Below are 53,077 nucleotides of genomic sequence, written 5' to 3' on the forward strand. Positions count from 1 at the left end.
CAGTAAATAGTAACAAGGAGAATAATGGACGATGGATATGAGAGACGATATCTATATTCTCCCATGTGATCGGGGGAGTCCTTTTGCCTGGTTGCGCTTTACACGTGTGAATGTCAATTTGCTATCGTGGTGGGGCCATTTTCGTCTTTTCGCTTCCCTCCTTCCCAGGACGCGAACGTGAACTTGTTGGCCAACAACTTTGGACAGGCGACGCGAATTTTGCAGGGGGGTGACTGGTGAGGGTGTATGAAGAGTGATGGATATTTGGACGGATCAACTACTCACCCAATCTCGATCTGCTTACTGGGTACCGCATTTAATAAATGTATAGGTAGCCTGTGCATGTGATTGTTCACGCGTACCAAAAGTACCGTGTTCTTATTTATACTAGATGTTTTGCTTTCTCTTATACAGTATTATCATTACCACTTTTATAAATAAGTAATTTCTAAAATCCTATAGTATGATTTATTGGATATACTAATTTTTTTTATTTTGTGAAATTAACAAGTGTACTAATTGTGTTATAATATTTGAAAAACATATGTAATATGAAAATATTTATAATCACAATTTGAAAACTAAGATACATTTAAGTGGTAACAATTACATGATTAGAATTTAATATAAAGATTTTATAATGAAAAGTTACATCATAAAACCATTAAGAAAACATGGAGATCAAAATTATAAATGTGGAACAACATTGATGGCAATGCAAATTATGGTAAACCACGGATAAGATAAAATAAAATAAACAAAGAATTCGTTGTAGTTTTTATTTTTTAATTAATTTATGTTGGTAAAAGATATATACTATTTAAAAAAAAAGACCCATAAATTAAACAATAGAACTTAATTATAAAAAAAATGAAATTTTAGATTTAAAGAGTGAATTAAAACATTAATTTAAAATTATCTTAACAATATTCCTCAAAATCTCATTGATTATCTTAAAAGATAAAAATGATATTTACCAAATGGAGCAAACTTTAGTATTCATGTACACAGAAAAAAAAAAAAGAATTACGATTCAAACGGAATATCTAAGTGAGTGGAGCAAACTTGTTAAAATAATTTATAACCAAGAACAAAACATTATACTGCTTTTAACTAAAACAAAACTAGATTATTAATTTGTAATCAACACAACATATTTTTTAAAATTCAAACACACATATTTACTGAAGCCCAATTAATTACATTATTCAAATAATTATCCAAATATAAGTTAATTTAGAACAAAAATATTTAAACATTTGAAAATAATTTATAAGCTCCAAAAAATTAAACTCATTCAAAAAGTAAGTGCTTCAAAATTTAATTAATTTCAAATATTATATAACCATAAATTTTATTCCAAGAGAATATGAAGTTTGGCATAGCATATAGTCGTCGGAACCATATTTCCTAATTGGCAGTGGCCGCGCAAGATAGCAAACTCCAAATATTATTTATTATTATTTTATAAATGATGTTATCATTTAAGCCAGCATCTTATTGGTAGTCAGGTATTACTCATGTCAGTACTAAGACCTTAAAACCCTAAATAATTGTGCCTATAAAAAGAAATTTGTGCAAAATCCAATTCTCATGTTATTTTGTTGGGACATGCATAGGTATCTCTTGACACAGTCTCTCAATCATTGCCATATAGCCGTCCATCTTAATACTTAATATATCAACATTGATGTTAAGTAATAACATTTTTTATAAGTTAACTCTTTCCTTGTTGATAATTATGATTTTGTTATTAAATAATTAACAGAATTTTGGTGAATTATATTATAATATTTATATTACGACAAATGCTTGTTTATATTTGTTGAGAATATAATTTATTTTTTATGCAATGTTTTTTTATTTATTGCAGTGTTACTATCAAAAGGCCAAATGTGTCTCATAGATTAATTCTCATTATAACACAGAAGCATCATTTTCCCTTTCTTAATCTCTCACGACAAATGCAAATAATTATTGTCGATAATAATAAATGAAATATTTTCACGACTCATGTTCTCTAATAATATAAAAATGACTAGATTAGAAAGATTACAAGGTACAAAAAAATATATAAAAAAGAAGGTAAGATGTAATTGTTGGTCCAATAGTAACATAATCCTAATTAAAAATAAAAAGAAAAGATGGGTTTGTTTTAACCAACAAAACCCACCAACTCCCCCTATTAGTAGCATCAAATATGTCAATCTTTTTTCTTAAAAAAAACACAAAAATGAATGATTTCTAAGTGGGTTATTTCTCCCCTCTCAATTATTAAAATGACTCCTTTCCTATATATATATATACACCCATTTTATTTCTTTTGGATACATCTTATTTTCTTGAAAGAATAAAAGCAAAAAAAATAAAAATAAAAATAAAAATTTGGATGTTGTTGGTTTTGTCATTTTGACTATCTCTATCCCTAAAGGGCTTGATTGGCACATGCAACCTTTCTTTTTGTGGTCCTTTTTTTCTTCTTTTTGTTAAAGAAGAGAGGATGATTATTTATTCCTTGTATTTTTATTCTTGTTTTTGGCTTCATTTTGTTGAGTTGTGAGGTGAAGTGTAATAGCTGTCATGCCTCCACTTTGTGCAAGACAAGTGGCTCACGTGCAACCAAGGCACTGTGTCTTTTCATATTGGGTTCCCCCATTAGATATTTCTTATATGATGTTGGAAGTTCTAAAAGTTATTTATTTATTTTTTATTTTTTTTAAGGATATGGCCTAAAATAATTACATTTTGTATATTCAGGTCCTAAAAGCTTTTTGATGCTTAACACCATATCTTTTTTTTTACATCTAAGTCCCTATACTTTTAAAATAATAATATAATATTTCAAAATTTTTCTTTTTCAACAAAGTTTATACCTCTATTGCAAAAAAAATATAATAATAAACCAACATCACATAGAAATTTAATTAACCATATTATACCATTTTCTGTAAAAATATAATTATTTCTTATGTATATCAAAGCAAAAAGTAATATTTTTTGGTATAAAATTTTATTGAAATTATTAGATTTGTGAATTAAGTTAATCTTTATAACAAAAGAGAGAAAAATAAAAATAAAAAAGAGTAATTAGCCATTATTATGTTAAAGTGCATTCTCAATTATATCAAAAAAGAGATTTCTATAGAACTCCTATGAATCACAAAACACTGTATAAGGAGGTTTAATGCATTTATAAATTTAAAATTTAAATTTAATATCTTAATTAAATTAAAAAAATTATTATTATTTTGTTTACATGCTCTTAGTCTTTATTATAGACTTTTAATATATTGATTTGAAGAAAAATCATATAATAACACGTTACACTAGAGTGCAAATAATTAAAATAATCTCATATGATGATGTTCTTCGCAGATGAATTGAATTTTTTTTTCTATCATGATTTTTTGTTAGTTAAAAGAGAAAAAGGGTAGTCAAAATATTAATTATCTGTATTATATTGGGCAGCATTCAAATGCATAGAAAACAACTCCTTATCCCTGGAGAGAACAGGCCAACAGGACACCAATGGCTTGCTCAGTTCGCCACCCAACATTCTTTCTCCCTTTTCTGTGCCCATCATCTCCAAAACATAGTACTTTCTTCTCCTTCCTATTTCTCTCTGTATGCTAATTTAGCTCTGTTTTTGTTATTTATATTCTCTTGAACCTGACTAATAATAAGGCCATTTAATCAACTCACGACATCAACTTCATTGCTATTGTTATAACTGATCCTGCCATTTCAATTCAGGGCATTGTTGTTCACGGAGGTTACGAACTGAAATACATAATAACAATAGAAGGAAACAAAGAACACCTGCAGCAGCACTAATGGCGAGTTCAAGCATAAAAGATAACCAGGAAGCTGGAGAAAGGCTGTATCTTGGAATGGACTTTGGAACATCTGGTGCTAGATATGCTCTTATTGATAAACAAGGCAGTATCCATTCTGAAGGAAAGAGAGAATACCCACTTTATATGGTAACTAATGTTTCTCACATTCTTGTTTCTTTTTGTATACGTAGGAGTTTTATTATTGCTTAAGGATCTTTGTAATTCGATACTTTGGTTTGATTTCAAGCAATTGATTACTTGTAAATTACGATTCGGAGAACTATTTCATGGTGCTTGGAATGTCTAAAAATGTAAGATTTTTCAATTCAATTTGATTTAATGGGTTCTCATGTTTGGAAAGGTTACAGTTGCTACAATCCAATTCTTTCAACTCAAAGAAACAAAACATTTTGAAGGCATTTTGAAAGAAATGAAACAATGCCACAAGCGACATGATTTGGAAGAAATTTAATCGAAATTGAGTTCTTGAACATGATTTATTCCAAATTAATGTGTGATAAGAATTGAATAATTAAAGATGTTAAGATTTCGAATTGGGTCTGTTGAGAATGATTTGGATTTCTGCAACTGAAGTTGGAGTTGAATTTTGCTTGGTCAGTTACTCGGGCTTGGTTTTGGAGATTGTGCGATGATTCACAAACTCAGCTAGAATTGTATACCTTGCCTTTCAAACTGATTTTGCTCAATTGGTCTTGTATCTACTGCTGCATAGGGTCTTAATGATGGGATTCCAGCAAAATTTAATTGACCAAATAGTTTAAGAATCTTGGTTCTGTTGTCTAGAAAGAGTGAAGAAAGGATGGATTGGGTGCGGTCTTGGAAAGCGACACTTTTGTCTCTACTAGAGGATGTTCCTTATCATCTTCGCTCGCTTGTTTCTGCTATATCTATTGATGGTACTTCTGCGACTACTATCATAGTAGACAGGTATATGTTGTTGATTTGGTTATTCTTGATTGCATTGTTTTATTGCCCAAGGGAAGGCTGCATTTGAATCAGGCATCTAAATATTTTTAGTACAGCACTACAGGAGAACCACTATGGAGACCATTCCTCTACAATGAGAGTTGTCCTGATGCATTGTCAATGGTGAAATCTATTGCTCCTGCAAACCATACAGTTTGCTCTGGATCATCTACCCTGTGTAAGCTTGTTTCATGGTGGAACATGGAGGATTCAAATAAAAAATCAGCATTATTATTGCACCAGGCAGATTGGCTGTTGTGGCTTCTCCATGGAAAACTCGGAGTGTCTGATTATAATAACGCTCTAAAGGTTTTACTTGATAGTTACTAGCTTTCCAGTTTGAGGTTTGTTATTCAGTTGAGAACTCACATTTTGTTGCTGTAGGTCGGCTATGATCCGGAACTGGATTCCTACCCACCATGGTTGCTTGCTCAGCCATTTTCACAAATTTTACCTTCTGTTACAGCTCCAGGAAGTTCAATTGGTTGTCTAAAAGAGGATATTAGGATCCAATATGGTATGCTTTCTTATTTTTAAATAGCCTTGTAGTCCAGGATATACCGCGTTTGTTTTTCTGTAATGCACTCTTTTTATGTTGGTAATCCATAAGCAAAGTAATCCCCTTGTTAAAGTCTTACTAAAGGAATGATTGTTGGCATGAAATATTTTTCAGTATGAAACCTTCTGTAATTACAGTCCATTTGGTTCAGTTCGTAATATGACTTGAAATATGATTTTTACATGGAAATTTCCATCAGTTGATGACTCTGGCGTTCAGTCTATCAAATGTCCTAATATATTATCCAATTCTGATTTTGCCTTCCACTACTAGTGCTAGATGGAGACTGAAATCAGCTGGCATGCTGGTAGTCTCTGTTGTCATGCTTTTTTAGACTGGTGCCACATTCCAGGAGGCAATAATAAAACTGGCTTTACTTTCATCTTCTTTCTGGTTAACAGAAGTTCTTTTACTAAAACGCTGTAGTTAGCTTGCATGTTTAAATAATCATCTATACTAGTATTACAATATGAGAACTTGTTGAGAGTGTAATAGCTTCACAGACTTCGTTGAAGCTTGGATTAGGAGAATGCCAAGCCAGTCAATTATGTAGTATAGCAACACGTTACAACCACACTGACCTTATAAGATGTGAGATTTCTGTAATTTAATTATCTTGATATTTCCTCAATCCTCACATTAGCCAATATAAGTTATGGTATGATTGAACTTTGTGCTTGTTTCCTCTGAAAGAATGAATTTCAAGAAAACTCTAAATGTGATGTGACTTTCTGTATCCTGCTAATGCATCTTAAAACTACTCAAAACCAGATAGATTTTAAGTTTTGAAGCTGCAATGTGTTAATTATGTCCTTAATACATTCTCGTCGTGAGAAAGAAGGGTTTATTCGAGCATATCTAAATGAATTTGATATTTTAAATAATGTATAATTCCAGGATTTCCAGAAGACTGTGTTGTTTGCACAGGAACAACTGATAGTATAGCTGCTTTTCTTGCTGCTCGTGCAACACAACCTGGGAAAGCTGTGAGAAGACTATTGTACTCTTGTTTTCTATATTTGTGATTTTAACTTGTGCATGGTATCTTGGTGCTTGCCATGCATGCACGTGATATTAGTTGTTAGTTACATGAAATATAAGCAAGTTCTACAAGGAAATAAAAAAGAAATTGAATGAAGACAACTCATCTGGCATCTGATTGACAAATTTTTTCTTTTTTACTTTTCATGCAAATTTATTCAGATCTTACCTTGTCACGGGCATCGCATCATGGATTTCTCATCTTGTATTCCACACCAGTAAAAGCACTTTTTCGGTTATCATTATCTTTTATTTTTTGTTTAATGAAGCATAATCAACAATGATTTTGTCTAGGTCACTTCTTTGGGTTCAACGCTTGCTATTAAGTTACTGAGCACTAGCAGAATTGAAGATGCACGATTCGGTGTATATAGCCATCGTCTTGATGATAAGTGGCTTGTCGGAGGTGCTTCAAATACTGGTGGAGCTGTTCTTAGGCAACTTTTTACTGATGAGCAGTTGGAGAAATTGAGTGAACAGATAGATCCCCTGAAAGCTTCTCCTCTAGACTACTATCCTCTAAAAGCAGTTGGTGAGAGATTTCCAGTGGCAGATCCAAATCTGTCTCCCAGGTATTTAAGTCTCTTTGTAATTCTTTATTGGAGTTCAAAATAACATCGTATATCCTATTCGATCTGACAGCTGGATTCTTCGATTCTGCACATTTGCAAATTATGTTACTTTGCGCATGTAAAGGTGTTGGCCTGATAACTTATTTCTAAAAATCCACCTCCGACACTTGGAAAATACCGCTTTTTCCTCTCTCAATTTAGACTAGGTTGTTCATGAATGTTTAGAATTAATGATATTGTATGTGCATGATCACAAGACAATTTGAGAGGCCCTGAAAGTACCTACAAAGATATAAATCTGGATCGTGGTCATGAGTCGTTCAGACTGAATTAGGAGTGAGTTATGGGAATTTGTGTTTTTGGCTTAAGACATCTTGATTTTTCTTCTTCGAAAATGAAATTATTTATGTAATTCTACTACCAGCATTTTGAGGCAAAGAGATAGAGGTAATAAAAGATGTGTACAAGCTTGACTATTATAGTATTATGTGAAGCTTCTGCAGGGCACAGAACTTTCTGACTTGGTAATTCTGCCATATTTTTGGCTTACAAAGGAGGGGAAGAAAACTCAAATTTAAGTTTAGATATGTATTTACCGTCAGACTAAGCCAATAGGGTTACAATTCTGCATGTGCATATTGAGTTTGTGTTTTCTCAGTGGATGTAACAGTGAAGAAATAACACCAGTAGTTCAATTAGGCAAGAAGAAAAGAAATACATCTGCAAGTTTGGTTAAAATGATGAAATTGTTTCATGTTTTGGCAGGTTAAATCCAAGACCAGAAAGTGATGTTGAATACTTGCATGGAATTTTAGAATCAATTGCACGCATTGAGGTAATAGATTTACCATCCAATCCATGTTCCAACATTTCCTGAACCGATTGTGACACTGACACCTCGAGCAATTCTTAGGCTAAGGGCTATAACTTATTGAAAGACATGGGAGCAACCCAGGCAGAAGAGGTGTTTACTGCTGGAGGTGGTGCAAAGAATGAGAAATGGACGAAGATACGAGAAAGGGTACTCGGCTTGCCCGTGAGCCGGGCAATGCAAACTGAGGCTGCCTTTGGAGCTGCATTATTGGCACTGAAGGGTGCCCAAAAATAAGAGTATGAGCATGGTGAAAGAAACTGGAAACGAAATGTTCTCAGAAATTATTCAAGTACTTGCTGAATATTTCATGAGATTTGATGGGCGAAACAGAAAAATATTCCTCTTTGGTATGGGAATTCCAAGCGATCACAGAAAAAATAGCTTACTGTGGGGAAAATGCTAATACCTGACAATTTTTTTCTGTTTTGGATATTAGATGGGATGGAAAAGAAAATTACAAAGGAATTATTGAAACTAAGAAAAAGAAAAGAAATTGTTATGTTTCTTATTTTTGTTTGGTCAGAGGATGGTAATGAGATATACCGTAAAATTTTCTTATAGTTTGGAGTTAAATAAATTCATAACTTTGAGATGATATAATTTAATAAAGGATTGAGTATTAATATTTAATGTTATTGGTAAAATTACTGGAAAAAAAATAAAATGCATTAATATCTTATTATATTATATAAATAAAATTAAAGAGATAAAATAATAATATGATAAGATAAAATATAATATCATATATATTTTTTAAAAAATATATATAAAATTATCATATAGAGGAACACTGTCTAGAACTTACAAATTTATAACTTATTACAATATATAATTTATTTTTATTCAAAACTAGTTTAAATTAGGATTGTAATTCTTTTTTATAACAGTATACAGACTATCCTATAAAGAGTATTAGTATTGAGAGATTTTATTATATATTAAAATCTTTTTATAGTCTTCCATTTAAGATCAAATAAGATTTATAACTACGAAAATATAATTACTTAATAGAGATTTGAGTACTAAATATTTTCTCTTGATTTAATACTTAAATTTTATTTAGTAAAATGATAATAATTATAGATAAGATATATTAGTTTCTTGACATATTATATAAATAAAATTAAATAGATAAATAAAATAATATAGTAAAATAAAGTATAATATAAATTTTTTTATAATTTGTCCAAATTAAACTAAAATCTTTTACAGCTATATAAAGGATATATATTATTATTTAAATATTTTACTGTATTTATTTAGTTAGTTTTATTTATTTTTTGTTTATATTTAATTACTTATGTTTTAACATGGAAAAATATTTTTATTTATAATATTCTCTCGAAGGTAAATCATATCACGTGTTGTTCTTAAAAACCTTGTATAAGAGATCTTAAACGAACACATGTATGGCAATCATAAACATTCTCTTATAATATATAAATATAAATTCGGTAAATGAGAGTGGTAAACTGAGATGTTACACTGCACAAAGAAAGCTATAGTTTTTATCAAAACTTTCGCTCATAATTAATAAGAATAAAAATAATTCATATATTTCTTAATAATAATGATTTAAAATAAAATAAACTCTTTAAAATACTTATTCTATCTAATTTTAAATATATCATTTTCTATTTTTATTCATTTCAAAAAATAAATTATTTCATATTTAATTGTCAGATGAATAATTAAATATTTATGATGCCTTTTATTAGCTGGCATAATATCAATATCTATAATTGATTTGTATTTATTTTATTCTAGAATTTAAATTATTGTATAATTCTTTTTGAGTTTCAATGTTATTTTTATTTAAATTTTAAAATTTATAAGTAGATGAATAAGTCTATTAATATTTAGATTATTATGTATTGTATTATAAAATTTATTAAATTTTAACAAAAAATTGGGTTAAAAATAGTTTTAATTAAAAAAAGATAAAATTCTTAATCTGTCTACAAATTGACAATTATTTCTCAAAATTGGACAAAAGAAAGTATAATATTTTGAGTATTCTTAATAAAAGAATTTAATCATATTATTATAATTGAAATTATTTGTTAAGTTTCTTAATCTTTGTGAAAAAATTTAAATCACACTTTAAAATTGAGAATACTGTATAATCAAAATGTCATTAATCGATCTTTTTCTTTTGAGATAAAAGTCATTAATTAATCTAGATGAAGTAATTAATTATTATATTTATTATATTGTATTGGAGACTGTAAATACATTAATGACCTTAACAAAATGGGCGGCAATTTGTAATGCAATAAAGAGCCAACATGTTGATCCCTCCAAAACCAAATGCTAAATTGCATTTAAATCTTTATATAATTCTTTCCATATCTCCAAAATTAAATTAAACAATGGAACATAACTTAAATCATACCTAATTTGTAATACAAAAATCAGTCTTATAATTTAATTGGAGGTAGGCATGGTTCTTTTAACTTCCATATAACTAAAATTCAATTTAAGGTGTTATTTTTTAGATTATATTTTTTTAATTACACAACTAATTTATTAATTGAATATGATATTAAAATATAATTAATATACTATTTTTAGAATAAAATTAGTATCAATTATAAAATTATTTATTAGTTAATATAATATTAAAATATAATTAACGTGTTATTTTTAGAATAGAATTAGTATTATAAAATTATTTATTAGTTAATATAATATTAAAATATAAAAATATATTATTTTTTAAAATTATAGTAAGTGTTTAATCAAGAATATAATTTATAAATTAATAAATTAATAAAAACTATAAAATTGTATAAAAACTTGTATTGCATATATCAAAAATAACTAATAAAAAATTATAAAATTATATAAAAAACTCGTATTACATATATTAAAAATAAATATATATATTAAAAATATCAAAAATTAAATATATATATTAAAATTTTAAATCTTAATATATATATATATATATATATATATCCGATAAAAGTTTAATAAGAGCTATGTGTATGTACTGGTAATTATTTTTAATAATTTATTTTCTATATCGTATTCATATTTTGTTAAAAATAATTTTTTGATAAATATATAATATTTTAAAATAGAGAAATTTTAACACAAAAAAATAGCTTTTATTTATATATATTTCCATTATGTTATTGTACAATTTCTATATCTTTAATTATGATCTTTATGTAGTGTATTATATTAATACATTAATTGATATATTACTTTTATAATTAAATTATAATTCAGTCCTAAAAAAACAATTTATCACCTTATAAGTCACGTTTTGACTAAACAATGATTGTTAATTTTAAAAGAATTGATTATATGGTACTATTGTTAAATATACTCTTATTATCATATATATATATATATATATATATATATATATATATATATATATATATAATTTTGTGTTATTTAAATTAAATTTTAGATAGAAATATTTATAATTTTAACCACAGCTGTTACTGCGGAAGTAATTGATGAATTATTATCGATTTTAGATGTCTTCTTTAGTAAGTAGAATCTTCTTTTCCCTAACCCTTTCCTATACGGTTTCCTTTTCTTCTCATGGTCTTTTAATAATTTCCCTATTTAACAACAAGTGAAAACTCAAATCCAACTTCTTCTTCTTCTTCTTCTTCCCTGAATAAAAAAAAAAAAAAAAAAAAAACCTTCTTCTTCTTCCCGTCTCTCTCTCTCTTTCTCTCTCCCCATATATGTACTACTTGTAAATAGTAATACATACGACTGTTAAATCTTCCATTCACCATTAAGTAAAGAAACCACTCGAACCCTTCGCAATGGCTGCCATGGCCGCTCAAAGTAATAGGAGCTTGAACCCTTCTGCACCCGAGTTCTTTCCTAAATGGTACATGAACATCCATACTCAAACCCAATCTCTCTGTCGTGTTAACCCTCCTCCTCCTCTTCACTTTAATCTCCCTTCTTGTTCTCCTCCTTTTTCTCCATTTCCAAATCCGAATTACAACCTATCTTCATCTTATCGTGTCCACTACTACTCTCCGTTTACCCACTTTAGTACTAATAATACCTGTAGTTATCCCAAAAATGAAACAAATCCTTCGGTTTTATCACAAAATTATGATCACCTCTTGGTTCCTGCAGCAACTGAGCCAAGCCATCCTTCGGTTGGTCTAACCCAAACTCAAAGAGAAACCGAGGACCAAACCCAGTTGGTGCATGAACCAAAGGAGGTGATTGGAATGGTTACTGGAGAGGTTAGTCCAAGAGGTGTTAAGAAAGGAGTGTTTGAGAATCGGAGAAGTCGCAGTGGTGGTCATGGTAATGGGAGGGAAAAGGGTTTTCATGAGAATCAAAGATTTAAGAAAGAGTGGAAAGCAAAGCACGATGATGGTGATGGGAATTGCAAGGGTCAAGATTTTAGTACTAGCAGAAGGCATGCAAAGTCTAGATTTGGTGTTTGCAGGCAAAAGCATCCCGTTGTATCCATTCACCCTGAAAATACTACAGTCATGATCAGGAATATACCCAACAGATACACGTATGAGTCTCTTCATATTCCTTCTCTCTGTATATAGTTTTGTAACTGGGTTATTCGTGTTTAGTGCGTGTTTGCTTGGTCTTTGTGAAATCGGGTCCATCTATTAATTTTCTGATTTCTTTGTTCATTAATTTCTTATTCCATCTGTTACTTTTGCAGACGTGAATTGCTGATGGAATTTCTTGATTATCACTGCATGCTAGAGAATGAAAAGGCAAAAGAGTCTCATAATAATGAGACGTCAGCTTTTGATTTTCTATATCTTCCTATGGATTTTGAGTACGTTTATTTCTTTTGTTTTGAACACTTCATTAAATGCTTAATTATTTTCTTGCGTTTTAGTGCCAATATTTATAGCTCTCTTTTGGGTTTTTAAGAGGGTTATTAATGGTGGTTTTTCAGGAAGAAGGCAAACAAAGGCTATGCATTCGTCAACTTCACAGAACCAAGAGCCGCGTGGAAGTTTCACCTTGCAATGGACAATCAGGGTTGGAGCCTTTTCCAATCCGGCAAGACTTGTGAAATAGCTAGTGCACGACTCCAGGTATGGTCTATATATATATATATATGCATAGACCTAATCATTGTTTTCTTGAGAACAGCATTATAAACCTAAACCTCTCTATCTGTCTTTTGACTAAACTTAATTTTATGGGTTGGATTGAAAATTTTTGATCAGGGAAAAGAGGAGCTAATAAGGCATTTTCAGAGTTCAACTTTTAAATGCGAAACTGATAGCTATTTACCAGTTTGCTTTAGCCCACCTCGCGATGGTTCAAAGGCAACGGTGAAGCAGATGATTATAGGGAGACGTATTGGGTAACCAAATCTAGCTTATTAGATTTGGTTGCCTTGATGTGAACATGTATGTCAGTACACCGTCAGTTTCATTCTCAAGGTTTAGTTTCAAAGCACTAGTGAAGTGGTAGTTGGTTTTTCAGTTTTCTGTTTGTATTAGTTCTGTTGGACTTGCAATCTTCTGTTGCTAACTTTTCACTGTGGACAACGCTGTGTCATGGTAGAAATTCTAGGGCATGCGCATGGATGGCTGAGAACTCCCATTACAATTGGGTTACATCATTTGATGTCACAATCGTATTGGGTAGTTCATAAAGGAAAGGATCAATGCTATTGGGACATTGTCATGCCATCCAATTATATAAATTGGGTAGTTTCTACTGTAGAATTTCTCTATGATACAGCTTGGTTGTAAGGGCCAGTGCAGTTTAATATGCATGTAATAGGTCAGATTGCTCTTGTGAAGAAGAAGAAGAAGATGAAGAGAGGGTGGACCTTGGCACCAGGTCCTGCTAAACCATGGAAAGGGCAGGTGGTGGGATCCACCCTCCTTCCTTATGGATGGATGGGCAGTTCGTTTGTATGGTAATGTAATGTACTAGTACTAATTTTATATACTAATTTATTTTCTTTCTTGCTGGACAGTAGCCTGTGCTTTTTTAGCATAATGTTATGAACTGTTGTGGAATAGTAGAGCTGTTATTAATGTCTAGGATTGTGAATCTTTGTTTTGTTTTGAACTGAAGTTTTGAATCTTTGGTTGGTGAGACTACTGTTTGTGTATGTTATTTTGTTTTCAGCTTTTGGCCTACCTATCACTGTAAAAAGCTGGTGTCAGCTTTAGCCCTAATGATCATAAAAAATATGGGAGAGAGATGGCAGTCTAATCCCTGGAACTCAGTCTCTAGCCCTTTTCTTGCTTTTATCTATTTGGGTTTTGTTTGGATTGGAGGATTCATCTTGGCTCTGCGTAGTATTGGCCTTAATTACATTTTTATTCTTGTTTTTAGACTGAAAAGTAAAAACTACACTCTTTAATTCTTATATTATATTTTAGGCATCCATTTTTAAAAAATTAATTTATGTTTTAGTCTCCCATTTTTTAGATAAATGTCTTGCATCTATGAACGGATTAAAATAAGTTACTAAATCAAAGACAAAAGAGAATAGTATTTACTGTAGGCAAAGGGGCTAAATTGTCTTGAAATTGGATAATGATTTTTCATTCAATTATCATATAAAAAGAGTGATAACAGTGTAATTAAGGTAAAAATATAGTAATTTTACAAGATGATTAACGTAGGCAGGGCAGTTAGCTTATTTATGGAATTATGACAGAGTAAATTGGCTGAATCAGATGTTTCGGCAGGCAACTCAAACTTCCAGATTCAAGGGCAAAGATGATCGCTTGTTTGTTGCATTAGTATAACGTTAAAGCCTTATACTGCTTTATGATATTTATGTTGTTGATAAAATGATTATATGATTATTTAACCCAAAAATAAAAACAATTGAAAAGCATTTGGGTTTTGTTGACTTTGACCAGTTATTTCCTTTTTTTAAATGGACTAAGGTTTCTGTTTTATTTTCTAATTGTATTATTGTATCCTTAGAGGCTCAAGAGACACAATTGTAGATAATCAAAGGGACAATATTAGAGAATATTTGCTCTTTCTTTTTCTAATTTTTGACATTCTTCTGAATTTGATGTCCATTCCCTTAATATTCTCCTGTTACCCTGATATTCTTTTGAATTAATAGTAAATTATATTTTTAATTAGCTTCCACTGCGTGATTTGGTATTAAGAATAGCGATTCATTGATGATCATTTACAGGATCCGACAAGGAAACAAACATGGGATAAGTGGAATCCGGATTATTTGTAATTCTTCTTATGCGGAATTCAATTTTGGGAGCATTATTTTGATATTTATTGTCGATTTAATGCAGATAAAGTATCATTAATTTATGCTCTTTTTTCTTTTTTTCTTTTGAGGTAATTTTATATTTTTAAGAATTAAATAGCTATAATAAATTTTAATTATTAATTATAAATCTGATAATTATGATTATACAATGATTTATCATGTTAATAATAACACGAAGAATCTTAATTCCTATAGTAAAACTATTTACAATATAAATTGCTAGAATGATATTTAAACTTTTGACTTTAATTTAAATTATGATTTACAAAGACATACCAATAATCTAATAACACAGGAATTAAGTTTTAAGCGGTTTTAGAAAAAAAGGTTTTAAGCTTTTAAGTTAAGGAGTAAGTTCTTATGTAAAACTGTAGAAAAGAATTAGTGAAGACAGTAGAATCTGTAGTAGAAACCGCGACCTCTGGCACTTGAAAAGAAACAAAATCATAGATAGCTTCGATCTTTTTCTTTTCTTTTATGCTCAACATTAACAAAGACTCTTATCCAAAACCACCACCCAAGAAAACAACTCCGGTTACCTCCCAAATCCACATTATCAATTATCATCAATCAATCAATCAATCAATCAATCAATCCGTTCACTGCCTGACCAAACTGAGACTGAGAACAAGCAAACACTAGGGATGGCGGTGGTGTCGTCGTCATCATCAACCGTCACATCAACAACAACCCATGTCCTCCACCGTCTCCTCCGCCCACCACAACCACCGCCACTCTTTTTTTCTATACTGAGACCTCTGTCATGCAGCGTCACTACTAATTTGACAACCAAATCTGTTCTCTCGAAGCACCAAAAGATCACCGCCACTACCCTCTTCTCTTTTCTCCATTCTCCACCCAATACTTCACCTGTTCGCCACTTTTCTCATTCTCTCCCCACATCTTTAAACGCCATAAATCCCTCTCTTTCTTTGGAACAAGAACAAGAAGATACCCCCTCTCTGTATTTAAATAATGAACTCGAAGAAGAAGAAGAAGATGATGATGATGAGGAATATGATACTGATAGTGGAACTGAAACTGAAAGCTTGGAATTGGATGATAATGCAGTTCTTGCTGATGTTCCTAGGGAAGGGTTGAAGAGAAATGGGTTCAAAGTGCCAAATTTGACAGTTAAAGAAAAGAAAGAGTTAGCTTCTTATGCAAATAGTCTAGGCAAGAAGCTTAAGAGTCAGTTGGTGGGAAAGTCCGGTGTTACTGATAATGTTGCAACTTCTTTCATTGAGACGCTTGAAGCAAATGAGCTTCTAAAGGTATTTTATTGTTTTCTTTGTTTGTGTGTTGCGTCTTCATGGTGGAATTTCAACTCAATTGACACAGAATGGTGATTTCATTTAGGTAAAAGCAGGACTTTTTTTTGTGGGTATACTACCCAATTGATTCCCAATATTATGGAATACGCTAACTTCTTTATACCATTACATCCAAAGAGCCTGGATTGATGTATATTACAGTCTCGGTTCTCATAACTTGATGCTACCATCTTATATAGTTGCTTCTGAAGCTTTGATGTTATGAATATGCCGCGTCTAATATTTATGATTATTTTGCTAAGACCCATCGCAACAACTTAACTCAACTAAGCCTTAGTCCCAAGTTAATTGGGGTCGGTTATATGCATTCTCTTTCTCCACTTCAAACGATTTTGAGCTACATCGCTTTCTCCTTGGCCCATAAATTCTGGTAATTTTGCAGAAGAACTTAAATGAGTTTTTATTCAGAGCCTTCAACGCATTCAGCTTACTAGATGTAGAAGAATTACTGTCTCCCCCCAAATATTTACAAATTAAAGTACAAGTTCATTTAGGGTAGGTAGTAAGTATTTGCTATGTACCCCTTAGGTTCCATTGACCAGCTGATTTACCATAGACTCCTGTCTGTTTACATGTCAAGATCACTTGCCAAGTCTTTAACTTTTGGGTTGCAGAAAGCAGTAAGGTAAATTATGCTAAAAGCTGTAAATGTACGATGCTGCATGTTCAAAGTTGTCATGGTCAAGTAATCTCTTTTACCTTCTGTTGCATCCATGAAGAATGCAGAATAGTTTGGTGTGCTAAGCCAGTGCTTGAATGCTCTGAACAGATCAAAATACATAGGACTTGTCCAGGGGAGCTAGAGGATGTGGTTCAGCGATTACAGGAAGCAACCGGGTCCGTAGTGGTTGGTCAAATTGGTCGAACAGTAATTATATATCGGCCTAGTCTATCTAAAATGGAGGCGGAAGAGAAAAGGAGACAGGCGCGTAGAATTTATGTGAGAAAAGAACCAAAATTGAAGCCTATATCACTGGTAAGAGAATGGAGGAAAATTCTTGTTCAAAAGTTTCTTTGTGACTATCATTATATTGCAAAAAATGATACTTGCCTAATGTGTTATTGATTTGCCTTATTGAAGTTGCAGCGGAGAGCACAAGTGCCAAGATTATCTGGGCGGGGCCGACGTGGAAGCAGCCGGGGTTGAGTAATAATATTTTCTGAAACTCTTGCAGATACTGCAGCATATTGCGAGGCATCCTTTACTTGAGAAATTCTTGGCAAGACAATAGATTTCTGGAAGTTTTGGCTGGAGATAGGATCGTCAAATAAACTGAATTCAAGGAGCTTAGGAAGGGAATTTGTAACCCATTTTGAAATTCCATTGTTCACAGAATACAAATCCAAATCGGGTTGATAGGACAGTTAGGTAGTTCGAGTGTTGCACTTGGATGCTACTGCTTGTATGTTGTTTCTGAACTGCAATGTTAATTGCTAAATTGAACATATGGTTGAGTTGGTCTCTCTCTAATACACAAATGTATTTGGAGCTGAATGACATCGAATATTAGTAACCGACATAGAAATTTAACAATGTTTTTGGCCTCATGACTTTTCTTTTCTCCACTCAACGTGGGAAAGCTTTTCAAAGTCTTGATCTAGCAATGAAAAATCTGCAGCTTCAGTGAAGGCAGTTTCTTCACCAGCTCATCGCTCGAGCATTTGTTGATCTGATGATGATTCTATCCATTAGATAATAAGCATAATGCTTGAGCCTTGATAGTTCTTCAATTTGATTATATAGAGTCATAAATATTCATATGTATATACTATGTGGCTTTTAGCTTCTGTATTTGCTGCTGGCTCAAATCTTCAGAAAAAAGTATGCCATTGGGGGAAAGAAGACGTTGGAGAGTAAGGAAAAATCGAGCCTGAGAAGAAGAAAGGGACAACCATCTCTTTAAATAAGAAATCAATGAAATTCTCGCATGCATATGTGCTGAGGATGCTAGTCTTACCCATTGGAAGCTTAAGAGTGTACACCAGCATCCTAACAATCCGTATCCTCTGCTACTCACAACCTGATGCAAAACAGAAAGGGGATGCCATCTCTCATGCATAAGAAGTCAAAAGTAGTTTTGGAATTGAGATTACAAGTCCAAAAGATAGATCTTTACCAAGAGCACCAGAGCACCTACAGAAAAACATCCACTCATTGACATACTGACAAATTTGAGATCCCTTCCAGCCTGCCCAAGCAAATAGAATATATAATGCATATGAGCACTAACTCTAGCTGAATGTTTCCTAGAGAATTTTAAGAAAACCAAGTTAGAGAAGATTATTATTTGCAAGAATATTCTGGAAAAGTCTGATGCAGATTACATTTCGGCCAAACGTACCAGCAAGGTTCCTTCAAAGCTGAGAATGCAGGGCGTCACAGCTAGTGCCATAAAAAATGGTACCAGCACTTTGTGCATCTACATATACATATCAGAAAACAAAGAGTCATCAGATCTTTTTAAAATTGGATCACTGTTTTTGTTTCCACAATGAAAATATATCTTCTCAATGTATTTTCAATTCACCTGCCAATTTCTTTCATATTTGCTCATTTCATGATTTTCAGGTGATTTACAATTTGCATTATGATGAAACTGACAAGCTAACAACACAGTCATCTATTATCCAAAAGCAATGGATTAAATTGGTTGGACTTATCCTCCGGTTTTTAAGCATATTGAAGCCGTGGACCAAAATACCTTGAATGGTCTTCAAAATGATTCAATAAATAAGGTAAAAAATATAAATTTGATAGGATCAGATAGACTAGACCTTGCCGAAATTGTAGGCCAAAACTGAGCATTATGGAGGAGAAGGGTTGAATTTACAGGATCTGTACTAATATTTAGTATGAGAAACAGTTGGACTATCCCACTAAAGCAGTAGGTAGATAGTGAAAAACTGTATGTGTTATGTAATACTTGACACTCTTTATTTGCTTCTTCCCATGGTGATAATGTTATGGTACTTGCAGAGAAATTGTGTTCTGGAAATGTAGACAAGAACTGACCTCCTGGATGACCTTCTGATCAGGTGTGAAGATAGTGGGGAACAGCCAGGGGATAGAAGTTCCGAAAAACCCTAATAGCAAACCAAGTATGCTTCCAATGATCACCAGTGATTTCAGCAGCATTCGAGCCTGTTGAACATCTTAATTTCAATAACATACTTCGCACAAGCAAAAACTCAGAGAGTATTTCTTGAGTGTCCTAATAACTCGTGGAACCTGTTATGATTATAGTAACATGCAACACAAGCAACATGCAAAAAATGAAGATTGAATCAATTAAAATGAGCATCACTAACCTTAGTCAAACTTCGATTGCTTCCATACATCAACTCAGGCATAAATGACTGTGCTGTCTGAGAAAGAGGTTCACCCCAAACTGTACATGTCATGAATGCTTGAATCATGACCTAGATGTGATTGTACACAGCCATTAGTTTCTATAGATATCAAGTGATCAACTGGAAGACCTTAAAAAAATAGTACAAGTAAGCATAACGAACCTGATGAGCAGCCAAGCTGAGTGTTCCCATGGATGTAGCAAAATATACTAGGAGTGAGTAGAAAGCCACCTAAGACATTCCGATGCATTCATAAGTGCAATCACGAGCACATAGCTAACTTTATGGTCTTAAAAACTATGAGACAAACCTTGGATATCATCATTACAAATACTGGAGCAGCAATTCCAAATATTGTCACAAGGTCACTAGGTGATGGAACTTTGATGGAACATGCATTATATCCTTTCTTATTCAGCGAATCAATCATCATATAAGCTGCAACGACCTGAAATGTTTATCGGTAAGCGACGAACTGGCAATGCAAAAAAGGGTTGAAGTTCATACTAAGTCGGTACAGTAGGACTGAATCAATGAATTTCATTCATTACAAAGAACTGAATCAATGAATTTCATCCATTACAAAGAATTCAGAATGTTTATTCAGCATACTTGTGACACCATTGTTGCCCATGCTGCACCAGCTACACCGTAGTCTAGGAACCTGCAGAGGACTATATCGCCAATGCCATTGATAGCACTGGCAACTGCCAATGCCTTCAATGGTCCCCAGGAATCTTTCATGCCAAGGCTGGGAAACAGAGAGCAAAGATCAATATAAACATTTTTAACTTGCTTAAAATAATTACACGGGGAAAAGCTCAAATGTAGACATTACAAATCTACTTAGAAGATCATTATAGCAGTTCTTACAAATTGCATTAGCAAGTCAATAGCCATCATAAAATAACCAAATTAAGGGGCTGTCAGCACATTTAGCAGATAATGCATGGGAAAGATATAATGTTTTTCCACCTTGCACTTTGAGCAACCCATCCAATAAGAATTGCAGGCCATGCTAAACCTCGAATCTACAAACAGAAAGAAGAAGAAAGATTTAAAATGGTTTTGAAACAAATGAAGAAAAACATAATATCAAAGAAAATAATCAGGGGTAGAGTAATTTGTCTGATAGGTGATCGGAGGAGAATGGCAAGCAGAGGGGATATGTAATAACATGGCAAGCAGAGGGGATATGTAATAACAGCCAGGAATACAAACATATAAGAGATAACAAAAACACAGGTGTTTTTTCTTATTCCATTAGAAAAATAAATGAACTTCCATATGATAAATGTGAACAATGGAAAGACAAAAATAAAAAAAGGAGTGGTCTAGTGCCAATTTGTAAGGTGTAATAATTGCAAAAGTTCAATAGCGAAGCAACAAAATCACAGGAAAGTTGTAGACTTTCCATGGCATTCTTTTCTTCTCCTGATGTGTATATATAATATGATTAAATCTAGCAATAACATAGATAAGAGTGTGTAAAACATAATCAGTATTTAAAGAGAGTGAACCTGAACATATGTGTTTGCCACAGGGACAAGATGTAAATTACTTGAGCCTGTAAAAGCTGAAAAAGAGAAAGAACAGCAAATTTGTCTATCATTGATTCTCATGTGCTATTTTTCAACTACATATTATGGTTATCCACTATTTGGTCATTATTGTAGAAAGACTGACTAAGCAACCTAATCAGTGTCCAATGTCAATACCAAAGATTAAAAAAAGAAAAAACAATAAAGCTGTACCGGTATCTATTACCAGTTAACACTGATGTGCCAAGGAACTTTGTAAACAAAATCATTAAGAAGCCACAAGTCAGTGCAATGAAGAGCAAGACAGATAGTTGATGTTGCACTTCATTTTTATCCTGCACCAATATAAGATGCATCGAATATCATAGTAACTAATCCTTAATTGACATAGAAAATAGAAAGAAGTCAGTGTCACGGAACAGCAATGCACTATCAAGTTCCAGAAAGTTGCAAAATGTGCACCTATTGACATTTTCAGATCAAGTATGAGCTCTAGCATAGAAAATAATTCTAAAAGCCTGCGTGAGTAGTGCCACTGAGATGCTGCAATCACTAATTCTTTACTCAATTTCTTTTGGTTAAACAAGTCATGTGTTACTGCACCATGGATACTGATTTAATATGTAAGCTAAAAGAATTGCAAGACATTTGTTTCCGCGTAATATTTAAATATCAGTAAGAGGTTCTTCTGATGATCCCTTAGAAGCTTCACATCGTTGATTTTCCTCAAATGTAGTGTTAAGTAATTCCCAGTTCAAGACAACGAGAGATATGACATGGCCTTGTTTCAGTCATAATGTGATATTAAAGAGACCTTTCAATTTGTAAGAGATGCTCATATGTAACAGCATGTTATCATAGTTCAGAAACTTAAGAAGCTAACCTGTTTGGCAAGAGAAGTGGCAACCAAATTCGAAGTAGAAATTGAAAGGAACATGAACACATAACTCATATTGTCACACAAAACTGTTCCCGGACCTGCTCAATCCAGAATTTACTTGTCAAAACCAATAGACATACTTAACAACAAAAATGTTTTCATAAAAATATATAGATCATGTACAGCCTAAATTAACCCATGTAGCAAGACATTAGCACCGCTGAGATAAAAGTTTTTACAACTTCTGACATTTCTATAGCACCCAAAACGGATAATCAGAAACCCAGAGAAATTTCAAAGAAATACCCAAAGCAGCAAGCTCAAGGGAGCTTCCTTGACCAATAACAGCTGTGTCAATAAGACTCATCAATGGCCCAGTTATCCATAGCCCTGTAGCTGGTGCTGTAAACATGACAATCTCTTTAATTTGGTTCCATATACTCTGACTCTCCAATCCTTGTCTGCTTCCCACCATTCTCGTTTCCTCTTCATCTTCTTCCTTTTCTTCTCCTTCTTCAACCAATAGATAATTTGAAGCAACACTAGTCTCATTTTCACTCACACTATCACTGACAAATTCTTTGCTTGGACTTATGCAAGGTGTGACGAGTCTACTACTTGAGTTAAAAATAACCAAGTCTGGAGGCAAAAAAGAATTGTGGAAGTTAGGTGGAGCTAGAGATACAGACAGAGACGGCTTCTTCAAATGAGGTAAAGATTGAGGAAGAAATCTGGGATTGTGGGTTTGCAAAGGAGCGTGAGAAGAAGACTGAAGCAAGGATTGGACATGCATTTTCTGAGAACTCAAAAGTGAAAAGGAAAAGGAATGGAGAAAAAGAGCGGAGGTAGGTAGTTAGAACTTGAAAGTAGGGACGAAGAAGAACGGTTGAAACAATGGGGAGTAAAAAAATAATATAATGAAGTGAATAGTAAGAGTGGTTTACGTGTAACTTTCACTTTAAAGTTGAAAGAGGCTTTGAGAGCCACACATAAAGCTGTTGACGGCTAAGAAAAGTTCATCCTTTCATTAGACAATGGTCAGGCAACTTCCAAGTTTAAGAGAACGGGAACATTTCCATTATTTGCTAAATTTGGATCGCACACATGTTCAGGTGGACCATCTCTCTCTCTCTCTCTCTCTCTCTCGATCTGCATGCTCACATGCATATTTGACATCCCACATGGATTTGTATCTGCAATAATTCATATTCGATGGTATTGTTAACTTAGGTGTTAACATCTCGGAATGGTTCAGTTTCCATTGCCACCCAACCTCTACGCAAATTTTCTTGGATTCTTGGACCTGAAGTAACAGAAGAAATCCTCTTTCTGAATCTCCCGTTCTCATGCTTGGTTCTTGTGTATCAAATTTCTGTGCAGCTGCAAAGTGCTATAGATAGAGAAGATTTCTGGTGGTAGTAATGGAGATGGTGCTATCGCTCTCCTGGTAATATACTGTTTAATCTTCCATTTTGTGTGGTAAGGTAATAGTTAATACAAATATGACTGAAGCTTAGAGTTAAATTTGGAAGAGCTGGAAGCCTGCAGCCAAGCTAATAACGAAAGTTAGTTGCTTTCAGATGCAGATCATAACATAGCAATAAAAGGTTGCGCAGCAGATAAACTCCACAACTAAGCATATGCTTTTGTTCGATGTCTGCTAACTTTTGCTGACACTCTGTGTTTTCAGCTCCCAACCAGTACTTAGCCAGTTGCTTACAGACGAAAAAAAAAAGAAAGAAAGAGGAAGCATCGGCCAAGATAGTTCCTTTAACTATTCCAATGTGAGAAATCATCCTTGATTAATATAGAGTAAAATATAATTACAACAAATACAAAGTAAGCATCTTCAACTGTGAAGAAAAACATATTGCAGCTTGAGGTAAGGTTGTTACATTGCCAGCCTAATCTACATTGCAAAAAGTAATGTGATTTGATGTCTGGAAGATAGAACATGTTTGTGTGCTGATTTTGCAGTTCAGATCCTAAGAATTGAACACCATGTAACACCCTGTGATTCTTGTATTGTTCTCTGATGTACTAAGCTAAGTAGCTTTCAGCTTCTCAATTTTATAGCGGCTTAAATCTTCAGAATATAATACACCATCAGGAGAAAGCAGTCGTTGGAGAGCAAGAAAGAATCGTGACTGATAGAAAATAAAATTTGAGATTAGATTTAACTTCAAAACAAATCTCCTGACTATGTAACAGATATGCCTCTGGGATTATTAGACTCACCCATTGAAATCCTACTAGTGCGTACCAACAGCCAGCCAAACCATATCCTCTGCTGCATATAAGCTGCCACCAAGAAAATAAATGATCACTAAGCCATCAAATAAGAATTATAAGATATAACCAGGGAATAAAGACTAGATCTCAACCATCAATACAAGACCACCGAAAGCAAAACATCCAGTCATTGACAAGCTAAGAAATTTGAGATCACGCCCAGCCTGCACAAACATATAAATTTTAGACTATAAGCTAGATGAGATTGTGTGCATATTCACATGTTGCGTTAGTTGTGTGATACCTGTGTAAAATCACATTTCTTAATTAAGAAAGTTCTATAAAAAAGTTGCTTTTTATTTTTTATTTTATGATCTTACAAATATCTAAGAAAAAAAATACATTCATATCATAAATAGTATTGTCATATATTTAGGTTTTAAATCCTATTAGTTAAAAATTGGAGGGGAAAGAAAAAACAAATTGGTTAGTAAAGGCTATATGTACAAAGGGAAAACAGGATTTTTCATATTGATACTAAAAATTATACTTTAATAGCTGGGATCATTATGGTAACTGGACGGCCTAAACTCATCTCGCAAAATGACTTCAAGTGGGGGAGGATTTCCTTAGCCCATTAGCACATGGTAGGTTAAACTCAATAGAAAGAAGTGCAATGGCCATGTCTACATAAAACTTTTACTTTAGTTTAATCTAGAAAACAATGTAGAAGATGCATGATCAATTACTAAATGTGTTAAACAGAACAGTTGCATATAATAGAACTGAAGTACCATCAATGTCCCTTCAAGGCTGTGCGTGCTAGGTGTCACAGCCAATGCCATGATGTACGGCAATAGCACTTTGTGCATCTGCATGAACACAAAATTTAGGAAGAAATATGTACTTAAGACTTGCATTCTCACAGGTTGAATGAAGATGCATGATAACATTCATAAACAATTTGCAATTCCTACTATACCATTCCTCCACTATTAACTAAAGAAGAACTAGTAGATGAAGGATATATATAATAGCAGAAGTACACAACTTAACTTTTGAAAAAGTAGCAAAAGAGATATATCACATCTGTCTGACAGGGTCAAAATCAAAGTAATGAAAAGATATAATTATGATTTTCAAAAGTAATTCCAACATGGATCTCAAAACATAATTAAAGTTGATAGAAATAAAATTGATACTGTAAAAGTAAGCATTATAATTCGCCTCACATTTCAAATGGATATGTAATGGTTGAATAATAACTTAACAAAGAAAAGAGAACTAATAAATTGTTCACCACTTCTGATAGCACAATACACTAAAGAATTTCTGAAAAAAGTGAGGAGTAAACAAAGAGAATACAATTGAAGAAGCAAGAGCTAACCTCTTGTATGATGTTTTGATCAGGTGTAAAGAGATTGGGAAACAACCAAGGAACAGATGTTCCGATAGTCCCCAAAACCAATCCAAGTGTAGCTCCAATTATCACAAGTGACTTTAACAACGTCCTCGCCTGTTTCATATTATGGACCTTTTCAGAAAATGAGCAAACAAAACCAGATCCTCTACTAAATAACATCAATCATACTCTCTGTAATAAATGTTACTCGAGAATAGTTCTATTTTGTTAGAACAGATCAATGTTTCCAAAATCATTTGCAGCCATAAGTGTTGGCTCTAAACCATTCACTCAGACACTCACCTTTGCCAAGCTTCGATTAGCACCATATAGCAACTCAGGCATAAATGATTGTGCTGTTTGAGAAAGAGGCTCACCCCATACTGTACACATGCTATATGTTTGAATCATGACCTACAGTCAATTTTTGCAGTTGTTAATGTATACATAACCAGCTTAGAGAAGAGAGGAAAATATTTGAAAGTAATACTATGAATATGTCTAACCTGATGAGCAGCCACAGAATGCGTACCCATAGATGTAGCAAAATATATAAGTAGAGAATAGAAGGCCACCTAAAATTTTGAAATTCTCAGATCATTGGGATCGGATAAAGGATCAAAACAATAGAAATCTCAAATAATAGAACTTGACACAGCAGACCAGATGATGGTTTCCAATTAAATACAAATGTACCTTTGACATCATTGTTATAAACACTGGAGCTGCAATTCCAACTATTGACAAAAGTTCATCAAGTGTTGGAATAGTGACAGCAAATGCATTGTATCCTTTCTTATTCAGAGCTTCAATCATCATATAGGCTGCAATAACCTAAGTATATGCAGGTAAGAACGCCAAGAGAAAGACAGTGTATACCCTTCTAAATCCACTCAAAATGGCTCGATAAAAACACAAGTAGAAGAATTAATATATAACCAAGGAATGTGAAGCATACTTGAGACACCATTGTTGCCCATGCAGCACCAGCAATCCCATAACCCATAAAGCTGCAAAGGACTACATCGCCAACTCCATTTACAATGCTAGAAACTGCCAAAGCCTTCAGAGGTCCCCAGGAATCTTTCATGCCAAGACTGGAAAACAGAAAAAAAATATATTACAGGGTACTATACTATCCGCACCCTACCCATACACAATGCAGTTTTTCGAGTATGGGTTACCCATACCATTACCCAGTCAACTTGGGTATTGCCCAGTTTGACTGGGTAGGGTTCGGGTGGATGCCTATTTGTAGGGTACAAATTGCCATCCCTATGCAAAGCCAAGCAAGGAGAATATTTTGTAAAACATGGTAGAAGTCTAATATAAAGTAACTAGGAAAATGCACCATTAAGTAGTTAAGTACATAAAGTATGGAAGAGATATAGCATAGAGCACAGCATAGTTTCACCTTGCACTTTGAGCGACCCATCCAACAATAACTGCAGGCCATGCCAAGCCTCGAATCTGTTTGATAAGAAAGTTGTTGAAACAAAGAAATTAACAGTGTTGCTACGGTAATTGACGCAAATAGGAATAGTAGTCAATTACTACGGTAGAAGATTATCATGCAGAGAAATGTATCTATCAAGTATTTTGAAATACTATAAATAATCAGTAAATCTGGAATAGACATGAATTACTGGTATCATTATAATTCTGGATCCAACTTAATATGTTTTACAGACAGCAGAAATTTATCAATAAGCATTCTCATTGTTAATGGTCAACTATTGCAGTCACATTTTCTCAACTGGTAGTGAACAATTTAAGCACAAAGTCCATATTATCTACACATAAGTGTCAATTTCCATATTATGTGTATGATTGATGATAGACATGCTTCGTTTTAACTAGTCAACTAATTCTTTACAACAAAAGGAAGTAGATAGAAGCAACCAAATGATAAAGATTAAAGGATTTTAAGAAAAAAACATAGAGAAATTGGGAATGCTTCGAGAATGCTATTATCTTTACGACTCTGTAGATTAATAGTAGGGCAAAATAGGAATAGGGACACATGGAGAGCACAAACCTGAACGTATGTATTTGCTGCAGGTACGATATGTACATGTTTTGGTCCTGTAAAAGCTGAAAATTTTGGAAAAAAAAAAACGCAAACTAATCACTGATTGAGGTAGTTATTCCAACTATCCTGTACATTGTGAAAACCTCAATATGTCTCACTACCAGAAAAGGAAAAAGAAAAATTAAAATTTCATTAGTCCACAATGAGGACAAAATAAAAAGCTTTACCAGTCTTTATTACCAGTTAATGCCCATGAACCAAAGAATCTCGTAAACAAAAACATGAAGACGCCACAAGCCAACCCAACAAAAAGAAGAATAGATATTTGATGCTGAACTTCATTTTTATTCTGCATGAATACTATCTAGTCAAAAAATCGCAGCCTCACTCTTAGCAGAGCAATCAGTGAACGATAGCACAAATGATCTTACCTACTCGCAGCAGAAATTATGTCTTTAAGCAAATTGAAAGATAGGAAATTAGCCTTTTACAATATTGTCAATGAGAGTTCTGTCACAACAGTGTGAAAGGACCATCAAGAACAATATGTCACTTTGTACGTTCTAGTATTGATTACAATATTAGTATATGATCCTAATATGTAGGACTTAAATCTCAACTGATTTCAAGATTCAAATCAGTAGATGTGTCACTTGAAAGCTTAAGGGTATTACCTTTTCATTTATTATCAAGAACGTCAATTGTTTCAAACCAAACACAGATTTTGTTTATGCATATCATTTTAATGAGCATATATATTTTGTCCACCTCTAGCAACTAGCCACCAACTGCACATATATTTGGCGTCAAATTAGCAACATCAAGAAAGAGTAAGAGTAAACCTCTAGCCTCACCCTTGGACTTTTAATATCTCCATTTATCTTCCCATATTCCCATTTTAAAACTACTTCCGTAATTTATGATTAATCAGTAAAAGAAAACTAACCCGTCTGGCAAGGGAAGTAGCAACCAAGTTTGAAGTAGCAACTGAAAGGAACATGAACACATAACTCATATAATCACAAACCACAGTCCCAGGTCCTGCCAACAGAAACCCACAATTAAACCAACCCAAAGTTCATATATTTACTCCAAAAGATAAATCCTTTTGTTTTTCCCCCAGAAGTACCTAGAGCAGCAAGCTCAATGGAGCTTCCCTGACCAATAACAGCAGTATCAATTAAACTCATCAATGGCCCACATAACCAAAGCCCAGTAGCCGGCCCTGTAAACATTACAATCTCTTTCATTTGCTTCCATATGCTCTGATTCTCCAAACCGTCTCTTTCAATCTCCACTTCTTGTTCTTGAAATTGGGCAATGTTACCGTCATTTCCACTCTCAATTCCCTGATTATTATCACTATCGTAAACTACATCTTTACTTGAGCTAATGCAATTACTTATAAGCCCATTTCTTTGATACTTTAGTGCAGAAAGATGCAAACTTGGTAAATGCAGAGGTGGTGGTTTATTAAAGGTAATTAAACAATGATTATGCTTTTTAAAATTAGGGTTTTGAAGGGAAATTAAAGAAGAAAAAGAATGATGATTGAGGGTTTTGATTAGCATTTTTTTCCTTAAATGTGGAAATTGAATGTGTAATTAGGAAATTGAATTTAGAGGTTTTTAAGGAGGCAAGCAGAGAAGCGTGGAAAATTGGGTCTTTTATGGTGTATTTGACTCGCTTCTGCTTCTACTCAACGGTGACTGTGACCTATTATATAACTGATAACGTCCAGAAAAGGTGGTGTATACTTAGGAGTATCTTTGGATGACTGTGAGACGTTGGATTTGTCTACTTATTGTGTGGTGCTTAGATATTTTACTTTTAACGGTTTATTTTAATTATTTGGATTCTCATAGTATATACTCTAAAAGAAAAGTCAAAATCTATTATTAAGTCTCTAAATTTTTTATTTTTTAATTTTATTAAAATTTTAAAATTATATATTTACTTAATTTAACCACTTCCTACACATAGTTGTATGAAATTCTTATTTATTTTATTGAATTTTATTAATTAATAATTATTAAATTTTAAATAAAAATAAAAATAAAAATATAAAATTTAATAAATAAAAATAAAAATATAAAATTTAATAAATAAAAATAAAAATTAAAGAATTAATAAAATAAAATAAAATAAATAAATTTTAAATATATATTTTACATAAGCAAAAATGTATACGAAGTTGATTTCATTCACTTGCGTCTACATATGGAAATTTGACTGCTTTCATTTTCATATTTTATGGGTTGGATTTTATAGCTCGTTTGACATTCAAATGCAAGCAGTGATTCATCAAAATTGTGCTTCTTGAGAAATCTTTTTTCTTTTCTTTCTCACTTGGACCATATAATTATGCCAACCTTGTGCAGGTTATATCTTGATACTCTTCAGATAATTATAGCATTATTAGTAACAGGAATATACATAAAATTATCCATCCATATGAATACTTAAACATAGATAATATAGAATTTCAGAATGATTAAATCACAAAGAAATCCTGTTCTGATTAACTTCTGAGTCTAATTGCTGTTGGTAGTTAAGTACTTGGGGAATAAACCATCTGGGCCTTTTCTACTTGTCAGTGGTTCTCGCTTCTGGAATTGCCCATTGCAACATTAAACAAAGCCACCTACACCACAATTTGCATTTCTGCAGTATGTCTAGGCCCAACATTAATAAATAATGAAAAGCAATCCTCAACTTAATATCATTACATGGAACCTGAGGTTCAAGAATTACTGTATTTTTCCATGGTCAGGGTTTCATCAATGCATGACCAAGAAGATCAAATTTGCTTCCAATTACATTATACTTAATTGTGACGGCAACCGCAGCAGAGCAGTAACCAATTCCTACAAACAATTTTGCTAAATATTTTTGGCATACACCTTGCTTGTATGTTCTTTGCCGGCTTCACTTAAACATCAAAGAATAAAGAGAGCTCGATCTTTGGTGGCTGGGACAAAAGAATATAGGTGATGATTGAGTAAATGAAGTATGCACCTGCACAGATTTCCAATCCTGTGCTTTCGAAACCCATTATTAGCTGATCCTAGATGAAGAAACTAAGCAGCTTTAAGTTTCCCAAGTCTGTGTTCAGTTACAGCTGCAGAGCTAAGCATGCCCTTTGGAGACAGCAGTCGTCGGAGAGCAAAGAAGAATCGAGCCTGCAGAATTTTGGCTTTCAATGAATTTCACTACCCAAAAAAGTGAAAAAATAAAAGATTTGGAAGTAAAAGAACAAATAAAAATGAGTTAGTATGTGAATTATTGAGGTTGAGTTATTTTTTTTACCCATTGGAATGCTACAAGTGCGCACCAGCAGCCTTGCAGACCATATCCTTGACTGCTCACAAGCTGGCAATGAGGTAAAAATAGAGATCAAAATTTTGAGGTATAGATTTTTGCCAGGGAAAGACTGTTGAAGTTGAGAGTAGAGAGTAAAGATTTAATAAGGCTAACCAGTAACAGAAGAGCACCAAGAGAAAAACATCCACTCATTGATAAGCTGATGAACTTAAAATCTCGTCCAGCCTGCCCATAAAAACAGGTATTTATTAGAAACAAGAAATGCAGAATACAAGCCCCTGGAATCACTTTTCAAGTTTATCTGTCTGCAGTACAGACAGCATAACCATAATAAACCCTGAAGCAAGACTAGTAAGAGACATAATCAGGAACACTGTGAACTTGACCTATTATGTGAAACGATTCTGGAAAAACAAAATATATCCCAATTAGGGGATAAAACTTGTCCCTTTCATCTTTACTAACTATTGGTTGTAGATACAGAGCATGCTAAAGAATCAAAGGGGAGAAGAATAAAAAAGAAGAAATTAAGGATAGCAGACAAGAAAACCTACCAGCAATGTTCCTTCAAGGCTATGAGTACAGGGCGTTGCAGATAATGCAACAAAAAACAAAATCAACACTTTGTGCATCTGCATTGAAACAGCATATGGAAAATCACTCAGAGTCAGATACATAAAATTCATTTTCATCCATTCATGCAAATATTCAGTCATAATTTCTTGTAAGATAACAACCCTTAAGGAACTATAATTTTAAATTTCACACAGGAATGATGATTAACTCCGAAAATCAAATTTTGTAACTCAAGTTCTGGACTTATTTTGTTCCCAATTTTTTATTCTAGAAATGGCTATAACAAATGAAATGCCTCCAGAATTCACAGATCAGGTTACATGTAATTCACAAGAAATTAAGCAGGCAGAAAAATCAGGAAACAATCATAGCTGCAGAAGCTGAAAGATTGAAACGAACCTCTTGTATGACACTAAGATCGCGGGTAAAAATATTGGGGAGCAACCAAGGTATAAATGCTCCAACACTTGCTATTACCACTCCAAGTATAGCTCCAATAATCATAAGTGACTTTAGCAGCGTTCGAGCCTGTTTCATAATTTCCACCATTCGGATCAGACCATATATTCAATTCCATACTTGTAATGGTGATGTGTAATCTATCCATTAGAATCTGCCAGTATTATATTGAAATCTGAAAGAAACAATTCTATGTAGCAACTATGTATTTGTTTAAGGTTCTTGGATTTACAGAAATGTAATGGCAAGTGAACCAGCCAGAAACAATACTAACCTTCTCTAAACTTCTCTCAACTCCATAGAGTAACTCGGGCATGAATGATTGTGCAGTTTGAGATAGAGGCTCACCACAGACCACACACATCCCATACATTTGAATCATGACCTGGGCGAAGGGTGATGTAAATTGTCAATGTAAATATCCTTTAGTTTGCAGGAGACAGAAAGCTCCAGAGAAAGAAAATAAAACTACTAGCACAAATATAACCAACCTGATGAGCAGCAACAGTGAATGTGCCCATTGCTGTTGCACAATACGTCATGAGAGCATAGAAGGCCACCTAAAACATGAAAATGTATCGGATGAGACAGTTGTACTCAAATGTGAGAAGAGAACAGCTATAGAAAAAATACAATGAGACAAACCTTTGAGAACATTGTTACAAAAACTGGAGCAGCTATGCCAAATATTTGCATAAATTCTTTTGGTGATGGAATAGAGATAGCAAAAGCGTTATACCCTTTCGTGTTCAAAGCTTCAATCATCATATAAGCTGCAATTACCTGGATGTACATGCTATTTAGTGTTAAGCTAGAACAAGTGTCAATTTGGGTCCAAAAAGGAATGAATTATAGCTAACTTATGCTACAGAAACGAAATCATATGTTAGCATACTTGTGATGTCATTGTTGCCCATGCTGCTCCTGCAATACCATAGCCTAGAAATCTACACAGGACTAAATGACCAAGTGCATTTACAACGCTGGCAACCACCAAAGCCTTTAAAGGTCCCATGGAATCTTTCATTCCAAGGCTGAGAGTTAGATGAAAAAGATTATCAAAGTCCAATTATGGAAAAGCTAAGTTGATTCACACTTTTATTCCTTCAGCTTTACAAATGGAAGAGACTATTCACCTTGAGCTTTGAGAAACCAATCCGTAGAGAACTGCTGGCCATGCTAAGCCTCGAATCTGCAAAAGAAACCCAGATTCAGTTCAATGAAGACCCTATGGTGGAAAAATGAGCAGAGAAGAACATTTAATGATTATCTAGTAGTAATATAACTTGGTCAAGCCAAAGAAGAACACATAAATGGCAGATCTTAATTGGTCAACTTCTTCTTGATGTTGAGGGAAAAAAACTCAGTTTACTAGTAAAATGCTGTCCTCAAAATTTCATGTTCAGAAAATGCACCTGAACATATTTGCTAGCTACAGGCACAAGATGCGCATTCTTTGGGCCGGCAAAACCTGAAAGTAGTAATATCATTACATCAACTGTGGAACGGGAGGGGATTACAAAAAGAACAAATAAAAATGAAGAGGTGGGCCAGTCTTTATTACCAGTTAGTGCCCATGAACCAAGGAATTGTGTAAACAAGAGCATAGAGATGCCACAAATCAATCCAACAAAGAGCAGAACTGATATCTGATGCTGCACTTCATTTTTGTCCTGGATTAAGACCATCTTGTTAAAAGTGAAGCAAAGAAGATATAATAGCAAATGGTTAAGCTAATTGATTGTCACTGGCTATGAAGCACCAACATGTTTTTAAGAATATCGAGAGTATGCATCTTTTCCTTGATTCAAGACAAGCGTCAACTATTGTAAGCCCCTGCAATACTATAAGCTATACACTCTATAGAACTCAGCAGAACCTTTAAAAAGTAAACAGTATCCTACACTTCCTTTGTTTTGTGGACTAGAATAGCAATTCCATATAGTCATTCAATAGCTATGCTTCATAAACAAAGCTTAACACTATGTTTGTTTTGATGGATATCAAGGGAAAGGAAGAGAAAGGAATTCACTCTATTTTGTAGAGCAATGAGAGGAAATCAGAAAAGATAAGAGATAACTACTAATATTGGAAGACCAAAAGGATTTTTCCAACGTATCATTTCTAGTTCCAATGGAATTCTTTGTATAGGAAGAAGCACTGTCAAGTAGGAATTTTTTCTTTCAACCATCTTTCGATTTTAAATTGCATGAAAGTAAAATACTTCAAATTCAAAATTCCAAGAGTTCTATAAAATATTTTTGATGAAAAAAAATAAAAAAAAAATCCCACGGAATTGAATTAGGCTCACGAATCTAAGAAATAGTAATTCTTGATAATTTTATTAATAAAATGAATGTTTCATTTCAAATTAAAATAAATATTTAAATGTTAAATAAAAATAAAAATTAATATTATTAAATAAATAAAAATATTAATATTATTAAATAAAAAATATTTAAATTAATATTAATAAAATTAAATATTAAATATAAATAAAAAATAAAAACTCAATTTAATTGAATTTTTATTTTATTTTAAAAGTTTTATTTAAAAAAATATATAGATATTTAAATAGTGAATAGTATTTTGTAATTTAGATTTAGAATAATAGTAATTTAGTGTTAAAGATATATATATATTTATTAGTGAATCCTGTGACATGTCACCTCAGTCAGTCAAAGTATAATTATTTCATTTCCTTTCCTTCTTATGATTTAATAAGATAACCAACCAACTGAAAGGAAAATAAATCTCTTTTCTTTTCTTTTCTTTTCCTTTGCTTAGTTTCCGATCAAACTAAGTCTAAATATTCTTTCTTTTTTTTTTGGAAAAAAAAAAAAAAAGACTAACCGATAACAACTCTAGTATTATTTTTCAAGCATGCCAATCATGAGGAGTTCATTTTAATGGAAAACACATTTGCATAAATGTCATCATAGGAAAATAGTAATTATTAAAAAAAGAATCTGATACTTCAATGTGAAAAATGCAATTGTCAGTGTAAGATCATAACTAAATCATATGCTTACTGAAACATAAACTGGTGAACAATCTAACCCTTTTGGCAAGTGAAGTGGCAACCATATTTGAAGTAGCAATTGAGAGAAACATGAACAGCAGATTCATATTATCACAAAAGACTGTCCCTGGACCTGTTAAAGCCCCATGTAGAACCAAATTAACAAAATATATATAAGACATAAAAACAAAAAAAAAGAAAAAAAATACATATCTGGGAGTAAGTACCTAATGCAGCAAGCTCAGTGGAGCTTCCCTGACCGATAACAGCAGTTGAAATGAGACTCATTAATGGACCACAGATCCACAGCCCAGTAGCCGGACCCGAGAACATCATAATTTCCTTTATTTGCTTCCATATGCTCTGGCTCGCTAGCTCTTCTCTTTTTGAAGTGACAACAGTTTCTTGCACCTCTTCCTCTTGCTCGTGAGGCCCTGAAGCCAAACCATCATCACATTCACCAACACTCGGTTCAGGATCATCATCCAGAATTACTTCTTGCCCAGAAGTACCAATGCAAGAAGTAGCAAACCCCTTGTTGTAGTAGTAGTAGTAGGAGTAATGACTTCTTGAAGATGAAATGCCAGAAGAAAGAAGAGACAGGTTTTGCGGTGGGTTCTTAAAGAGAACTGAAGTGCGTGGAGCGATTATTCTTTTGAGATTTGGGTTTTGGAGAAATGAAATGGAGGATGTCGATAATGAGAGAGACATGGTTTTGATATGAATTCTTCTTTAATTCCCTTTGTTTCTCTGATTGCAAAACTGAAGGACAAGAAACAGAAACAGAGAGAAGAGTGAGAGAGAGAGAGAGAGAGAACGAGAGTAGCGAATGGTCTTTTTATTTGTACGTTGGAGTTAAAATTTTGAATAACCGGTGCGGTGGTGGCGTGGCCTCGCTTGTGCAGAAATAGAATTGGCGCGGCTAGCCCGCCATCTCTGAATTAAACTAATAACATAAAATTTTCAGAAAGTGAAAAATGAAATATGACTTTTTATCAATTTATAAAATAAAAATAAAAAATTCTTTCTTTAATATAGTCAAATTTTTTACCCAATCACTTTTAATTTACTATTAACTATTAATAAATAAGCCTATTTCTTAAATAAAGATAAAATCTTATAATAAAAATATGATAAATCAATATTACAAATCTATTTCAATACAGATTATTCGAAATTAAAAAAAAATTAAACTGAGTATGTGTAATTTAAATTGAGCTATTAATTTTTAAAATAATTTTTTATAATTTATTTAGGATAAATAGGTTCTAAAATATAAAGTTTTACACATTAATTAAAATTAGACAATATAAACTATATGTAATGTAATGATGAGGATTTGAAATTTATGATAAGTTAAATATTAGGGAAAAAAAATATAAAATCTAATGACGAGGATTTGAAATTTATGATAAATATTGGAGAAAATGTGACTTTAAAAAAAAGCTTTTTTTCTCCAACGGCTTGACTTGGCTTGGCTTGGCAGCCGTCAATTTGCAGCTACTTAATTTTCTTCGTTCTAACTGCAAAAGAAAGCTTCGGGGCGTACCCGCAATTCCAATCTCTTCCTTCCTACTGGCCCAAGTCAGAAATAACACGTGTTATATTATATATATATTTCAGCCGTTATTGCGGATTTACGATTAGAGTAAAATATTTTGATATCATAGCATTTTGGAGTCTCGTTGTTTTGAGCTGTTATGAATTATATACATAATTTAATTTTAAATTATTAAAATATAATACTACAAAATTATTATCTATTATCTAATTAAATGACATATTGGAAAGCAATAAGTACACATATATTTAACTTTTCATTATTATAGAATTATAATAATGAAATCTTTTTCTATAACATAATTGACTAAATTATAAAATATTATCTTATGGGACAAAGTCATGAAAATCAAATTACATAAGTTTTAAGTTGCTATTATTAAATAATATAGATTCGATCATGAAAAATTATAAATTAATAAAAGAAAAATATATTTAAACTGGAAAGTGCAAGATGAAGTGATAGATAAAGATAAATAGATGATTTAGGATTAAGTGTTACCGAACTACTTAACTCAATTTAATGATGTATTTTTTTTTATAAAATTACTTCATTTCGGCCTATCTCGTTAATCTCGTCCGAAATGCAATTTCATTTTAATCTCGGTCATTTTGATCCGAAATGGTCAAGATAACCGATAAGAAACAAAAGATGTTTTATTCTATTTTTCTTAATAAAATTAGACATCTCGACCATTCTGGGTGGAACATAATGGAATCAGTAATCTTGATATAGGCTCAGTTTAGCTTCCATCTTCATTTCCTTTGTTTAGTTCAAAGAAAGATACATGAAAAAAAAAATGGTGTTTTTTGTTTTGATATTACTAATTCTTATATTTCGCCCCTCTTGTACTTTGACCCAAGATTACCACATACATTTTCACTATAAATAGGTGTTTAGTTTATATTTTCTTATTCTGTGAATCGTAAAATTGTGTTTAATAAGTAGCTAATAATTTATTGTGTATCCTCAACCACAAACCTTACCTTTTGAACCAGTTGTATTTATAATGTTGTGGGTTTTTTTTTTATCAAATGTGATCTTGATTTTCTTTTTTCAAATGGGATTTTTTTATATTTTCTGATTCTGCGAGTTATAAAAATTCGATTAATGTGTGCCTAATCATGTTCTTGAGCCAAACTTGTCTTTGCCCAAATAATGCAAAAATACATTTTCTGATTATTTCAAAGGGGTGGAATTTTTCTTGAGTTTTTTTTTTTTTTTTTTTTGTGGCATTTCCCTGGGTGATTTTGATTTGGTGTTGTTAATTATTTTATTTTACTTTTTGTTCATTATCCTAGTATTTATTCTGTTGCGGTGTATGCTACTATGGTTGATTGACAAATTAGGTTAGAACACTAGTCCATATAGAGATCGGAAGGAAGTTTATAAAGAATATAGCAAGTTAGTTATTTATGGATTTCTTTTCTTGAAGTCTTTCTTAAAACTATGAGATTACTGTCCCAGTTCTTCTTAAAATTAATGTGGGTTTAGTTTTTTAGGGTTTTGTCACTGTTTTTTCTTTTCTTTTTCTTTGTTATTTTTGTTCTTGTTGATGGGTAAAAGTAATTTCGTGTTATTGATTTAGTTCTTTATTACACATGTGTTTCTGTGTTTATTTTATCTTATCTTTTTACTTTTCTTTATGCTAATTGAATCATTGTTGCTTTCACTTTTATGCAACTTTAATTTAGTTCCTGCGCAATGAAGCTTTTGCGGGATTATGATGCTTTTATTCTGTTAGATTCTGTTGATGGCAGGAAATCTGAGAAAGATTTCACTGAGGATTGTGATATAGTTCACTTATTCAAATCTCAGGTTGAAGAAGTTTGCCCTCGAATTGTTTCTTGTGAAGATTTTATTTTCTTGGCAGCCAGAAAATATACTCTTCAGGTATGTATCTCCATACCCACCTCTCTCTCTTTCTCGGGATCTTATTGCATTTGTGAATTTCAGGTTGGTGGTTCATTCTATCCACTCTTCTCAGATGAGCCTCCTTCCCCCCCTGCTGATCTTTCAATAAGAGGCGACGATGAAAGAGAAACTTTGTCTCTTAGGTACTATTCTTGGCCTTTATCTTTGTGCGTGTGTGTGTTTTTTTTTTTTAAATTTGGTAAAACTATGTTGATTGAGCCTTGTCATTCACCTTTAAGTATTTTTGCGGTTCGGTCTCTTATTAAACATCCTTTAAATTCTTGTTATCAGAGCTTCCTTATCAAGATGAAGCTTTCTGTCCTTCGGGGTGGCAAAGCTCGGATTCATCAAAGCTGGGTAGGATACTTATGGGTAGTAAACTCTTACCAAAAAATAACAATATTAAAATGATAGGACTTTCTAAGATTATTGGATATTTAGACCTCAAACAAACTAATAAATTATTATAATAACAATAAACATATAAATTAATATATCGATAAAATAAAATTAAAAGTATCATACCTTTTTATTTTTTGGTTTATTATTTTCAGTTTTTGTGAAATTTTTTATTGAATTATTTGAACACCATTATAGGTTTATATATATAGGATTCGAAATGTGTATGAAATTTTGACAGGATTAGGATTGAAGTAGATTAATCTCTTATTAATTCTTTTAGAATTAGAAAAAAATTAATCAGTAAGTAGTTTTATTAGGATTGAAAAATTAAATTAATTACATATAGAATTATGATAAAATTAGTAAGGGTATTTTAGTCCGTTCAAAAATTATTCTCCTTTTACATATACTAGTTTTTTCACTTATATTCGTTGCACGTGAATATTACCTATTTGACTCGTTATCACTCAAAAAAATAAAATAATATATATTTCTAAATTTAACATCATAAATATCTATAGTATTAGGATAATGAGAAAAATCATTTTATTATAGTAAATTCATATAACGATGAATCTATTTATAACTTATAAAATTTATATTTATTATTTTTATAGCTAGTAATAAATAAATTTGATATACTATTAGAGAAAAATCAAGATGTATATATATATATATATATATTATAATACTAATTCAATAAAAAAGTACATTAATAATTTTATTTTATTTTAATAAAGTAAAATATGACAAATAATTTATAGTATGAAATCTTCTTTTATTTTTCTACTTTAAAAAGTTATAGAATTAGACCTTTTAATTCTAGTATTCTATTTAGGTTTAGATATCTAACATACATTTGAGATAAATATAATTAAATTGAAGTATGAGAATTTACTTTTTAGAAATTTTTGAAGTGCTGAAAGAAATCATGCAAATTCTTATTTATATTTTATAAGAATTTTATGTTTAAATCATGTCAATTAATTTAAAATCATTATTAATGACCTAATCATAGGACCATTAAGTTGAAAATTATATATACTATGTATAACTAACATTATATACTAATAAAAATATATTAATATATAAAACTGTTATTATATACATATTCATTAAGAGAAAATAAACATAGTTATATCTTATTTAATACTTCATATGCATATACTTTACATATCACTACTTTTGTTTTCTTTAATTTATAATAATAATTCTAATATCAAATACAAATATAAACATAATATTATATTCATTTTTATTATATTATAAATCCAATATTATACTATTATTTATATAAAATAGGTAAATTTATATAATTCTAACAATTGTATTTTAATTAAGATTAATATAGATAAATTAAGTATAATAATTGAACGAATATAGTTCAATTAGAGTACATATATATTAGTATAGTATAAAATAATTGAAAAAAATAATAATAACTCAGTTTAACATTATATTTTATTTTGCAGTTTGACTGTAATCTTAGTCCAAAGGCTACAACTAATTATCAAATGCTGGTTTTACATTTTGCTGCCTACTCGGACTTAATCAGCTACCTCACCTTCCTTGACCACCAAAACACTAACCGAAATTATGCTGAAAGATTAGGTGCAAATACTCGACGTAAAATGCAGCCTAAATTTTGAGCCATAAATGAGAGAATGATATTCGAATTTAAAATTTTATTCAAATTAATATAGATATTTATTGTTAAATTAAGTATATGAATACTAAAATTAAATAATTAATAATTGAGTGAGCCTGGTTCTCAATTTTCATTTTCTTCCACTGGAATTATGTAGAAATGTTTATAATGAAGATGTTTGGTTCAGAAATTTCATATACATGATAGTTATTTCTTAAATAATTATATTAAATTATTTGGTAATGAGTTAAGAAATTGCAGTTGATAATTGATTTAGTTTCAATCAGCTGCTGATTTTATTAACTTTATTTTAAAAATTTTTCTTATCAACAGATAATTTATTTGATTTACTTGGACATTATTATCCTTATTAATACTTATAATAATAACTTACTTTAAGTTGATATCACATAACTAAAATTTTATATTTTATAATAAATGATTATTATTTTAATATTATTTTTAATTTTTAAATATTTATAATATTTATAATTGTAACACCCGGAATTTTTATATATTTAATAATGAGTTTTTATTTAAGTTAATTTTAGCTTCATTATTATTGGGTTTAATTTGAAATGATTTAATGAAAAATTTAATATTAATCAAATAAATGAGTTATTTTCTATACCCAATTAGTTTGAAATTTTAAGAAATTATTCAAGTAAATTATTTGAGAAATGATTATATTTTGGTTATTCAAATTTTTTTTTCCAAATGCATATTTATATAAATAAAATTATATATTGGAAAATTTTGGAAGAAATTATAAAGGATGTTTTAATAAAATAATTTTGGAAAAATTGGTATTATAATTGATTAGTAGTATTAAATTTCAAGTTGGAATTTGATTATTTAATTTAATTGTGTATTTTCAATAATTCGGATTTGGTCCAAATTAAATAGTTAGGGGCTTCATTGAAAGGCTAAAAATAAGTTTGGGGGTCAAATTGGAATTCCGCGGGATGCAATTGTAAGTAATTAAGAAAGTTGAGGGACCAAGTTGTAATAAAGAAAAGTTTGGGGGCCTAATGTCGATATTGAAAGAAATGGAATCGGGGAGAGAGAAGGTAGAGAGAGAGAGAGAGAGAGAGAGTGCGGCGCCGGGAAGAGAGAGAGAGGGACGCTGCAGGCGTCGGTGGCGAGCTCCGGGGGCGCGGAGCGGCGTGCGCTGGCGAGCGCAGCGGCGGCGGCAGCAGCGGCTCCAGCGGTAGCGTGAGGCGGCGGGAATCGCGCGTGTGGCAGCGGCTTTCGAAGGCCGTTCCGGCCGTTTCCGGCGGCCTTTCCGGCCGATCTTGGTGGCGATCAGCTCCCCTTGGAGAGAGCTTCCTTTTGGCGGCAGCGGCGTCGGTTTTGGTGGCCGGAGGAGAGAGTTCCGGCGAAGTGGAGGCAGCCGAGGTTTTTGGGTTTTTCCGGCGAGCTCCGGCGGAGGATGGACGATCGGAGGACGTATCCCGACTCTCCTCAGCTCAAGCTTCGCGATGGCACTGGTTTCGTGGCGATCGGGCTTCGTTTGCGAATCGACGGCCGTGATCGTCCGCAAATCTCTCCGGATGATCGGGTGTCAGATCGGAAAATCAGAAGCAGGGATCGTCATCAGCGCGTCGTTGTGAGTCCGATGGTGTGTTCGGATCGTCGATCGGACTCCGGCGGCCGGAGGCGAGTCGACCGAGCGATCGAGCGTCTCGGTAATTTTCTTTGGCCCGTTAATTTTAGAAATTCTTGGTTTAATTGTGTCTAATAGTTTATATTGAGTATTTGATGTTATTGTGAGTCAAAAATAATTGTCTGTCAGTTGCCTGCCTTGTGTTTTGTGCTGTGTGCCGGAGTCGGGAGATAGTGAAGTTTGGGGACCCGACTCCCGTTGTTTAAATTGTTGGATATTGGAAGTGTTCTTCTGGCAGGTCCTGGACCCGTTTTTACGGGGGGTAATGTTCGTGTTGTAGGGGAGGTTCTGCCGGATTTTCGGTAGAATTCTCCCGAGTCGAGATTCTTAGACAGTCAGTCCTAGGAGTCTAGACCTAAGATTAAAGATCGATTGTTTCAGCGTTTGGATAAATTGTTTTCCGTGACTAGATTGTCCGTTTGTTCGGCTCGCTTCAACCGAGGCACCGGAGCAGAGCTATGAGGTCGCCAAACCTGTGAGTTAAAGTCATTTAATCTTTGCGCTATTGCTAGTCTGATTTTAATATGCTATTTAGAATTTGTGCTTAATATGATTATTAATATCGCAAAATAAATGATTTCACTTGATTATTAATATTTGAAATAATATAAATATTATTATTAGTATGTTATAATAAGACAAACGTTATTATTTTTCCCCTCACAAATTGCACGTTGTTTTATCTTAAATCTTTAATCTTTATTTCGATATGTGTTGGATGAGTTCATCAGATAATGATATTTATTATATGTGATGATTGCGAATTGGGAAACGTGGCTTGTAGAACATGCCTTTGATGGGTTATATCGACCGGTAATGATCATGGACATAAGGTTATTATGGATTTGTTTGCCCTGATCGAGCATTGCTCTCTGGGCTGAGTTCAGTTGATTGCCGGAGTTAAGGTCCCTGATCGAGCGATGCTCTCTGGGCGCCGGCTTATTTGGAATTCAAGTGTCCAGACTGGAGGTAAGGTCCCTGGTCGAGCATTGCTCTCGGGGCGCCAGTCTTATTGGATTAAGAGAGCCGAATGGCTACTAGATTTCTTATTTGGATACTTAAGTGACCAGACTGGAGGTAAGGTCCCTGGTTGAGCATTGCTCTCGGGGCGCCAGTCTTATTAGATTAAGAGAGCCGAATGTCTACTAGATTTCTTATTTGGATACTTAAGTGACTAGACTGGAGGTAAGGTCCCTGGTCGAGCATTGCTCTCGGGGCGCCAGTCTTATTGGATTAAGAGAGCCGAATGGCTACTAGATTTTGGGGTTTAGGGTTCTACCGAGCCACTCGTCCTGTAAAAGTAAATATATATATTTATTTATTTATTTATTATGGTATTTGATTATAATGTGATTTGTATTTACGTGCATGGTTGATATTTTGATTCGAATGATTAATATTTTATGTGAAGGAAATAGTAGGGTATGATTATAGTATGGTTTGATATACTGATTTGAATAATCTATGTTTTCTGAGAAGAAGCAATAGTCCCTAGATTATTTGATTTTAACTCACTCTCGAGACTGACAGTCTCCATTTATGTGTTTTTTCAGATTCGTGACTGTTAGTTATCCCGCGACTCTTATTCAGTAACCCGACTCCTTCATCATCGGGTGATGTATTTGATTTGGTATGTAAATTGGTAAATCTTAGATTCTCCGCAGTAGTAATAGTAGATGTATCAGTTGTAAATTTTCTGAGATTCGGGTCTCGCCTAGTTTTTCTGGTAGACCGAAGTAATTTTGTAAAGTGTAACTATTAAGATAAATTGTGCCTTTAATAATATTAATTTGAGATGAGATTTGTTTAAATTAGTGAGTGTCAGGCTTACTACGGGTTTCGGTGGCCTTAAGCCTACCCATTCCCTAGTGTTGGTCACGGGCCCACGGATGGGGTCGTGACAATAATTATGGTATTTAAATATTTATAATATTTATATTAATAATAAATATAATTAAGCTAAATAAATATAATTATAATGTTTTAATTATTATAAATTATTTTTATTAATTTGTATTATTGAATATAGTATGATAAAATGAATTATATTTAAAAATAATTATATAATCAATTGTCATTTAACATACTAACGACAACTGCTAATAAGATTTTACTAAATAGTTTAATTTATCAGTCATCGATTATCGGCGATTAGTTAATGGCTACCAACTGCATTGATAAGCCAATTAAACATGCCCTACATATCTGTTGGTCTTGCCTATTTTGTTAGTAATTCTACATAAACACTCTTGTAGCTTCCACAATAATATGAATACTCTCCCCGCGTTAAAATTTTGTTAGCTAGGATACTCATCAAAGTAGTTAATTTAAGAAAAAAGATAACTTAGTTGTTAACTATATTGTCAAGTATTAAGGTTGACCATAGTTAAGGCCTCACTCAAATAGTAAGAATTTATGCTATTGAGAGTGAGAGGTCTCAAGTTTAAGTCATTTTCTATGTACTAGATGAATTTTTATCTTTATAGCGAATGTAAAGAAATGATTACCCTTTGTTTGTGTAGCTCATGACTTATTGGCTTTAAAAAAATATTAAATTTGACCAAAATTAGATATTTATTAACTTAGCACCATTTTATTTTAATGTTTAACAAAAATTAATTAATTAAAACTTTCTATTTTTTTATTTATTGAGCACGATTTTATAATAGTGAATAATAATTATCTAACATATTTTTTACTTAAGAAATTATTTTTATACTATTGAATGAAAAGAAATTAAGCATTTAAAAAGAACCTCATACTTGTAATCTATTTCACTATAATGATATCATATTAATTTTGTCTCAAATTAATAAAATACTAAATTTTTAAATGAATAATCATTCTAACTAACGTTTTTTCTTGATGAAAAAGTTAAAAACATATAATACACTAACATATAATAAAACATTTGAACTTATAATAATTATAATGGTGAATTTTTTTATATATATATCCAAATAATAAAAAATAGGCTATATCTAGAATTCGCAAAGTATCTTTAAAAATAAAGATATATACTATTGTAAATTAATATTGGTATAAAAAATGAGTAATCTAAAATATTTAATTTATTAGTAAAATATATATAATTTTATAATTAAAATAGTATCAATTATTTTAGTTAGACAATAATGCCCTCGAACACTCGCAAGTATAATTGGACAAGAAATATATAGTAATTAAGCTTGAAACTAATTGGACACACAAAGTAATCTTCAAAATTAATTCTTTTCACAATACTAATATCTTAAATTAAGTATTTTATAAATGGAAATCATCATCATCTACTGAAAATATTGTCAAGGGCCAAGATTAATATTTTAGCTTGGTTTATATGTTAACCAATAGAATTAATAGATTGGGGATTATTTGTTAATGAAATATTGTATATATACCATCTATAGATTGTAAATAAAAGAAAAAAAAATTATAGAAGATTATAATACAATCTCAATTTCTATTCTCTTCCAAATTCTTTCATTATCATCTCTTTTCCTTTCTTTCTTAGATCTTTCTTTTCTTTCTTTTCCTATCTTTTTTTTTCTGCCAAATACAATCATGATATATAATTTGAGCAATTAAACGTAATAATAATAATGATAATAATAATTAATAATCGAGAAATTATTTAAAGCTAATTTAATTATATACATATGATAATTTAATTATTATTTCATACATATATATTTGTTTATTCGACTGTAGATGTAATACATTAAAAATAGCCAAAAGAATTCATAGATTTTATTCTTTGCAACTTCAAGTCAAACCTTTAATTAAAAATTAGAATGATAGTTGGGTTTTTCTCCTTCTATAGATCTAAACTCGATGCTCTTCCTGAGTAAGAAGAAATTTTTAATACAAGTTTCGAATCTGTTGGTCAACTTTCTATTTGACCAAACAGAGCAAGTCAAGCAAATGTTTAATTGAAATTTATAAAATATATGAAATTAATTTATAAATATTTTAAATAAAATAAAAATTAATTTAAAATTTTAAATAATCGAATTTGTATGAAATTAATTGTAGGTAAAATAAATCTTAATTGGTAAATTTCTAAAAGAATTCGACGTTAGTTTGTCAATATATTACATGATACTTGATACGAACTCGAACCGGATACGTTCAAACACCAAGATAAGTAATGGTGAGAAAATCAAACTGATAAATGCTCTCCCTATTTAAGAGGAAACACCCTTACCAATAAGTTTGAATTTGTCGCTCCAAAATCTAACTTGAAAGTTTGCAATTGATTATGGAACTAACAAACTTAGCAATAGAACTATTAAGCCCTTTAGTTATAAATAGATGAAGAATGTTCAAACAACTCAAGAAACTAATAAAAAGTTAATTGATTGATCAAACATGTAGATGTGAAACTAAATCAAACAAGTTAATTTAATCTCAAGAAATTCAACAAGGAACACCTTAAGGAATAAGAGTTAACAACTCAAATAAAACTTCATTCAGAAATGTATATTGATCTTATGTGCTTTAGCCGAAATACATAGCTCTATTTATAGAGTCTTAAAATGATTCTAACCCTAAAAAGGACTAAGAGATAAGCAATAAAGAATCAAACTCTAAAAGACTTCTAATGTGCGGCTGCCTCCTTCTCTAAGCATAAGTGATGGCTGCCCTAGGGTTAGGTGAGACCTCCAATGCTTCTAGAAACCCTAATGTGCGACCCAATGCTTCTAGAAACCCTAGGAAAACCTGTTGACTTTGATCCTTGATCTTTGACCTTGACCTTGTTCCATGACCAGAAGTTTAAACTTCATTACTAGCAATTAATGTCACTATCTTCAAGGTATTGTTATCTTCATTAAAAGCACCATCATTAGCCATCTTCAAAACATGCTCCAAGAAAGAATTTAAGGCTTGCTTGAACTTTTTACTCATTGCTCGTGTCATTGGTCCTCCATAGGCTAGTGGATCCATGCTAGTTGACTTAGATGCATCCTTGGTTGCATCATTCCCCCCCTCTTTGAAAGGATTCGACCTCGAATCAACGCCTTCATCAAAATCAAAAGAAGACAAATCAGCAACATTAAAAGGAGCACTAACATTATACTTACTAGGTAAGTCAACTTTGTATGCATTATCGTTGATGCGCTCTATTACTTCAAATGGACCATCACCACGTGGCATCAACTTTGATTTTCTTTGATTGGGAAACCTATCCTTCCTGAAGTGCACCCAAACCCAATCACCAACTTCAAATACCATCCTTTTACGGCCCTTATTGCGTTATTTGGTGATTTGTTCATTGCGTCTTTCCAAATTTGCACGCACTTGCTCATGCAACTTCAACACAAATTCAGCCTTCTTTGCACCATCTAAATTTCACTTGTTCACCCAAAGGTAAAGCAATCAAATCTAAAGGACTCAAAGGAATAAAGTCATAAACAATCTCAAATGGGCAAAATTGAGTAGAATGCATACTACGATTATATGCAAATTCAACATGCGGCAAACAATCTTCCCATGTTCTCAAGTTTCGTTTAACCATGGTCCTAAGTAATTGTGACAAAGTTCTATTTACTACCTCAGTTTGACCATCGGTTTGGGGATGACATGTAGTAGAAAAAAGTAATTTAGTTTCCAATTTACCCCATAAGGTCTTCCAAAAATAGCTCAAAAACTTGGTGTCCCTATCACTGATAATAGTTCTAGGCATACCATATAAACGTACAATTTCTCTAAAGAACAATTCAGCAACATGTTGTGCATCATCAGTTTTCCTACATGCAATAAAGTGTGACATCTTTAAAAACCTATCCACCACAACAAAAATACTATCATGCCTATGCTTAGACCTAGGTAATCCAAGCACAAAATCCAGAGATATGTCAATCCAAGGAGAATTAGGTATGGGCAAAGGCATGTATTACCCATTAGGTTGTGATTTAGACTTAGCTTGCTTGCATACAATACAGTTAGCACATAATCTATTCACATCAGATTTCATTTTAGGCCAATAGAAATGGTCATGCAAAACATCTAAAGTCTTTTGAACACCAAAGTGTCCCATCAAACCACCTTCATGTGATTCTCTCATAAGCAATTCACGCATAGAACACATAGGAATGCATAGACGTTTTTCTTTGAACAAAAATCCATCATGTCTATAAAATTTATCAATAGCACCATGTTCACAAGCATAAAAAATAGAACCAAAATCATGGTCATCAACATACAGGTCTTTGATATACTCAAAACCAAGCAATTTTATTTCTAGAGAAGCAAGTAAAGCATACCTTCTAGATAGTGCATCGGCAACTACATTTTCTTTACCTTGCTTGTACTTAATGACATAGGGAAATGCTTCAATGAATTCACTCCATTTAGCATGGCGCTTATTCAACTTGTTCTGTCCCTTCAAATGCTTAAATGCTTCATGATCCGTGTGAATCACAAACTCCTTAGGTAGCAAATAATGCTGCCAAACATTGAGTGCACGCACAAGAGCATACAATTCCTTGTCATAAGTTGGATACTTCAAGCTAGCTCCATTCAACTTTTCACTAAAATAGGCTATTGGCTTCCCATCTTGCATTAAAACTGCTCCAATACCTACACCAGAAGCATCACAATCAATTTTAAAAGTTTTGAAAAAATCCGGAAGTGAAAGAATGGGAGATGAAGTAAGTTTGTCCTTTAGCATATTAAATGCGTTTTCTTGTTGTTCTCCCCAATGAAACTTCACGTTCTTCTTTACAAGCTCGTTAAGTGGTGCAGCAAGGGTACTGAAGTCCTTGACAAACCTCCTATAGAAGCTTGCAAGCCCATGAAAGCTCATCACATCACTAACATTCTTCGGTGTTGGCCACTCCTTAATTACTTTTACCTTATCTTCATCGACCTGAATTCCATTTTCACTAACAACAAAACCAAGAAACACAAGTTTTTTTGTGCAAAAATCACACTTAGCAAGGTTAGTATATAAAGAATTCTCACGCAAAACCATCAACACCATCCGAACATGTTCAATGTAACACCCGGAATTTTTTTTTAATATATATTTAATAGTGAGTTTTTATTTAAGTTAATTTTAGCTTTATTTTTATTCAAGTAAACTATTTGAGAAATGATTATATTTTGGTTATTCAAATTTTCCCAAATGCATATTTATATAAATAAAATTATATATTGGAAAATTATGATAGAAATTGTAAGGGATGTTTTTATAAAAGAATTTTGAGAAAATTGGTATTATAATTGATTAGTAGTATTAAATTTTGAGTTGGAAATTGATTATTTAATTTAATTGTGTGTAGGATTTAATTGGAGGATTATTTTGGAATAAGGATTAAAAGTATAATGTTATTTTTATGGGGTTTTAATGGAAATTTGTGAGTTTGGTATTTTCGTAAATAAATATGTCGGTCAGGGGTATTTTTGTAATTGTGTATTTTCAATAATTCGGTTTTGGCCCAAATTAAATAGTTAAGGGCTTAATTGAAAGGCTAAAAAGAAGTTTGGGGGTCAAATTGGAATTCTGCAGGATGAAATTGTAAGTAATTAAGAAAGTTGAGGGACTAAATTGTAATAAAGAAAAGTTCAGGGGTCAAATGTCGATATTGAAGGGAAAGAAATCGGGGAGAGAGAAAGTAGATCGGGAGAGAGAGAGAGAGGGCGATGGCCGAAGAAGAAGGGGAGGAAGGCGGCGGCGTGCGTCGTCGGTGGCGACCGTCGGGGGCGTGGAGCGCTGGTCGACGGAGCGGCGTGCGCTGGCGAGCGCAGCGGCGGCGGCAGCAGCAGCTCCAGCGGCGGCGGAAGAGCGCGAAGGCAGCGGCTTCCAAGCGTGTTTCCGGCCGTTTCCGGCGTTGTTGGCGGCCGAGTTGGGTGGCGATCGGCTCCTCTGGGCGAGAGCTTTCTTTTGGCAGCAGCGGCGACGCCTGTGGTGGCCGGAGACGGAAGATCCGGTGGAGAGAGAAAGTAGGGGGCAGCCGCGTTTTTGGGCTTTTCCGGCGAGCTCCGGCGGAGGATGGATGATCGGAGGACATATCCCGACTCTCCTCATCTCAAGCTTCGCGATGGCACCAGTTTCGTGGCGATCGGGCTTCGTTTGCAAATCGACGGCCGTGATCGTTCGCAAATCTCTCCGGATGGTCGGGTGTCAGATCAGAAAATCGGAAGCAGGGATCGTCATCAGCGCGTCGTTGTGAGTCCGATGGTGTGTTCGGATCGTCGATCGGACTCCGGCGGCTGGAGGCGAGTCGACCGAGCGATCGAGCGTCTCGGTAATTATCTTTGGCCCGTTAATTTTAGAAATTCTTGGTTTAATTGTGTCTAATGGTTTATATTGAGTATTTGATGATTTTTTGTGAGTCAAAAATAATTGTCTGTCAGTTTGCCTGCCTCGTATTTTGTGCTGTGTGGCGGGGTCGGGAAATAGTGAAGTTTGGGGACTCGACTCCCGTTGTTTAAATTGTTGGATATTTGGAGTGTTTTTCTGGCAGGTCCTGGACCCGTTTTTACGGGGGGTAATGTTCGTGTTGTAGGGGAGGTTCTCACGGGATTTTCGGTAGAATTCTCCGAGTCGAGATTCTTAGGCGGAGTCTAGACCTAGGATTAATGATCGATTGTCTCAGTATTGATAAATTATTTTCCGTGATTAGATGATCATGCATTGGCTCGCTCCTACCGAGGCACCGAGCGAGCTAGGAGGTCGCCCAATCCCTGTGAGTTAAAGTCATTTAATCATTGCACTATTGCTAAGTCCGATTTAATATGCTATTTTGAAAGTTCATGCATAATATGATTATTAGTATCGCAAGATAAATGATTTCACTTGATTATTAATATTTGAAATAATATAAATATTATTATTAGTATGTTATAATAAGATAAGCGTTATTATTTTTCCCTCACAAATTGCACGTTGTTTTACCTTAAATCTTTAATCTTTATTTCCGATATGTGTTGGTTGAGTTCATCGGATAATGATATTTATTATATGTGATGATTGCGAATTGGGAAATGTGGCTTGTAGAACATGCCACCGATGGGTTACATCGTCGCGCGACCGAATGATCATGGATATAAGGTTATTATGGATTTGTCTCGCCTGATCGAGCTTGCTCTGGCCGAGTTCGATTGATTGCCGGAGTTAAGGTCCCCGATCGAGCAATGCTCTCTGGCTTATTTGGAATTCAAGCGTTCAGGCCGGAGGTAAGGACCGATCGAGCTTGCTCTCCGGGGCGCCAGACTGTTGGATTAAGAGAGCCGAAAGGCTATTAGAATTGGGGTTAGGGTTCTACTGAGCCACTCGTCCCGTAAAAGTAAAAATATATTTTTATTTATTCATTTATTTATTTATTATGGTATGATTATAATATGGATTGTATTTACGTGCATGGTTGATATTTTGATTCGAATGATTAATATTTTATGTGAAGGAAATAGTAGGGTATGATTATAGTATGGTTTGATATACTGATTTGAATAATCTATGTTTTCTGAGAAGAAGCAATAGTCCCTAGATTATTTGATTTTAACTCACTCTCGAGACTGACAGTCTCCATTTATGTTTTTTTCAGATTCGTGACTGTTAGTTCTCCCGCGACTCTTATTCAGTAACCCGACTCCTTCATCATCGGGTGATGTATTTGATTTGGTATGTAAATTGGTAAATCTTAGATTCTCCGCAGTAGTAATAGTAAATGTATAAGTTGTAAATTTTCTGAGCTTCAGGTCTCGCCTAGTTTTTCTGGCAAACCGAAGTATTTATGTAGAATGTAGCTATTAAGATAATTTATGGTTTTAATAATATTAATTTGAGATGAGATTTGTTTAAATCAGTGAGTGTCAGGCTTACTACGGGTTTCGGTGGCCTTAAGCCTACCCATTCCCTAGTGCTGGTCACGGGCCCACGGGTGGGGTCATGACATTCAACATGCTCACTAAAGCTCTTGCTATAAATCAAAATATCATCAAAGTATACTACCACAAATTTACCAATATACGCACGCAAAACATAGTTCATTAGTCTCATAAAAGTACTTGGTGCGTTAATTAAGCCAAAAGGCATGACCAACCACTCATACAAACCAAATTTAGTTTTGAATGTTGTTTTCCACTCATTACCTATATTCATTCTAATTTGGTGATAGCCACTTCTCAAATCAATTTTAGTAAAGATAACACTTCCATGCAATTCATCTAACATATCATTTAACCTAGGAATATGATGATGATATTTAATGGTAATCTTGTTAATTGCATGACAATCAACACAAATACGCCAAGACCCATCTTTCTTAGGGACTAATAAAACAGGAAGAACACATGGGCTAAGACTTTCCCTAACATAACCTTTACTTAGTAGTTCCTCAACTTGGCATTGCAGCTCTTTGGTCTCCTCGAGATTGACTCTATAGGCTGGTCTATTTGGAATGGATGACCCCGGCACAAAGTCAATTTGGTGCTCTATCCCCCTTAGTGGTGGCAACCCACTAGGTAACTCCTCGGGAAACACATCGTCATATTCCTACAAAATACTTACAAACACACTAGGAAGAGAAGAGTTAAGATTATTAGTGTTAAATAAAGTCTCCTTGTACATAAGTACAAGTACTTGCCTATTTTCACTCAAAGCCTTTCTTGCGCCTTA

General features: G+C 32.9%; 7 protein-coding genes and 1 long non-coding RNA gene across 12 annotated transcripts; 5 read left to right on the top strand and 3 right to left on the bottom strand.

Moving 5' to 3' along the window:
- Positions 1-3,439: 3,439 nt before the first annotated feature.
- Positions 3,440-8,429, top strand: LOC8284350 (D-ribulose kinase). Of its 2 annotated transcripts, XM_002512927.4 has the most exons (9): positions 3,440-3,595; positions 3,754-3,983; positions 4,645-4,784; positions 4,880-5,132; positions 5,208-5,340; positions 6,280-6,368; positions 6,718-6,995; positions 7,761-7,830; positions 7,909-8,429. In XM_002512927.4, exons 1-9 carry the CDS (start codon positions 3,529-3,531, stop codon positions 8,101-8,103), a joined length of 1,455 nt encoding a protein of 484 aa, XP_002512973.2. In that variant the 5' UTR covers positions 3,440-3,528; the 3' UTR covers positions 8,104-8,429. The 2 variants fall into 2 exon arrangements, with proteins under 2 accessions (XP_002512973.2, XP_015570702.1); XM_015715216.3 differs by lacking the exon at positions 3,440-3,595 and having other exon boundaries at positions 3,845-3,983; positions 4,641-4,784.
- Positions 8,430-11,258: 2,829 nt separating this feature from the next.
- LOC112533797 (protein terminal ear1 homolog) lies at positions 11,259-13,784 on the top strand. Its single transcript, XM_048378435.1, has 4 exons — positions 11,259-12,385; positions 12,545-12,664; positions 12,788-12,929; positions 13,065-13,784. Exons 1-4 carry the CDS (start codon positions 11,664-11,666, stop codon positions 13,206-13,208), a joined length of 1,128 nt encoding a protein of 375 aa, XP_048234392.1. The 5' UTR covers positions 11,259-11,663; the 3' UTR covers positions 13,209-13,784.
- Positions 13,785-15,551: 1,767 nt separating this feature from the next.
- Positions 15,552-17,892, top strand: LOC8284352. 2 transcript variants are annotated; one of them, XM_048377821.1, is made up of 3 exons: positions 15,552-16,386; positions 17,216-17,422; positions 17,534-17,892. In XM_048377821.1, the coding sequence occupies exons 1-3, from the start codon at positions 15,757-15,759 to the stop codon at positions 17,591-17,593; spliced, it is 897 nt and encodes a 298-aa protein (XP_048233778.1). In that variant the 5' UTR covers positions 15,552-15,756; the 3' UTR covers positions 17,594-17,892. The 2 variants fall into 2 exon arrangements, with proteins under 2 accessions (XP_048233778.1, XP_048233777.1); XM_048377820.1 differs by having other exon boundaries at positions 15,556-16,386; positions 17,528-17,892.
- LOC8284353 (protein DETOXIFICATION 46, chloroplastic) lies at positions 17,855-23,035 on the bottom strand. The gene is made up of 14 exons (XM_002512930.4): positions 22,525-23,035; positions 22,222-22,316; positions 21,565-21,673; positions 21,318-21,373; positions 20,773-20,828; positions 20,410-20,548; positions 20,108-20,245; positions 19,960-20,028; positions 19,756-19,866; positions 19,460-19,588; positions 18,789-18,866; positions 18,564-18,635; positions 18,405-18,467; positions 17,855-18,317 (listed from the first exon to the last, which is right to left on the bottom strand). Exons 1-14 carry the CDS (start codon positions 23,009-23,011, stop codon positions 18,216-18,218), a joined length of 1,704 nt encoding a protein of 567 aa, XP_002512976.1. The 5' UTR covers positions 23,012-23,035; the 3' UTR covers positions 17,855-18,215.
- Positions 23,036-23,220: 185 nt separating this feature from the next.
- On the top strand, positions 23,221-24,286 carry LOC112533807. The gene is made up of 2 exons (XR_003078163.2): positions 23,221-23,330; positions 23,449-24,286. It is a non-coding gene; the product is annotated as an uncharacterized LOC112533807 (long non-coding RNA).
- LOC8284354 (protein DETOXIFICATION 46, chloroplastic) lies at positions 24,004-29,610 on the bottom strand. Its single transcript, XM_002512931.4, has 14 exons — positions 29,014-29,610; positions 28,831-28,925; positions 28,125-28,233; positions 27,891-27,946; positions 27,267-27,322; positions 26,811-26,949; positions 26,549-26,686; positions 26,359-26,427; positions 26,156-26,266; positions 25,838-25,966; positions 25,245-25,322; positions 24,603-24,674; positions 24,457-24,519; positions 24,004-24,365 (listed from the first exon to the last, which is right to left on the bottom strand). Exons 1-14 carry the CDS (start codon positions 29,453-29,455, stop codon positions 24,264-24,266), a joined length of 1,659 nt encoding a protein of 552 aa, XP_002512977.2. The 5' UTR covers positions 29,456-29,610; the 3' UTR covers positions 24,004-24,263.
- Positions 29,611-30,579: 969 nt separating this feature from the next.
- On the bottom strand, positions 30,580-36,082 carry LOC8284355 (protein DETOXIFICATION 46, chloroplastic). Its single transcript, XM_002512932.3, has 14 exons — positions 35,493-36,082; positions 35,304-35,398; positions 33,808-33,916; positions 33,659-33,714; positions 33,380-33,435; positions 33,139-33,277; positions 32,889-33,026; positions 32,735-32,803; positions 32,518-32,628; positions 32,184-32,312; positions 31,763-31,840; positions 31,362-31,433; positions 31,194-31,256; positions 30,580-31,066 (listed from the first exon to the last, which is right to left on the bottom strand). The coding sequence occupies exons 1-14, from the start codon at positions 35,974-35,976 to the stop codon at positions 30,965-30,967; spliced, it is 1,701 nt and encodes a 566-aa protein (XP_002512978.1). The 5' UTR covers positions 35,977-36,082; the 3' UTR covers positions 30,580-30,964.
- Positions 36,083-37,591: 1,509 nt separating this feature from the next.
- On the top strand, positions 37,592-39,209 carry LOC112533808 (putative Peroxidase 48). Of its 3 annotated transcripts, XM_025156289.2 has the most exons (3): positions 37,596-38,719; positions 38,783-38,883; positions 39,032-39,209. In XM_025156289.2, the coding sequence occupies exons 1-3, from the start codon at positions 38,531-38,533 to the stop codon at positions 39,048-39,050; spliced, it is 309 nt and encodes a 102-aa protein (XP_025012057.1). In that variant the 5' UTR covers positions 37,596-38,530; the 3' UTR covers positions 39,051-39,209. The 3 variants fall into 3 exon arrangements, with proteins under 3 accessions (XP_048234415.1, XP_048234416.1, XP_025012057.1); XM_048378458.1 differs by having other exon boundaries at positions 37,592-38,719; positions 38,783-39,209; XM_048378459.1 differs by having other exon boundaries at positions 37,595-38,883.
- Positions 39,210-53,077: the final 13,868 nt, after the last annotated feature.

The sequence above is a fragment of the Ricinus communis genome, chromosome 8 (assembly GCF_019578655.1).
Source record: "Ricinus communis isolate WT05 ecotype wild-type chromosome 8, ASM1957865v1, whole genome shotgun sequence".
In the NCBI taxonomy this organism is placed as follows: domain Eukaryota; kingdom Viridiplantae; phylum Streptophyta; class Magnoliopsida; order Malpighiales; family Euphorbiaceae; genus Ricinus; species Ricinus communis.

What these genes read in the sequence shown, in the direction of transcription:
- LOC112533797 (XM_048378435.1), top strand. Translation starts at nt 11,664, where the DNA reads ATGGCTGCCATGGCCGCTCAAAGTAATAGGAGCTTGAACCCTTCTGCA. An exon ending in TATCTTCCTATGGATTTTGA is followed by an intron (nt 12,665 to 12,787) that starts GTACGTTTATTT and finishes GTGGTTTTTCAG; the next exon opens with GAAGAAGGCAAACAAAGGCT. An exon ending in TAGCTAGTGCACGACTCCAG is followed by an intron (nt 12,930 to 13,064) that starts GTATGGTCTATA and finishes ATTTTTGATCAG; the next exon opens with GGAAAAGAGGAGCTAATAAG.
- LOC8284350 (XM_002512927.4), top strand. Translation starts at nt 3,529, where the DNA reads ATGGCTTGCTCAGTTCGCCACCCAACATTCTTTCTCCCTTTTCTGTGC. An exon ending in CCCATCATCTCCAAAACATA is followed by an intron (nt 3,596 to 3,753) that starts GTACTTTCTTCT and finishes ATTTCAATTCAG; the next exon opens with GGCATTGTTGTTCACGGAGG. An exon ending in AATCAATTGCACGCATTGAG is followed by an intron (nt 7,831 to 7,908) that starts GTAATAGATTTA and finishes AGCAATTCTTAG; the next exon opens with GCTAAGGGCTATAACTTATT.
- LOC8284352 (XM_048377820.1), top strand. Translation starts at nt 15,757, where the DNA reads ATGGCGGTGGTGTCGTCGTCATCATCAACCGTCACATCAACAACAACC. An exon ending in AAGCAAATGAGCTTCTAAAG is followed by an intron (nt 16,387 to 17,215) that starts GTATTTTATTGT and finishes TGCTCTGAACAG; the next exon opens with ATCAAAATACATAGGACTTG. An exon ending in AATTGAAGCCTATATCACTG is followed by an intron (nt 17,423 to 17,527) that starts GTAAGAGAATGG and finishes GCCTTATTGAAG; the next exon opens with TTGCAGCGGAGAGCACAAGT.
- LOC8284355 (XM_002512932.3), bottom strand. Translation starts at nt 35,976, where the DNA reads ATGTCTCTCTCATTATCGACATCCTCCATTTCATTTCTCCAAAACCCA. An exon ending in ATCTTAGTGTCATACAAGAG is followed by an intron (nt 31,841 to 32,183) that starts GTTCGTTTCAAT and finishes GTTTCAATGCAG; the next exon opens with ATGCACAAAGTGTTGATTTT. An exon ending in GCCTTGAAGGAACATTGCTG is followed by an intron (nt 31,434 to 31,762) that starts GTAGGTTTTCTT and finishes TTTTATGGGCAG; the next exon opens with GCTGGACGAGATTTTAAGTT.
- LOC112533808 (XM_048378458.1), top strand. Translation starts at nt 38,531, where the DNA reads ATGAAGCTTTTGCGGGATTATGATGCTTTTATTCTGTTAGATTCTGTT. An exon ending in CCAGAAAATATACTCTTCAG is followed by an intron (nt 38,720 to 38,782) that starts GTATGTATCTCC and finishes TGTGAATTTCAG; the next exon opens with GTTGGTGGTTCATTCTATCC.
- LOC8284354 (XM_002512931.4), bottom strand. Translation starts at nt 29,455, where the DNA reads ATGCTAATCAAAACCCTCAATCATCATTCTTTTTCTTCTTTAATTTCC. An exon ending in TGGTTCATGGGCATTAACTG is followed by an intron (nt 27,947 to 28,124) that starts GTAATAAAGACT and finishes CAAAATTTTCAG; the next exon opens with CTTTTACAGGACCAAAACAT. An exon ending in ATTCTGTGGCTGCTCATCAG is followed by an intron (nt 26,267 to 26,358) that starts GTTAGACATATT and finishes AATTGACTGTAG; the next exon opens with GTCATGATTCAAACATATAG.
- LOC8284353 (XM_002512930.4), bottom strand. Translation starts at nt 23,011, where the DNA reads ATGCATGTCCAATCCTTGCTTCAGTCTTCTTCTCACGCTCCTTTGCAA. An exon ending in CCTTGAGCTTGCTGCTTTGG is followed by an intron (nt 22,317 to 22,524) that starts GTATTTCTTTGA and finishes TGGATTGAGCAG; the next exon opens with GTCCGGGAACAGTTTTGTGT. An exon ending in TAGGTGCTCTGGTGCTCTTG is followed by an intron (nt 18,468 to 18,563) that starts GTAAAGATCTAT and finishes GTTTTGCATCAG; the next exon opens with GTTGTGAGTAGCAGAGGATA.